Source organism: Capsella rubella, unplaced genomic scaffold (assembly GCF_000375325.1).
Source record: "Capsella rubella cultivar Monte Gargano unplaced genomic scaffold, Caprub1_0 scaffold_5, whole genome shotgun sequence".
Classification (NCBI taxonomy): domain Eukaryota; kingdom Viridiplantae; phylum Streptophyta; class Magnoliopsida; order Brassicales; family Brassicaceae; genus Capsella; species Capsella rubella.
The window spans coordinates 3,222,036-3,288,911 of record NW_006238919.1 but is presented as its reverse complement, the minus strand read 5'-3'; the positions used below and the strand labels follow the sequence as shown (position 1 = coordinate 3,288,911).

At 32.3% G+C, this 66,876-nt stretch overlaps 13 protein-coding genes and 2 pseudogenes across 16 annotated transcripts; 11 read left to right on the top strand and 4 right to left on the bottom strand.

Annotated features, from left to right (window-relative positions):
• Positions 1-4,611: 4,611 nt before the first annotated feature.
• LOC17886850 (expansin-A5) lies at positions 4,612-6,617 on the top strand. The gene is made up of 3 exons (XM_006291643.2): positions 4,612-4,890; positions 5,200-5,491; positions 6,021-6,617. The coding sequence occupies exons 1-3, from the start codon at positions 4,716-4,718 to the stop codon at positions 6,328-6,330; spliced, it is 777 nt and encodes a 258-aa protein (XP_006291705.1). The 5' UTR covers positions 4,612-4,715; the 3' UTR covers positions 6,331-6,617.
• Positions 6,618-7,745: 1,128 nt separating this feature from the next.
• LOC17884844 (transcription factor MYB117) lies at positions 7,746-9,017 on the top strand. Its single transcript, XM_006292781.2, has 3 exons — positions 7,746-8,040; positions 8,140-8,430; positions 8,624-9,017. The coding sequence occupies exons 1-3, from the start codon at positions 7,746-7,748 to the stop codon at positions 8,965-8,967; spliced, it is 930 nt and encodes a 309-aa protein (XP_006292843.1). The 3' UTR covers positions 8,968-9,017.
• Positions 9,018-9,087: 70 nt separating this feature from the next.
• On the bottom strand, positions 9,088-10,718 carry LOC17887489 (putative lipoate-protein ligase A). Its single transcript, XM_006293035.2, has 5 exons — positions 10,614-10,718; positions 10,186-10,389; positions 9,866-10,104; positions 9,627-9,775; positions 9,088-9,515 (listed from the first exon to the last, which is right to left on the bottom strand). The coding sequence occupies exons 2-5, from the start codon at positions 10,362-10,364 to the stop codon at positions 9,303-9,305; spliced, it is 780 nt and encodes a 259-aa protein (XP_006293097.1). The 5' UTR covers positions 10,365-10,389; positions 10,614-10,718; the 3' UTR covers positions 9,088-9,302.
• A 167-nt stretch (positions 10,719-10,885) lies between these two features.
• On the bottom strand, positions 10,886-11,599 carry LOC17887443 (probable calcium-binding protein CML30). Its single transcript, XM_006291836.2, has one exon. The coding sequence runs from the start codon at positions 11,486-11,488 to the stop codon at positions 10,922-10,924; it is 567 nt and encodes a 188-aa protein (XP_006291898.1). The 5' UTR covers positions 11,489-11,599; the 3' UTR covers positions 10,886-10,921.
• Positions 11,600-22,961: 11,362 nt separating this feature from the next.
• LOC17885927 lies at positions 22,962-23,491 on the top strand. Its single transcript, XM_006292860.2, has 3 exons — positions 22,962-23,031; positions 23,112-23,220; positions 23,318-23,491. Exons 1-3 carry the CDS (start codon positions 22,996-22,998, stop codon positions 23,386-23,388), a joined length of 216 nt encoding a protein of 71 aa, XP_006292922.1. The 5' UTR covers positions 22,962-22,995; the 3' UTR covers positions 23,389-23,491.
• Positions 23,492-24,844: 1,353 nt separating this feature from the next.
• LOC17886637 (putative vacuolar protein sorting-associated protein 13F) lies at positions 24,845-26,694 on the top strand. Its single transcript, XM_006292283.2, has 3 exons — positions 24,845-25,267; positions 25,354-26,145; positions 26,243-26,694. Exons 1-3 carry the CDS (start codon positions 24,917-24,919, stop codon positions 26,498-26,500), a joined length of 1,401 nt encoding a protein of 466 aa, XP_006292345.1. The 5' UTR covers positions 24,845-24,916; the 3' UTR covers positions 26,501-26,694.
• A 257-nt stretch (positions 26,695-26,951) lies between these two features.
• LOC17886262 (F-box protein At1g10110) lies at positions 26,952-28,181 on the top strand. Its single transcript, XM_006292126.1, has one exon. It carries the CDS (start codon positions 26,952-26,954, stop codon positions 28,179-28,181), a length of 1,230 nt encoding a protein of 409 aa, XP_006292188.1.
• Positions 28,182-28,626: 445 nt separating this feature from the next.
• On the top strand, positions 28,627-29,610 carry LOC111830453 (annotated as a pseudogene).
• Positions 29,611-32,262: 2,652 nt separating this feature from the next.
• On the top strand, positions 32,263-34,448 carry LOC17885556. Its single transcript, XM_006291516.2, has 9 exons — positions 32,263-32,489; positions 32,805-32,934; positions 33,053-33,104; positions 33,203-33,278; positions 33,367-33,449; positions 33,531-33,627; positions 33,711-33,756; positions 33,843-33,922; positions 34,009-34,448. The coding sequence occupies exons 1-9, from the start codon at positions 32,429-32,431 to the stop codon at positions 34,278-34,280; spliced, it is 897 nt and encodes a 298-aa protein (XP_006291578.1). The 5' UTR covers positions 32,263-32,428; the 3' UTR covers positions 34,281-34,448.
• Positions 34,449-36,071: 1,623 nt separating this feature from the next.
• LOC17887530 (amino acid transporter AVT1I) lies at positions 36,072-39,184 on the top strand. 2 transcript variants are annotated; one of them, XM_023782937.1, is made up of 4 exons: positions 36,072-36,167; positions 37,303-37,403; positions 37,496-38,103; positions 38,562-39,184. In XM_023782937.1, exons 2-4 carry the CDS (start codon positions 37,313-37,315, stop codon positions 39,078-39,080), a joined length of 1,218 nt encoding a protein of 405 aa, XP_023638705.1. In that variant the 5' UTR covers positions 36,072-36,167; positions 37,303-37,312; the 3' UTR covers positions 39,081-39,184. The 2 variants fall into 2 exon arrangements, with proteins under 2 accessions (XP_023638705.1, XP_006291203.2); XM_006291141.2 differs by lacking the exon at positions 36,072-36,167 and adding an exon at positions 36,731-36,916.
• A 1,141-nt stretch (positions 39,185-40,325) lies between these two features.
• On the bottom strand, positions 40,326-42,007 carry LOC17886399 (probable chlorophyll(ide) b reductase NYC1, chloroplastic). Of its 3 annotated transcripts, none has more exons than XM_023782509.1 (6): positions 41,685-42,007; positions 41,526-41,604; positions 41,289-41,424; positions 41,129-41,197; positions 40,809-41,029; positions 40,326-40,733 (listed from the first exon to the last, which is right to left on the bottom strand). In XM_023782509.1, exons 1-5 carry the CDS (start codon positions 41,982-41,984, stop codon positions 40,834-40,836), a joined length of 780 nt encoding a protein of 259 aa, XP_023638277.1. In that variant the 5' UTR covers positions 41,985-42,007; the 3' UTR covers positions 40,326-40,733; positions 40,809-40,833. The 3 variants fall into 3 exon arrangements, with proteins under 3 accessions (XP_023638277.1, XP_023638276.1, XP_023638279.1); XM_023782508.1 differs by having other exon boundaries at positions 40,822-41,029; XM_023782511.1 differs by lacking the exon at positions 40,809-41,029.
• Positions 42,008-43,041: 1,034 nt separating this feature from the next.
• Positions 43,042-44,738, top strand: LOC17886396 (protein AIG2 C). Its single transcript, XM_006291883.2, has 5 exons — positions 43,042-43,235; positions 43,302-43,374; positions 43,482-43,574; positions 44,165-44,248; positions 44,394-44,738. Exons 1-5 carry the CDS (start codon positions 43,102-43,104, stop codon positions 44,517-44,519), a joined length of 510 nt encoding a protein of 169 aa, XP_006291945.1. The 5' UTR covers positions 43,042-43,101; the 3' UTR covers positions 44,520-44,738.
• A 204-nt stretch (positions 44,739-44,942) lies between these two features.
• LOC17885917 (protein AIG2 A) lies at positions 44,943-46,099 on the top strand. The gene is made up of 5 exons (XM_006291879.2): positions 44,943-45,110; positions 45,201-45,273; positions 45,374-45,466; positions 45,562-45,645; positions 45,740-46,099. Exons 1-5 carry the CDS (start codon positions 44,986-44,988, stop codon positions 45,875-45,877), a joined length of 513 nt encoding a protein of 170 aa, XP_006291941.1. The 5' UTR covers positions 44,943-44,985; the 3' UTR covers positions 45,878-46,099.
• A 4,411-nt stretch (positions 46,100-50,510) lies between these two features.
• On the top strand, positions 50,511-51,760 carry LOC17885911 (annotated as a pseudogene).
• Positions 51,761-52,058: 298 nt separating this feature from the next.
• Positions 52,059-59,486, bottom strand: LOC17885928 (structural maintenance of chromosomes protein 4). The gene is made up of 28 exons (XM_006290449.2): positions 59,300-59,486; positions 59,040-59,129; positions 58,853-58,954; positions 58,451-58,627; positions 58,240-58,370; positions 57,955-58,033; positions 57,725-57,882; positions 57,566-57,641; positions 57,314-57,442; positions 57,091-57,235; positions 56,765-56,895; positions 56,438-56,590; positions 56,174-56,363; positions 55,826-55,959; positions 55,362-55,520; positions 54,885-55,193; positions 54,610-54,786; positions 54,373-54,456; positions 54,084-54,293; positions 53,915-54,004; positions 53,709-53,830; positions 53,481-53,636; positions 53,291-53,398; positions 53,126-53,186; positions 52,799-52,933; positions 52,637-52,724; positions 52,472-52,544; positions 52,059-52,388 (listed from the first exon to the last, which is right to left on the bottom strand). Exons 1-28 carry the CDS (start codon positions 59,462-59,464, stop codon positions 52,265-52,267), a joined length of 3,756 nt encoding a protein of 1,251 aa, XP_006290511.1. The 5' UTR covers positions 59,465-59,486; the 3' UTR covers positions 52,059-52,264.
• Positions 59,487-66,876: the final 7,390 nt, after the last annotated feature.

Sequence of the window (66,876 nt, the reverse complement as noted above, 5' to 3'; positions counted from 1 at the left end):
TTTCTTAACACTGTGGCCAATCTCTTTGCAGTGACTACAAACAGGGGGCATCCAAGGGCTAGAAACGAGCACTCGCCTGATCTCACCTGATTGGAATCGAACATTTACAGCCTCAGGAAGAGGTTTACGGGGGTCAATAATCGTGAACACCTTTGCGACTTCCAGGTTTGACTTGTTTGCAGTTGATGGGTGAAGGCTCTTAGGATCTCCGACCAGACCAGCAATTCGCCCTAATCCATCATCGTTGAAGAACTGAAGAGGAACATTTCGAAGTTCTAGCCAGATTGGAGCAGCAGAGAGTTCAGGCTTAACTGGAGTAACTCCTGGTTGCCAATCAGCAACAAACATTGTTTGTCCTTCTATGCTCCAAAGCCTTTGGTTTAGAACCCTGTTTCGAGTTTGGAAATTTGGGATCCTAAAAAGGAAAGCATTTCCTTCAAGCTTTGAAACAGAGATATCACGGAATCGATTACTCCAGATGCCATTCACAATTGTATGTATTGTGCCTTGTGATGGAGGATCATGGTAGAATTGGCCGATTATAAACGATTCCCAGGATTTTTGATGTTTCTCAATCACTGAATTTGGGATGTCCACACAAGCTTCACCTGAAGGGAGAAGGAAAGATTTTCCTTTCTTTGATAGTGATTTAGCAGAGCCCTTGAATAAGTTCAACCAGTCTGGATCACTTGCTTTAGGTTCGGCTTGGGAGGTAGATGGTGACGCCGCAGCCTTTGCAGATTCGTCGTTGGTTTTGGTAGCTTCTGGGTTTGTTGAAACTTCAACATTCGCAGTAGTTGTCGAGTTTACCGGTTCCGGAGTGAGTTTGGGAGCAGGTAGAGTCGAGGAAGGCGGCATAGGGAGGTCTAGGTTTGTAGAGCTCACTGTGGCGTCAATCGTACTCAGATCTTGAAGATCTGAAACTGGGGTTTCACAGATTTTTGAAACAATGGCTGAGCCAGAAGACGGAGCTTCGACTGAGGCATTTATAACCGGAGAGAGAGGGTCGCTCGAAGAAGAAGTCAGAGGACGCTCTACAGCGGGAGAAATCAGAGAAGGGGAAGGTGGGGAGTTATTCTCAGACAGGAGCTTGGAAGGAGAGATCCAACCAGGAGGTTTTCGTTTTGAGGATTTGTGCTTCCCCATAAGGAGGGGAGGACCAGAAAAAGCAACCGGAATCGGGTTCCGCCGCCGTGAAAGACGACGGAGGTGAGAGGAGAAAACAGACACTTTATCGCCTGAAGGGAGATGACATAGAGCTGAGAGGAGAAAGAAGGAGAAAAGATTGTTCTCGGAAGAACCGGCGTGAGGCCGATCTCCGGCAGAGATCTACAAAAGAATCGTAAATCGCCTTAGAAGCTCTCAGGCACAGAAACCAAGAAAAATTGTTTTCGCCTTCAAACTAGATCTTAGACACAACTTATCACCTTCATTGATTTGGTAATATTGGTATGTGGTGATCTTTCACTTGATTTGGTAATATTGGTATGTGATGATCTTTCACTTGATCACCATTTCCAATCCTTATAAAGTGGTTTCCACAAAAGCCGTCGGCTCGTGCTCAAAATCCTTCCCAACTTGTTGTAACCCTGAGCAATGGCATCACATACAAAGCTGCCTAAGCTCATGAATGATGATATGAAGAGGAAACATATAGAGCCATATGCTAAGTCACAAGTTAATAAAAATGTTAATGATAAATTGCCAATGTATTTTTAGTTAATTTACTTCTTTAAAAATTTCCAATGGTAGTCAATGTTATTATCTAAATGTGAATGCCAAGTTGCCAATGTTATTCAATGGTGGCAGTGTAAAAGTCATGATTAATTAGCTTTAATATGACCAAAGTCATATGACCACCAAATTTAAAAAAGGTGGCCAAGAACAGCATCAAGGATCTTAAACTTCAAAATTAAATAATACTCAGTTAGACACATCAGTACATCACACATGCCAACTTCAAACTCCTTAATGAACTGCAAGAAGGTGAGATTAAGGATTTATAGTAAATATATTCATTTAAATGCTCTTGATTTATTTATTTTTAAAATAAAAAATTGGTTGTCAGAAATATTTTTAAAATTATTTTAGTGTAATTTTAATATGGTCGGAATTTTGTCAGAAATTTTCGACAAATTTTTAACCACTAAAAATTTTCGTCGGATAGTTGTAGGAAATTTCCAGTGAAATTCTGACAAATACAAATTTGTAACGATATTTTTTGTCAGTAATTTTTGACGAATATAAATATCCAACCAAAGAATTCTTGAGAATTTAATTTTGTCAAAAATTCGTCTGAATATGTCATTTCGACAAATATCGTCGTCGAAAAATCCCATGTTTTCTTGTATATATACAAAACAAAAATTTTGAAGTCGAGAAATTAAATTTCAGAAAATTAAAAAAAAAAAAACAGAAAATAATTAAGACATTCAAGGCTTATATATAAGACACCTTTTTTAACCATAACAATTGATATATGCTTATATATCTATATATATAAGCATACAAAAAGATTTAAAACTCAGGTTATATATTTCTTTTTTATTATGTCAATATTATATATCTATTACCATTTGTACAACTGTACTACTTCACCTGCATCTATCATTCCAAGTGTATTTAAATATCTGTCGTTTTTCCTGGTTGTAAGAAAAATCAGTATTTATTACATACAATTTTTTGTTTTGTTTTGTTTCTGTAACAATTTGTCGTTGCAAAACTGGTTATGTTTTTTTTAGAGTACAGATCCACTGATCACATGCATGCATGGACAAAATCTCTCACCTTAAGCAGCTTGAGATCGTAAGACTCATGTCACACCACCACTAAATAGCAATGCCATATGTACACCATTGTATTACGATCGTACTTTCTTTGCAATTTTTGAAACATTTTTAAAATATTAAAAACTATTTTAATTAATATCGAAGTTAGGATTTTGTTAGTCTCTATAAAACCTCTTTGATATAAATAATTCCAAACGATTTTGTTGCGGATGAAATCATTACTACATTTGAGACAGGTAAAAAACTATAATACCTTGTGTACAAGTCATATCTTGATTAGATGCAAAATGCATAAATTCCGATAATCCTTCTTTGTAATCATGTCATGTTACATATCTCCAGTTTTTCATCTAAAGGTTTCTTCATCTACTCTCACATCTTATAAATGTTAAGAGAAAACATCAAATAATAGATCATCGAAATAGAAAACGGTATGGTTGTATATATATAACCCAATTAGGCGCACGCCTAAAGCGCCTAGATCAGGCCAAGGGCCCAAGAACGCCAACTCCATTTGACTATATTCACATTTCTGCGGAAATATGTTCAAATTAATCATTACATTTTTTTGATTAAATATTGATGAATTGTTAGAATAATATAACAGGATGATACGTTTACCAGGTTTTTGTTTCTCACAAAATTTTAATGAAAATATGTCACTTTTTTAGTCGGAATATGTTTATTTTAAAATGTTGTAACCTACCAGTTTTTTGACATTTTTGTGACAAATTCACAATAAAGTTAATCCATCGAAATTTTTTCCTAATTTCCGACAAAATTTTTCGAAAAAATCGATCCAACAAATTCAAAAATAATATATAATATAACATTTTTTCATCATTGTCAAATTTTTTAAAACAAAAGAAAATATATAAATCAAAACTCTAGTAGAAGTATATCTATCTGAAATTTTGTGATAATATAAAGTGTGTGAATAAGAAAACCTTTTGAAAATACATATTAAAAGTTATATTGCTTATAATTTTTTTTCTTTCATACAATTACAATGTATTTTTGGGATAAGGAGAATAAACACTAAAAATTAGCATACCCCAAAAAAAACATAATGGAGTTTATGTGTGCTACATATAAAATTATTGTGACTTTAAAAAAAGAAAAGTGTAAATAAAGCATACAGAAAACTCACAATAAGTCAAATATATACAATTTCTCCAAAACAGCTGTACCCATTTTTGTCCAATGACATATCTACAGTTTTATGAAAAGTCCCAACTGTTCTCTCCGTCAGTTCTGCCACAATATACAAAAATGTAGCTCCAATTTATAACAAATCAAGAAAAATAAACCATACAATAAAAAATAATTTATGCAGTAAAATTGGACCATAAAGATATTGCGTATATAAAAATTAAATTCACACTTTATTATCCAGATAATATAATTTATTGAGCTCTATAAATCATCTGTCTCAAAAAAACACTCAAACCCTCATATGTAAATGCTATTGCAAATCATGTCTCCCTATGATTACTTTTTGACCTTTAAAACAAATAATAAATACTTTCTCATATTCAAAAAAAAATCTATAATGTTACAGTATCACTATCACATCTACTAATATCTGATACACATTTATATTCAATTTCTTGAGTGACCTTTACGACTTATATAAGATTCCTACTCATTTTTGACAAATTTTTTTTCTTTTATCCAACTCTTAAATTCATTTTTATTTTTCGTCGGTTCTTACAATTAAAAGAGTTTTATAGTTAGTTGCATGGACCCTGATTGATTCATTACCGCTAAAGCTTTGTCTGAATCCTCACTTCCTATTTATACCACTTCTCTTCTTCTTCTCCAGTTTCATTCATCATCATATTCATTGACGAAAACACCCTTTTGCTTCTCTCTCTTTGTCTCTTTTGCATGTTGTGATTTGCTTTTTTTTTGCTTCACAACAACATGGGAGCTTTAGTAATCTTCTCGGTTCTTGTGGTAGTTCAGCTCATAGTGTTCTCCGTTTGCGTTCAAGGCAGTTACCGTCGTGGCGGTGGCCATCATCCCGGTGGTCATATGGGACCTTGGACTAATGCTCATGCTACTTTTTACGGTGGTGGTGATGCTTCCGGCACTATGGGTACGAACCTTATTGATAACTTCAATAAATTTTCATTTTCGGTTGGATCATTGTAGCTTAACTCGGAAAAGGGTAGTTTTGTCATTTCACTTCCGGCTTTGTTTCTAGCTAATTGTCACATGCACACAATTTTAACGGCTAATCATGGAATTATCTACAATATATAATCTAGGAATTATATAAACAGATTGATCTTGAATCTAATGTTGTGTGCTTAAGCATTTAACTTCTCCATATGTTTAATGTCTCAATTGTTACAAATGTTCATTGGATTAGAAACATTAATTTAGCCTAATGAACTTAAATTAGGTGGAGCATGCGGCTATGGGAACTTATACAGCACAGGTTACGGACTAGAGACGGCAGCATTAAGCACATCGTTATTCGATCAAGGACTTAGCTGTGGAGCATGTTTTGAGCTGATGTGTGTCAATGATCCTCAATGGTGCATCAAAGGCCGATCCATTGTGGTCACTGCCACTAACTTTTGTCCTCCTGGTGGTGCATGCGACCCTCCAAACCACCATTTCGATCTTTCTCAGCCGATCTACGAGAAAATCGCGCTGTACAAGTCCGGTATCATCCCTGTTATGTATAGAAGGTACTAATTCTATTAGATCCCTAACAATTTAATGTCAATATAACTAGGATTTGTGAAAAGTTTCTAACACTGTTTAGTTAATCTCCTTTTTTGACTTACTGATATATATGTTTAGTCAAATTCACTAGTCGAAATGAGACTAATTGTACAAAAAGCAAATAATAAGATAAGACTATAAGAGATTAGAGTTGTGTACTTATTTAGAAACATATGGACTTCTTCTCTATATGTATATGACTTTTGTCTCACCTCTGTATATGTTATAAACATTTTTTCTTGAAGTACTTTTAGTAATTGTTTTTGACTTTTCATAAAACCTATAAACGCGTAAATTGAAACATTTATAATCAGCTTTTTGGTCCTATAAATTACACATTTAATACCATTGGACCAGTTGATACATGTGGTAGAAATATATGGTAGGGTTATTATTAAATAGACCCAAAACTGAATCTAATAGCGACATTACCAAACTTTGGTGCATGAGAGCTAGCTTTGTCCCGTGAACTTATGAAAATGTTCTTGATAGGGTTCGGTGCAAGAGAAGTGGTGGGATAAGGTTCACTATCAATGGCCATTCATACTTTAACTTGGTCCTGGTCACGAACGTGGGTGGAGCCGGAGATGTACACTCGGTTTCGATGAAAGGGTCGAGGACAAGATGGCAATTAATGTCAAGAAATTGGGGGCAGAATTGGCAAAGCAACTCTTATCTCAATGGTCAAAGTCTGTCGTTTGTTGTTACTACAAGTGATCGTCGAAGTGTCGTCTCGTACAATGTTGCACCTTCTAGTTGGTCCTTTGGCCAAACCTATACCGGAGGGCAGTTTCGGTATTAGTTATATATAACGGGTTTCGGTTTCGATTTCGGTTCGGTTCGGTTCGGGTTTGGTTTATGTAATGTTTTTTCCTTTTTTTTTTCGGTTTCAAGTTGGGGACTTTTTTTTGGGTAACCAATTGAGATTGGGACTGATAGTGATATGTAGCGAATATGTGTGGGAACGAGAAAAAAAAAAGAGAAATATAATTCTCGTTTTATTATGTATGAAAATGAAAAGTGATGTTATGTATTTGCTTTAACTAATTTGTATTTTTATACTAAAGTGAAAATTTCATATTATATATATATAGATTTTTTTTTTCTTTTCTGCCAACCTAATTTTATTCTTCTTTTACATACAAAATTAATTATAAAGACAATTTCTTGGTTTAAAAAATATTGGCAAGATGCAAAATATACAAATTATAATCCATAAAAGTTAATTGTTTACAAAAAAAAAAAAAAAAAAAAAAAACTCTATTCTCTAAACTCTAAAGGCTTTATTGAAACTGGACCATATCAAGATTTCTAAAGGACCTAATTCTCAGTCTACAATTAAAACCAATTCAAAGAAAAAGATTGATATCTTTGACAAGATCCAGCTTGGCTCGACCCTAGCAAGATCTGTCTCTTATTGTCCATGCGGTCCAACGAACCAGTCCACAATAAATTGGTTAGTGGTTAGTCTTTTATGTAAGCCATGAGCCATCATTGACTTTGAAATTCATGTATACATATTTTTAAAGGACCTAACACAAATGGGTCTAAAACCATTGGGCCACGAAGACCTTGAAACCATTATGCTTTCTTAATCTTGATTCTTGAATAATGTAGTTGCTTATACCACTATGAACATTGAACATAAGTCTTAGTTTGGTGCTTAGAACTTAGTTTGCATAAGGATATGTTTGCTTATGCCACTATGAACATAATAAGGCTTAGTTTGGTACTTAGAATTTAGTTTGCATAGGGATAATTTCTATATCTTATATAAGTAGTGCAACTAGAAATGGGTATACATAGTTTTGGTTTCTTGTACCTACATTTATACATATACAAGGAAATGGTATATTTGAAGAGAGTATGGTAAAGCGTGGGGAGAAGAATATAATAAGAGAGGTGACAAATATTTCAAACTTAAAAAGAGAAAACCAAAAAAATGATGTCAGAGAACTGAAACTGTTTCTTAACAGAGCAACCATGAAAGATGTATGCGTGGGGTTTCTTTCTATTTAGAGTCATTCTCTCTCTCCTCACACTTGTTCTTCTCTGTCTTCAGGTTTCCATTTTTGGTAATGAAAAAGATTACTTACGAATAACATATCCATCAACAGAATCCAAAACATCACATGCTTCTCTTATGTTATGTGTTGTCTCTCTTAGTGTGTATATATGAGACACTGGTTGTAGCTAGAGGAGAGACCAAACAAGAAGATGGATTTTTCATGTTTCCAAGAGTACCCTTTTGGTCTCCAGTGCAGAGGTACATTTAATGGGTTTGGAGAAAACAATGCAGTGTCTGAAACTGTGGAAGAGTTTTGTAATAAAGGCAGGATGCAGAAGAAGAAGAGTGATGATGATTTGAAGAAGAAGAAGAAACAGAGTTGTTCTAGGGTTTGTAGTAGAGGTCATTGGAGGATCTCTGAGGATACTCAGCTTATGGAGCTTGTTGCAGTTTATGGTCCTCAAAACTGGAACCATATTGCAGAGAATATGCAAGGAAGAACAGGTAAACAAAAGTTGAAATCTTTGATATCTTTCCTCTGCATATTCTGGGACAAAAATGTGAAATTTAATAATGATTCTGCTTCTTTGGGTTTGTTTAAAGGCAAGAGTTGCAGATTGAGGTGGTTTAACCAGTTAGATCCAAGGATTAACAAGAGAGCTTTCGCTGTTGAGGAGGAAGAGAGACTACTTGCAGCTCACAGAGCATTTGGTAACAAATGGGCTATGATTGCTAAGCTTTTCAATGGAAGAACAGACAATGCCTTGAAGAATCACTGGCATGTACTCATGGCAAGAAAGATGAGGCAGCAATCAAGTTCTTACGTCCAAAGATTCAATGGGTCTAACCATAATAAACCAAACACAGATCACAAAATCTTCAATCTTTCTCCTGGTTTGTGTCTTTTTACCCGGTCTAGTTCTTGATACATATACATTGAGTTTGCTCTGTTATTGAAGTCAAGTCATAATGCTGTTTCATAATGTAACATGTCAACTGGTGTCAAACTTAACTAGCTTGCAAGTTTTAGGGAGATTCTATAGATGTAGGTGAGTTCTAAGTTTTCATGTTTCTGTGTGTTCTACAGGTAATGAAGATGATGAAGATATGAATCTAAGAAAGTACAGCTGGGAAATGCTAAAAGAGGGAACTACTAACCTGAAAGCTCAGTATCTCCAAGAAGAATATTGTTCTTCGCGCATGCCGAGGCAGGGTCCACATCAACACTACTCAACCTTCCCTGCAGATTCCTTGGCACTGACACTGCATGTCTCCATCCAGGAACCATCATCATCATCATCTTCTTCGTCATTATCACTGCCATCATCATCAACTGCAGAACATACAATGGTGACCAGATATATTGAGACCACTAAACCTCCAGCATTTATAGATTTTCTAGGAGTAGGCCACTTAAGCTCCAACATGTAGAGTGGGAACTGATCAAGAACTTGATTACTCCTGTCATTATTATCAAAGTCACTGTCTTTTGTTAGCCATTAACTTGACAAGCTAAGAAATCAAGTATCTTCTTTATCTTTATCCATGTACTATTATTTATCAAATTTCTGATTCAAAATCACAAAATAATATCACAAAATTAAACACCAGCACATTTTATCTCAAGAACTCTGAGTTAGGCCATGAATAGAGACACAAGTAGTGGTTCTAACCCGAGGTAAAGAATCAAGGACCCAGAAAACAATAGCAGTTTTAAATTCCATATGAGTAAAACTTAACTAGCATGAGCAATACTCTCATGCATTCTAACTGGTGCCAGCCATTGCTTTTTCGAGTTCTTCCATTGTAAGTAGCCTCGTGCTGTTCAAATGTTCTCCCTTTGCATAGGAATCTATATCCTTAAGATTCACTTGCTTCAATGTGAATTGGTTTCCCACAGCCTTTATTGTCTTCTCCATAAAATCTGATCTTTCAATGTAATCCTTCATTTTACACACAAAATCTGTATGATCTCTTTCCTGCAATGTACCAAACAGTTCGAATAGTTAACTAACTTCCATGAATCAAAGAGTTTTGGATCAAGTAATCAAATTGAAGACACTTAGGTCAAGATGAAATAAGGATCATACCAACCGGTACTGTGGCACTCTCGAAGGCAGTTTAAGGTAAGCCATGTTTCTCACATTGTAGTCCCATAGAAATGATGTATGGTGTATCCATCTACTCCTAATTATTGATTGAGCATTCCCACCAAACTTACGATCTCCAAATACATAATCTGAAATATCCAAAGTACAAGAAAGAAGAAACATTAAACCTTTCCACTGGGAGTAACTTAACTAAACATCTAAAAGAATCAGTCACAAACCATTCTCACGTAGCTGGAAACCATTAACACCTTTAAACACTTCACCATACAACGAACCGCTCCATGCCATGACAGAACGAGGATAAGGCTGAACATTCGGAACATCATCTTTGTTACAAATCAAACTCACAAACAAAGTACTCTTATCCACAATCACAGTTCCTCCTCCCGTAAATCTTTTAACAACCGGTATTCGATCTTCCATAACAGGTCCAAGCTCAAGAAGCTGAGCAGGCTTCCTGTAATGACGACATTGCTCAAAAGTTAACATTTTTCGCAATGATTTCGATTTACAAGTGAGGAAAGATGTAATCATTTACCCTGACATTCCCATGACAATGGTAGGGACATTAGTTCCATCATTAACAATGCACCAATTCTCAGAAGATGTTCTAAGAAGCCTTTCTTCCAAACCAAGTTGCTCCAAGATTGGTATACCTTTAAGTCTAACAAGATTCATCAACGGAAGCCCCAAATCCTTAGCTCTACTTAAACTCATCTTAACCTGAGAAGCCTCTATGATACTACAAGACAAGAACCATCATCAAAACAGAGACTTTATAATATCTTCATACATTACAGTCTGTATCATTCAGTATAGAGAAGTTCTTCAAAAACCCACAAAGACCCATGTCACTAAAACCAGACAAATCTCGAAAGTTCGAATCTTTGGTCGGATTTGATTCTAAAGTATCAAACTTTGATTGAGAGTTATCAAATCTTGATTCCAATAAGAAGAAAAGCTTACCTGAATTAAGATTCCGGTGACGGACGTTGGTCGGCGATCTCCGACTTCAATGGAACCGGGAGGGTTCTGATAACCCTCTAGCTTGCTTAGAAGCTTTAAGTGTTAGTTATGTATGCGTCTTTATATTATAATGCGCGCAAGGTGTTCGATAAAATGCCGCAAAGAGATTGTGGTTAAGAAAAAAGTCTGATTAATAATTTCAATAAACATGTTTAATATTCATAATCTCATTCCAAGAAGCAGAACAATAATAATAATAATAATAATAATAATAATAAAAGAATAAATGTAATTATTGAATCATGAATTCAATAGAAACTAGTCTCCATGAGTTTAACAAACCCATTAAAATCGATTCTTCCATCTTTGTTACCATCTAATGACCTAATCATTACAAAACACTTGTCTAAGTAAGACTCTTCTTTAAACCCTAAGATTCTCAAAACCCTTTGCAACTCTGTTGCATCAATGAACCCATCTCTGTTTTCATCAAACACATCAAAAGCTTGCTTCACTTCATCCAAACTCGCTTCTTTCTCTTCGAACAAACTCGAAACTTGCGTAACACTGTACCGTTCTTGAAGCTCACCATCATTATTAGAGAAAAGCCCTAAACTTCTCATAACCATCTCTGCATCTTCTTTACATAGATCATCATCTTCTTGTTTGATCATCAAACTCTCTTGTTGTTGGTGTTTATTGTTCTCTTTGTCGATACTACTTTGATGATGATGTTGAAGAAGAGGGAAGAATCTAGATAAACTGATGCGTGTAGAAGAAACCCATCTGCAGAAACTTATGAGGAACAAGTTGAACAGAGCAAACAAAGGAAGAGAAGAAGAAGAAGATCCCAACAAGAAACTCTTGGACTCCATGGTTACGTTACTTAAGTCTTAAGGTGTGTATCAATGAATGAATAAAGCTTCTTAGAGGAGATATAGAATCTGTGTGTATATGTTAAGATATATATACAAGATTTTGAGATTTGTAAGTGTTGGTTCAAGGAAGGTGATAAGGTTTAAGTAGAAGACAAAGACAAAGTCATTGTTTGAAAAGGAAAAGGAGATAGGAAGGTTCTTTAAACATTGTTGGAATTGTTAGGATAGTTTTGGTCTTATTTGGAGGAAAAGAATTGGTCGGTTTGACTTGATTTTATTTATTTTGTATTTTTTTTTCATTGGTTTGATATATAATTTTGTTAAGTAATCTATACTTTTTTTTTTGTATAGTTAGAATTCAAATATGATATTAATTAATATGAAGACTAGAGAGAGACTGAAGACTTTGAATGACTGAGACTTTTTCTTTGAATCTACTACATTTTATTCAATCCTAATTTGACTGGGAATCTAATTTATGTAATAGTTATTATTTCAATCATGTTTTATGTTGGTGTGTTTGTTTTTTTAGTTTGCTTTTTTGTTAAAATATTTCTTCTGAATCTAACTAATCCAATATTTTAAAAATATGTTTTGAATCTATGTCTTCTATATGAATTTTAAAATTATTATCAAAAATCAAATTTTCATTTTTTTTAATTTGTGTAAAAATTTTTAAAATCTCATTAATTAGAATTTAGGGATAGAAAAAGTATACTTTAAATATATATATATATATATATATAATCGTATCTAATTATTGTAATTCTTAGTAACAAACTTTGTTTATAAATTTAGCACATCATCTCTAAAGTTCCAAAATAGCACCATATTTTACAATGAAACTTTTAAAATTAAATCATAAACTTTTAACGTTGAACTCTACCCCAAGACTGTATCCTAAATGTAAAATAGTCAATCTAAACTTTAAATATTCCACTCGACTATTCATTCGTTTGTTGTCTCCAGATGGATGCACTGCTACCTTGTCGTGGCTTTTCGGTGTTGGAGACGATCTTCAGGTTGAATCATAATTTAGCTCTCGTTCGACAAGAGATCGGAAAGTATGACCGGAAAAGTGGGGTTGTCTCCTTGCTTCTCACTGAGAAGGAGACTGAGCTTAGCTCCTCTCTGGCAGAGAAGGAGAAGGAGGCCAAAGACCTGATCAAATGTCTTGGGCTCAACACCGTGCATGCTAATCTGGCTGAGAAGTACAAGAAATGTGATCATGAAGAAAAAGAAGCTTTTGATGAAGAAGGAGCTTCTCTTTCTGCTTCTGATCCATGCAAGACTGCTTCCAGGTCACACAACTGTTCTCCTTGCAAGCTCTACCAAGGGTGGCAAAAGAAAGCATAAGTGGAAGCCTGCTCACACAGTTGCCTACAACGCGGTGGTGAACGATCCGGCGAATAAGGGGTTAAAGCCTCAATAGGTTTCTGACTTGATTAGTGAGCAGAATCCTGAATTGGATAAAACTGACAATCATATGGTAACAAACCACATCAAGAATAAGAAGAAGAAGGCAAGAGAGCAAGATGAAGCAGCAGGAGAGGATTGAAGAGGTATCAAGGCAGAGCATTTTTAGTTTTTAAACTTTCTTCTGTAATTAAGGCTTGAAATTGCCATTAGACTCTATTAAGACAAAAAAAAACCTGAAATATTTTAAAATATTATAATTGTGACAATTAGTGTTATTTTTGGACATTTATGGAATATGTGCTATAGTTGTGCATAAAACTTGTTTTAGTATTATTTTAGGGTAATTCATTGTAATATGATTTATTTTTACATAGTCTAGGACATAATTCTGTATGTTATGTCCATAAAATCCGTATGACATTTGTAATCTTTTCTTAGGGCCATATCAATACATATCATTTTCATGAAATGTTTGTTGTCATGATCTCATATGTTCTTCTCTACTCTTTTATCAATTCTATTTGGACATATTTTAACATTATTGCAGAACTGAATCATCCCACCCCCTCTAAATAATGATCTTCTAATGTGTACATCATATTTATTCTCAAGCTCGTTCGTCAAGAAACCATATATACTTAATTTTGAAAGTGTGGAATGTGAGTTTACACTCAAGTTTTCGCAGATCAATGGAGGCAGTGTGCAAGATCATTTTTGACTCTGCAAACAATAAACTAGTCACTCTATCTATCTTAGGCTCGTGCCCATTCCAGTCACCCTAATAGATTGATCACACCTAAAAATTTGGTTCAAATACTACAAGAAGCCAAACACCCATACTTCTCTGTGGAGATAGAAATTAACACACCGTGAAGCCTTGACGAATCAGTTCTGTTGGGCCACAGTGAGGGTTGGTCATACTCATCGGTTAAAAATGCTACATTGCACCTTTGTCTTGTTTCGTTACCATAAGTACTCTCTATTTTCACACCTATTGCAAAATCTTAAGCCATATCATCTTGATTCTTCTAGGAACTGTGGCAGCTATCACAAGTGGAGATGCATCCAACAATACCCGGTTCAATACTCGTTAGTGTGGTCTTGCTGTTGCACCCGAACGCCACAAGTGTGTTGTCTTCGCTGATGGAAAAGGGTGTTCCCGTGAAATTTAAAACCTCTTCCAAGTTGTGCCCATTGCCACCTAAACACCCCATGGAAGAAATATTGGCTTTGATACGGATCCAATCATAAGGATATGACCCGTTATTTACTGGTTTCATAAGGTCGATTCGCACAAACTTCTTTTTGGATCGCAGTCAGAAACGGGACAGATGAAGAATGGATGCATTGGATATCATACTAGTCGTTGAGGTAGCAATCTTTTCCGGTGCGAAAAGGGTATGGTATCAAGATATTCCCACAGTAGCTCGGACAGCAACTCGAGATCGTTAGCTCTAGTGCAGAACTAGTAGTCACCACGAGTAGAAGAACACACAAATGAATCCAGAAAACACACCTCATTTTCTTTTTGTTTTTTGCTTTTCTGTTTCGCTTGTTCGTTCCTTCTATACATCTCTTCCTCTATACGTGATGTGTTGATTAGCACAAATAATAACACAGCGACAAGAGAAAAGTGATGTCTTTGATTAGCGTTGTGGCCATAGTGAGAAACAAATGTGTTTGGAATTCTCGTTTTCACTTGTTTCAAAACATTATTTATTTATGATAGATGGTTTTGAAAGCTATAAGTAGTTACTAAATTAAGAAAATTTGATGACCTTGAATGAATGTTAAAATTTAGTGGTAGTAGTTTTTTTGGAATATCAATTTACTAGAGGTAATGAGGGTAACACTGCACTCCTCAATATGTTTTTGTTTGGTTTTAATGCATTACAATGTAATTAAAAAAAAAGAATTGAGTTCGTATTTGAAACGCTATATTACATGGGGAGTGAGACTAATACAGACAGACCAACTATTATTAGTACTTGACCAAGTACCAAAGAATGTGCCTTACACCCAGGGGCGGACCCACAGCCATGGTGGTGGGGGCAGCTGCCACCAAAAAAAAAAAAAAAAAAATTATTAAAAAATTATTAAAAAATTATTAAAAAATTATTAAATATTATTAGAAAACAAAATCTGTCCCCACAAAAAATACTACTTTACTTACTAATCTAGACCTAATTTTTTGTTATTTTCTTTTTCTTTAGTCCTTTGGTTTCTTTGTGTGACAACAAATCAACAAATATCAATTTGTGAGTTTATTTTCCTGCTTTTTTTACAATCGTTTCTATTATATAAGCATTATTTTTTAGTCAGTTAATTTTATTTAATCAGTTCAAGCTTATAACTATGTTTCCTCCAAAACATTATATAGGTTTTTATGTTATACATGACTATATTAGTTTTTGCAGTGACAATTGTTTATATGTTTATTATATGGTTAAGCTTTTATGGAAGTTTGTTACATAATTCAAAAATATAAAATTAATAAATTTTAAAATATAAGTCTATAAATTCAAAATTTTCTAAATTTTTAATTAAGAACATGTTTTTTTTTTTTAATTATTTGAAGCTGTCACAAATGAAAATGTGGTAAAAAGGTTTCAATTGTTAAATGAGCGTCGAGTGGTTTTGTAAGATGTTTTAAAGTTTTTACATGACAATTTTATGTTCTTTTATAATTTAGTATTTGATAGTTTTTTTACTATATTTTTGCCCCCATTGAAAAAAATTTCTAGATCCGCCCCTGCTTACACCTATAGTTTCACCAGGTAGAGGCCTAGGCCTAAAACAATCCTTTGTATATTTTTACCGATATATTATCCACAATCCTATTACTATATAGGAATAATTGGAGTTTTAGTACATTTTGAGAAAGAAATTAGAAAAATAGTACTAAAGACTATTTACAATTAGAGAAATAGTCAATGATTACTATTAGACACTATTTGAATAACTCTCAAACCCTTAATTGAATGTTGTAATTACAAGCATGCCATTAATGTTATAATAATTTGAAATTTAATTATTTGCATAGCAATAGTTACATAATATGATATGTACGTTTATTATAGTGTACATATACACATACATATACACAATTTTAATTTCTACACTCATATTTACTGTATATTATATGGGTTATACGAATAAAATAAGTATATATGTACAGAATAAAACCATTGTACAATTAAAATATTTGTACAGAGACGTACAACCGTACAGAATAATGTATGTAAAAGTACAATTGTACATATATAAACCTCTGTTCATCAGTATTTCTGTACAAAAATATGATATAAACCTCTAGACAGCAGTATTTTTGTACGGGCACATCTTTATGTACAGACATACAATTGTACGAATCATAATTTGTATAAAATATTTTTGAAATTATTAAACAAAATGCATATCAAACTATAGAGAAAAAATGATAGATTTTTATGTTTATGAATTTTTTGTAAAAAAAATTCATGTAAGTAGTACTTTAGTTACTGCCTATTTTGTTTCCAAAATGTACTAAACCACAAATTTTCCCTACTATATATTGTATAAAACATGAAATATCAGTTTTTTTTTATAAAAGCAAAATAATTACTTTTCCATTGTATACATAGATGTTTTGATGATATTAAGAGTAATAGTAAGAGATTTAAAATATTTTTGTTTTGTCGGATTAATTTTTTATTTTTTTTAACAAAACATCTAACATTGTATATATACATGTGGAGGTGCATGGGCTACGTTGTTCTTTGTAAAAAATATTTTGTTCTTCCGATATGGATAACTTATCGAAAGAAACCAATGATGAAAATCAAACCAACTTGTCTTACGACTATACTTAAGTTGAAACGCATCCGTCCGCTAAAGGCAATAAGGAAAAGATAACATGCCATATGTTGTCAATACATATGAAAAATATATAGTAGAGTAAGTCTATCTTGCTTAAAAGTGTCATTCATATTCAAATTTATTGTAAAGTGTAATATTTTATACGTTAAAAAGAAAAGGAAATAGAAGAATATAGTGAGTAAGATCTTTAGTATATATACATAAATATTAATAAGGTTGATTTGTGGGCTTGTAAATGGTGGATGTGGATGGTGTGTGAATTGTAGATGGTATGGGTTTGTGGATGGTAGATGATGAGATCATGAATGGTAGATTATGGTGGGTTTGTGGAAGGTGATGCTTAGAATTATATGATATATGATTGATGGTGGATTTTGTCATTTGTGTATATATATGCATGAAGGTTTATTGTGGTTGTTTACTACTTCTGGTCCATGGAGAAATACAAGCATTTGAATCTGTTTTGGTCTTATTATATATGTATGTTGCATCTGCCTCTGTTAACTAAGCATAGCTGCATAAAGCCAAATCAATCATCTTCAAGGTATACTTTTGATCTTTATCTTTTAGCCAAATTTATCTTCTTCTCTAAAAAATTTCTTATTGGCAACACATTGAGTCATTAAATAGCGACTGCCTTCTCAAGAGTCCTCACAAAGCTCAACAGTCCCAATACATGGATCATCAAACCTTTTATGTAAATTAATCAGTTTTTTTTGGTACTATATATATTTTTTTTTAATTTTTCATAAATTTTTACATGATGACATTTCTTTCTTTTAAAATATGGCTGTCTAAGAAAATCTCCAAATGCTTAACATCTTAGACTTTTCAAGATTATTTTATCAATCATTCTTTTTTGAATTCGGCTGTCTAAGAGCATCTCCAAATGCTTAAGTACATCTTAGAGTTTTCAGTATTTCTAAAAATTATAAAAATATAACAACATTTGCAATCATTTTATCATTTTGCAACTCCCATATGTAACTTGACTTTAAAAATACTGTTTTAGTAGTTACTTTAATGTATATTAATTACTTATTTGTATGATTCGAATGAGTTATATATATATATATATATATATATATATATTGGGGTTTTTGGGATTGAATTTGATATCTATGAACAAAAGACTTTTATCCATAGCACTATAGAAACGACAAAAGGAATAATAGAAAAGAAAAAAACAAAAGGATTGCCAAAGTAGTCATATGTTGTACAGTAGGATCTTGAATGTATGTGGCAAGAGATGTGGTACTTTGCATTACCAATTACAATGTTTTGCTGCGTTTGAGTAGATATTAAGATATATTACCAAATCGAATACAAAAACGGATTTTATACATAACTAGCAGTTGACCCGCGCTCCGCGCGGGAGGTTTATAATTTTGTTTTGTTGATTTTTTATTCATATTGTGATATTTTATTATTTTTTAATTGATTTTCAAAAATATTATAATTATTTTCTCTTTAATTATTATCTTTCAATACTCAAATTTGGATTAAAAGCACTTGATTCAATTTATGAAATATCATTTTTTTTCTTTTTGATCATGTTATAAACTAATATTTCACTTTCATTTTTTTCCTCTTTATAATTTTATATATACAATTACATAAATGTTGTTTTAGTTTACCATAAATTTAAATTTTACTTCCATTCTAAAACTCAGTAACATATTTAAAATATTAAATTATGATCAATTTAAAATGAAAGTTGAATTATATTATTACCATTAATAAAAAAATTAAAGTAATGTTTTTCTTATTTTAACATTTCATTTTTTTAACATAATTTATTTTTATTTATATAAACTTTCTATTAATTAAATAAGTAACACAAAAATGCACTAAATGAATGTTTTAAATTTATTTTAAGGTTTAAACAAAAATGTGGCTTATGTGGATGCTTAGGTGGCATCATGAGAAGAGAGAAAAAGCTAACTTTATATATATAGATACATAAACAACCTGTTATACCATAAATAATAAGTTATTTAGTAGATTTTTTATTGGTTAATTTAAATTCAAGTTGCATGCAATGCATTTGATTTGGACAAAAGCATTTGATTTCATTCATACAATCATACTCAATGGAATACAAAGCTTAGAGGTTCTACAAGTTTAGCGATTAAACAACAATAAGACTAAAGGCATCTACGGATGCAACAACAAGAGAACAAAGATAGGTTGGCGAATCCATAACATCTCAGAAAGATGCGTTGATTCAGTTTTGGGATTCGTTAAGAAAGATGTAAAACCTAATCTGATATTTGTGGATGTAAAAGACATATGCGATTTTGGGAAATCTTACTTAATATAATTATCGGTTTTTCAACTTAAAACTAATTAGAAATACATGGATAACCCTATATATTTTATATATCCTTAAAATATTTATCCTATTTCCGATGTGGAAATATAATATTTCTAATACGCTTTTTCGAGACGATAGCTTATTGAACTATGAATTTTGGTATTCTCAGATAAAAATAGGTACATAGGTAAAATTTGAAATATGTCAAATGTGATTAGGCTGGAAAATTCATAAGTTTTATACCATATTAACGTAGACCTCCAATGTAAAGTCAATTAACTATAAGTGGAAAACTCCATCTATCTTGTATATATTGTTAGAATCTTTATCAATTTTTTATGCGAGGTATTATATCAATAATATATGAATGGCGAGTTCAATCCTCTGATCACGAAGAGACTGAAAAAAGAATTGAGTTTACAAACTTTTTTATCTCCCTTTCGTTTAAAGTTCATAAACCCTTTCAAATTTTTTTTTTTTTTATAATAACTAAAAGGTTTTAAGCCGAAACTCATACATCTCTTTAGACCTGAGATCAGAGTATGTCATATGGTCTCGTCCCAATCTCTACTCGAACAAACGACCTCTACATTTTACCAAAATCTTTAACAATTGAACTATTAGCACTTGGTAATAAAAAGAAATATTTATAAAAAGAAGATACGATCACGATCCACAATCTAGATTTTGTGTAGGGTGTATTAGGTTTGCCTAGGATATTGCTATCTTGGTGCATTTTTCTCGACGATTCAATTCATAGGATTTGCTCGTATGTGATGCATCATGATTCATGCATGCCGACATTATTCCATACCTATAAATTAATGCTTTGTCGCTTCCACGTGTTAGGTTCTATATACACAATTTCTTACTTTTTTTTGTTTTTTTTTTTGGAACACTATATATACAATTTCAAACTTCTAGTTTATACATAAATAAATTTTATGTAAAAAATTAGAAAATGAAATTTTGATAGATATTTTTGTAATATATATTAAAATGGAACGACGCAGATTTCATGGAGAAAATTAATTAAATTCTATATTAATTTTAATTACATTTTTGTGATAAAATATAAACGAGTTTTGAAAGAAACATATATAGTTTATGAAAAGATTCTTGAGAATTTTCACATATAATGGCATAGTCAGGGGCTGACCTACTTGTAAGGGATCGACTATATATACTACAAAAAATAATTATTCACAAATGGCAAAACTATTAATCTATGATCGTATATGAGTTATTTTATTTTTATTTTTCTATTTTTGGTTGGGACTTTGTAGCATAATTCATTTTATTCAAAAGATTCATACAAACTCACATCATGAGTAAATATTTTGCCGACAAATTTTAAAGATCATTGAACTGTAAATTGTGGCTACCTAGGCGAGTTAGATAACATTTGAAATGTTTTGAAAAGTCAAGTTCCACAAATTTTGTTTTTTTTTACTGTTATATCTTTTGTTTTTTTTTTTAAAGCTATTTTTCAGAACCACAAAAAATAATTTCTATAAACACAAAACAAAATTAAAAAGAAATGGTTACATATATTAGATTCAGAGAGAAATAAAATTTAATCATTGAACCAAATCATGATTGAGATTACTAGTTGAAAATATTTATTCTATGTATGAAATAATGACCAAAGTTTTAGTTCTTTTCATATAAATTTTATTTTAGTTTCGATCTTTTTGTGTTTTTTTTTTTGAACAAAGGGTTATACAACAATTAACCCTACTTTAAGCACCTTTTAATCTTTCATCATTTCTACCAATCAATCAAATAGAAGACAAATACTTCTTGGAACCAAAGAAGAATGACCCGTAGCTACATAACAGTGAAGTCTTCAGTCACAATGTTACATTTTAGGAGATGAGAAAGGTTTCTCTATTCGCTACTGAAGTTTCCACTACCATTTCAATTCACTATATTTGAGTTTTTGATCATTGTTCCGGAAATTATATAAATAAATAATAAATTTTAGAAACAAATTTTGTTTTCTTATAATCCTGCACAAATAGTTTTTCAGTATTTCGGTTTGATTTTTCAGTTACAGTTATTCGATTTATAAAAACTGAAACCATGTAAAATTCTTATGTAATAATTTGGTTTAGTTATGATTTTTCGGGTTTTACGTACGATTGATCAGTTTTATAAAATATGAATCCATATAAAACAACTATATGCAATTCACTTTGGTTAGGTTATGGTTATTGTCAGTTATTCCATGATTTTTCAAGAAAAAAAAATCACATTGGATTTTTATCTTAAATTATATCATATATAAGTTAAAATTTAGGAAACTATATTTTATCATATTTAATCAATTTAGTAACTATAATACTAGTATAATTATATTATCTTTTGAATTCGGATTTACATTTGTAAGGATATAACCTCGAAAACTCATTTTCAAGTTAAGTAAATGAGGTTCCGTCTTGGAGAGAAGCTTAGTTTCATCGATTTTTAACTTCTGTTAAACATTTTTTACTAGAAGAAAAAAATATCAAACTGTCAAAGCACGAAGAACTCACAAAGTTACATTCTAATCTATAATTTACAATAATCATTATAATACATTCTATAGTAATAAGTAAAGCAGTCTGTTTTGATCTTATATTTTAGAATAGCAACCACACTTCTCGTAGTCTAGCTGGTCTCATCTATGATACAACCAACACCACATCTGTCGCAAATGCAAGTTTCATGAAATTAAACCATGTGGTCAGAAATAGCTAGGTATGTTTTCTTGTAGTCTGCACTAGTAATAAACATGAACACCAACTATTTTTTTCCATGATAATAACAAATTACAGTTTCACACCCTTAAAAATATACAAAACAATTTATGACCATTTTCATTTAAATTCTGATCCGCACATCCATTTTAAGACATCTCTTAATTGGAATTTAACTACGATATTAATTTCACCAATTTATTATTTCGTTTAATTTCTAACCTAAATTAAGAAAACGAAGTTATATGCTCTAAAAATCTTCCTACTCAATAATGATAATTATACAATAATCAAAAAATATGTAACTTTATTTTTTTTTATGAATTCAATTTTTTTTGTCAATAAATACTAGAAAAATGACTCAAGTGAACCAATTAAGAAGACAATTGTTTACAAACTTAACAAATTGCGGACTGGAACGAACCATGAATGCCAAGTTATCCGCTTTTGAATATAAAATTATATTCAACAAAAAAACATGTTTTCCAAAGGATGCATCGTTTAGTCTGATTATTTTAGAAATTATAAAAGTATTAAACAGTGGAATAAAGCTTATAGATGCTATACATTTGCTTTCATACTCCATGGAACTTGCCAATGTGAGTATACGATTGTGAACGCTCTTGTTGATAAAGCCATTCTTGTACCTCTAATTTTCATGATATATATTGTAAACTGAATATACAGTTAGACTTTGAGTGTTATAACGAGTAAGAAAAAATTGGTTTCTTTTGTTGGGTATGTATTTTTGTGGAAATAGAAAATGCTTTTAGTATATTTTACATATAAATGTTATGAAAAGTATTTTGGTCAAATCGCTACTATTTGATGAAATTGTAAGAAGTTCTCGACTTTAGCCAACTATATAAAAAAAAAAAAAATCTAAAAAGGTGATTTATGTGGAAAAAAGGATAAAAGAGAGAAAAGGTTAATTATTAAGATATCTTTCTCTTTTTCTTCTATTTTTTCCCTTTCTTAAAATTCCCTTCTAATCTTGTCTCAGCCAATTATAATTAACCTACGTGTGAGACTTCCGACCACATACTTACACTACTATTCATATTCTTCTTCAAGAGAGCTCTTCTATAAATAAGCCTTAATCACATAGTGGTGGCTCTTAAGTTGAGTGTGTGTGGATTCATTCACAGTTTTATCAATATCTCGAGAAAATGAGTGACTCTACTCCAGCTGCATACATTCACATGGTAATATATATGTTTAATGTTGTTACATTCTTAGACAATACAAAAATGTGATCTTATGTTCATGTGTATGTTATGTATAGGTGCAACACATGATAGAGATATGTTTGGGACTCAACATGAGCAAAGAAGAATGCATGGAAGCTCTCTCTAAGAGTACTGGAAACATCAATCCCATCATCACTTCCACTGGTTTGGTCCTTTCTTATCCTTTATCTATACTACTATATGCTTTTCGTGTCTTGTATGAACAGTTGTGTTATCTCTTGTTTATGTTAACTAAAACTAGTGTGGAACGAGCTGGTTAAGGAGAACAAGGACTTCTTCGAGAAGTATGAAGAGAAGCTTATGAAAAAATAAAGCCAATGTGGAAGGTCGAGACAAAACCAGATGATTTAGATTTCAAAAAATGATATGTGATTCTTTAAAATAATTATCTTTGTCATTTATTCATATATCCCATATATATTAATGAATAAAATTTTTGGAGAAGAGACTTAAAAATATAAGATCAAGGGTATGTGTCAAAATCTATAGCTCTAAAAAATCTTATCTGTCAATCTCATAGCTTAATCTAGTTCTCTTAAAAGTACATATGTGCCTGTCCAAATATTATTCCAAACATTTTTTACTATTTAATATAGAATTGTGGAAGAGTTATTTTTTTAATTAAAAGAAAAAGGAATTGAACATATTTGTATATATTTCCTTTAGTCAGTGTAATAAGAAATTATGATATACGATGACTTATTAGATATTTAAAAAAAAATGGTAAGATATTATTCTCTATATATATATATATATATATATATATGTTTTTGTCTTTAGAAATTTTCATTACGATTTATTATTAGAAAGAAAAAGAATTTACTTCTGTTTAATCACCAAAATATATACATATATTAAATAATAGTACCACAAAAAAAGAATTTACTTCGGTTTAATCTACAATATATATATATATATATATATATATATATATATATATATTAAGAAATAGTGCCACAAAAAAAAATTTCATTCTGTTTAATCACCGAAATATATACATATAATAAAAAATAGTGCCACAAAAAAAAAAGTTTACTTCTGTTTAATCACCGAAATATATACATATATTAAAAAATAGTACCACTACGTTCATCAATAGACTAGGGACTATGTCACAACAAGGAGTATATGACCATTGATGAACATATTGCCATAGGCTTAAACAAGTTATCATGACTGTCTCTTTTAAGGATTAGGCACTTAACCAGGACTGTCCTTAATCTATTAGTGTATGTTTTGGATTCGTCTTAATAACATGCCTAATCCTTAATAACTTTAATAAAAAAATGTTTAAGACAGCTTTACACAAAAACTAATATGTCTAAAACCTCTTTGATTATTCAAAAAAAAAGTCCACTCTCTTTAATATAATATCTTCTGAAATATTGCTATTTATTTTCTTTTCTATATATTTTATTTTTTCAATTCTTAATAATAATACTGTACAAAAGAAATTTCATAACCGTGGCCAATATTATCTCCAATTATCCAAATATAGGAAACCCACTTTCTAGGATCTTATATTATATAAGTACTAAATTTATCTAATAATATTGTGAATATTTTATTTTATAAAAGCAACAATAACTATAGATTTTAATGGACAACTAAAAGAGCTAAGAACCATGAAACTCTTTACTATTATTTAGACCTTGTTCCCCAAAACTCTCAGTGATCAGCGGGTCAATAATTCTAAACATAGAACACAAAAACTTAACTATAAAAGCAGACCAAGAATCCCATAAATAATTCATTCATCAATCTTTTCCTCACCAAAATAAATAATAAATTTCTAAAAAAAAAAAAAGAATAATCTTAAAACCAAAAAAAAAAAAAAATAATGGCAAGAGTTCAGCTATTGGTATGCTTTACCATTCTTTTTGCATCTGTAACCCTTCTGGATTTGGCTTCAGCTCACCTAAAGTTTAAGCCATCTTTGCCTCAACTTGAAGATCCTAAGACGGTGAAAGATGTAGAGCCTTACACCGTTAAAGTAATGATGGTCTTTGTGGCTGACCTAGAAAAGGAATGTCCCAAGACAAGTAAATTCAAGGCCTTCTTTGGGAAACTTAGGGCATTTGCCAAGTATGTTTGCCCTATTAAAAGAAGAGACCAAGTAGATTACGACAGGGACATGAAGGCCAAAGCCGGAGGCATCTTCAAGACCATATCTTCTTTCGCGATCGGAAAGGTAACTTGTTATACAAGGTTTATAACTTATGGCTATTGAAACCATTTAATTTACTATGTCATGAATTTTATATAAAAATCTAACAGATAAGGGAGGAAATCCAAGAGGAAAAACAAGAAGCCATTGATACCTTTAGGTTTATGAAATCTGTGGCGGCTAAGATTATGGGAGGACGTAGGAAAGATGAGAGTGAAGACACCATGAAACTAACAGTAGAGCAACAAAAAGAAATCAAAGAAGGGATCTTGAAATGGGAAACAGTTATTACTAAGATAACAAACACAATGGTGATGAGCTCATCAAACTCTTCTTCAAGTGTATCATCTAATGTTGAAAAAGATGAGACAACCAACAAGAACAACAAAAGCTCTTCTGAAGAGACTAAAGTTTCAAAGTCTAACTCGGGCAGTCCTAGTACTGGAACTGACTCTAAGGATACTAAACCTACCGAAGAAAAATCTCCTGCTGCGAATGCGAAAGAACCCTCTTCAAAGGATGCTAAGCCAACCGAAGAAAGCTCTTCTCCTGCTGCAAGTGGAAAAGAAACTTCCTCTAAAGAAACTTCCTCTAAAGAAACTAAAGCTACTGGTGAAAAATCCGCTAGTGGAAGTGTCGAAACTAGCCAGAGCAGCAGCGGCGTAAATGTGGAAGAAGTTGAGGCTGAGACTTCCAAACAAGTGTCTGTATTCATAATGAACTTGGAAAAGAAATGTCCACAAAAGGAAGAGTACAAGGCCTTCTTCGAGCAACTAAAGGGTACAATGATTGCTCCCCCAAAAGAAAGAAAAGGTTTGTTTTCTAGACTTAAATCTGCTGCCGGGAAAGTATCTGGTGCCATGGCATTTATCCGGTCAAGAATTGGAAACAAATCAGCTGAGGTAAGAAACAAGACATTGTCCTTATCAAATGAATGCAAGTTCTTTTGAATCACAAAATTAAAGCAAGATCTATTAACATAATCTCATATGTTGACAGGTGAAGAAGTCCATGGAAGCTTACCAGGGAGAAGTGATGAAGACTCTCCAAGAGTTAGAGACCATCCACAGTCAAATTGTGAGCCAGAACAAAGGCAAGAAGTCTTTGACATGCACACCAGCACAACAAGTACAGATTCAGCAAACAATCACCAAGTGGGAACAAGTCACAACCCAATTCGTTGAGGTTGCAACTAAGAGCGAGACACAGTCTTCTTCATCATCTACTTCTTCCTCCAAGAAGATGGTTGCAAACTAAACTCAAATCCAAAGCTAAAAGAACTCACAGAAATAACAATGCCATATATTATAACAACTAGCTAAATAATTATAGTTTTTTTTCTTGTGTGTGTATATAAAAACAAAAAAAAAATGTATAGGCTAGCCATAGATATATCGACCAGCCTATGCAAAGAATAAGTTTTTGAAATTTAATATAGATTGAATTGCTCCTATGTATGTTCTAACAAACATTCATAAGTGAATATGAGATCACTAAAAGTATTTATATAATTAGTTTTTGGCTTTTTCTACTACATGATTTTAAATGCCTAAAACATACACGACGACATAACGTATAATAATATATAAACATCTTCAAACTTTGTTAATAGGGTTTTAAAACCCTAGTTATATATATATATATATATTCATCTTCATCGGGGAAAACCCTAGTTGTGTGATTGTGCCTATAAACCAAAGTTAGAGCGATGGCAACAGAACATGGAACACCAAACTGGTCGGACCTTGTCCAAGACATCTGGTCATTGGTCTTCAAGAACTTGAGCTTTACAGATTTCGCTAGAGCGAAGACAGTTTGTTCGACGTGGTACTTTGCTTCCAAATCATCCTCACCTAGACAAAACCATACCCCGTGGCTGATCCTCTACGAAGACACACACTGGCTCTTGTTTAATTCAGAAGAAGGCAAGTCTTACAAAACACAATACCTAGGTCGCTTTGCGCAGTGTCGTGGTGTGGCTACTTGTGGGCGTTGGGTCTTGGTCTTTGACAAGGAAGTAAATTTCTACATCATTAATCCCTTCACTCCAGAGATCATACACCTCCCACCTCTAGAATCGAACCGTAGTGCCGAGTTCAAGAGACGCGGAAACTATTCTTTCGACATACGCCATAGCACTGGCATGGGTAAAAATGTGATAGTGAAGACCGCTGTTTTGTGGGTAGATGAAAAAACAAAAGATTACTTAGTTGTATGGTCGTATAAAGAGGCATGTTATTCTAGTCCTTACATATGTTATTGTAGGAAAAGAGACCAAGAGTGGTTTGAGATACCAAAAAGCAGTGAGAATGTAAGAGGGTGTTTGGATTTGGCTTACAAAGACAAGAAGCTTTACATACGTAGTTACATTGGTAGCATCAGAATCTTGGACTTTACTCTTGGAGACTACTTGCCAAGAGAAATCTACAATCATCCATATGCCTATCGACCTTTTGATCCTAAGCTTGTTTCAGGTAAGGTCAGAATGAAACTAACAACATCTGGAGATGTTCTGATGGTGCAACGCATGATAGGACACACTGACAAAAGAGTACGGTTCCAAGTCTACAAGATGAGTAGCACTAGAGAATATTGGGATAAAGTGTGTTCTGGGGAGAAGGAGGACACGTTTTGGATGGGAGGGTGTGGTAATGCTGAGTACTGGGAGAGAGTAGAGTCTTTAGAGAACGAGGAAGCTTTGGTTTGGGATTTGAGTGTTACTTTACCAACCAAAGATGTATATGGGATCAAGAAAGATTCTATATATTATTGTCACACTACTAAATCATCTATTCGGGAAGTTGCTGCCTATGAGATTCCTACGCATAAGATCTATGCATATGAGATTCCTAAGCAAACGATAAAACCAATTCAACATCGTGGCCTCATTATTGGAGGTGCTCGTTGGTTCATTCCTTGTTTTGGTGTTGGAGAATAACCCACAGTACTATATAATTACCCATTTATATGTTAGTTTTGATATATTTACTTCTAACATGTTCGAAGATTATGAGTTATGTGTCTTGTTGGTTGGTTGGGTTATTTTTACTATACTCGACCATATGTTTTATAGTGTCCATGTGGATTGAATGCTTACATGTTTGACAGTTATCAACTAGATGTTCTCAAAGCCTTATATAATTAAAAAATGTCACAACGTCGTAAAGAAAAAAAAAAGAAGAAGCTAAGATTAAGCAAACAATGATCACAAAGTGGGAACAAGTCACAATCTGACTCGAGGGTGTTTGGAACTTTGGATATATTTTGGTATTTGTCTTGCAAATGCATTATCAATCAAATGAGTTGATAACACATAAACTAGCTAATATTGGATAATATTATGTACGAGAATTGCTGCAACGCTGGTTCTTATTGCCATAACCATGGTGTGTGGCTACGAGGCCATCACGGTTCATAAGTTGAAGAGGGTGATATATCCGAACCATGAATTCAATCTTCTCCATTTTCAGGATTTTGATTATGTTCGGCATAGACGGTTGTTAGAGTCTCCTGTTTACGGGTCTTTCAATTTTCTAGTTGGAAGAGACGCTAACGGACTTCTCTCACTTTATGATCCTTTTATCTCAATAGATTTCTTAAGTTTAAAAATTTCTGATTCTTGATTCATCTCTCAATCTTGTTTCTGAATATTTTTCTCTTATGTTCTTATGACAGGCTTTTAATTACTACAAAATATTAAAACTTGGGATAGCCCCAAGAGAGTTCAATGTTGTAACTGATACTCGGAGTGATGTTTTGGGTCAGCTGCATTTTCATTCGTCGGCTGACCTAAAATAAGTGTACTCCATGTTACTCTGTTTATAAGTTTCCTTAATATATAGATTTTAACTTTCCGCAATATATACCTTCATGATAATTAGTTTGTTTTGTGGCTTTTCATCTTAATGTAAGTTTCTTTGATCCTGGAGCATCATCTTCAATGGTAAAACTTCCATGTTCAGATAAGAGAGGTTTCAAGAAATAAAGTTGTTCACTGCTGGAAAGCTACTCCTATAAGTTGGAGTATAACGAAGGAAGTGTAACATCCAGATATTATATTCGGATGTCATTTCCTTCGAGACTGTTTTTAAGCAACTTGACGATAATTTCCTCTGGCCATTTGTTTTCGGGTAACCTAATTCTTTTCCTTTATGAGAAACTATTCTGCTTTGTTTATATCCTTTGATACGGTTTTTTCTCGCTTTTCTGTTGATTCTTTAGGTGTAACAACTTACTGGCTGGATCTATATAACTGCCATAGACAACAATACATGACATCATTGGTTAGACAAGAAAATATTATCAATAGCTTCACAACTTTCGAGTCCGCGTCTTGCACCAAAAGTATTATTGCTATGTATCAGTAGGGATAAAGATGGTGGGGGTGTAATGGTTTTAAAACTTCTACCATATACCAAATACCGTCTACACATCTCTCGATGGAAATGAGTTCTTGAAACTTCTATTGTACTTCTCAATTAACTCTTACCATATGATAATAGTAAAAATGGAATGTCTAACCCATGCTTTGATGTACTAAAAAATACATTTAAGGACACAATATAATGTGAATTTAAAGAGTGTTGTTGTGAATGATCAGATACTACATATTGACCCTCTGTTTACTCAGTAGCCAATGGTGGTTATGAAACAATGATTGATTCATAACATTTCTTATTTATTTTCCAGTTGTAGCTTATGATCCACTTGTCCAAGCTGTGAGTCATTTTTTCCATCCAATTTAAGATATATCTAAAATGTAGAAAAACCTCCTTTATTATATAAGATATAAATCCATTTTTAATTAAGAGATGTGAAATTTTCAATGAAAATCTCTTTTTAATATGTATGATTTAAGTGTGGAGAAAAATAAGAGAAAAAAAGATATGGCACATGTCAGATTTTATTATGTAAGATATAAATTCTGTTTCTAATTGTAGATGTGAAATGTCTAATGAAACACTATTTTTTATATTTATGATTTAATATAAATTTATTAATTTTAAGTAAGGAAAAAATATGGGGAAAAGATGACACATGTACGCTTCTCCAAACTTGATTTTTGAGAAACCTTAATTTATTATATAAGATAAAATTCTGTTTTTAATAATAGATGTCAAATGTTCAATGAAAATCTATTTTTAATATGTATGATTTATTAATATTTTAGTGAGGAGAAAAATAGGAGAAAAAAGAGATAACACAAGTATGTGGAAAAATTCAGAGTAATGAATACTCTGTAGTCTATATCGGTGATGGTATGTGTTACCCTGAATTGGCATCGATACAGGAAGATATCATAGAACGTTTTAAGAATAACTCACTTGTATATCGTGTATATGTTAAATACCTAGAGAACATGAGACCATTTTTATTTCAATTTCATGAATGAATACAAATAAATCATCTTCCAACAGTTTTATACTTAGATTGCTTACCTTCTCTATAGGTATGGTGTTACGTTTGCACCACGCAACTGTGATCCGAGGATCATAGTAATCCGTCTTCGACAACACATGCTTGATAGCTTGATGATAGAACATCAACCTCTCATTTTCATCTACTCTTATTTTTTCTTGGGAAACTGTATAAATTGAATAAAATCTTTGAATAATATGTAAAATAATGAAGAAATCTTCAAAATTTGTAAACCAAATTCCCAACTCACCTTTCTATCCAAAACAATAGATGCATTAAACACCCGGAGCACCTTCGGTGTTAGCCCACGAACCATCTCATTAAGATGCTCATATAGTATATTTGTCATCAAGTCAGCAAAGAGTTCATCCGTTTTTTATTTTTCTGCAAAACTGGGGTCAGCAAAAAAGATAAACCAAAAATTACCATTTGATTAAGCCAACACCATCTTAACAGCCTTGTAAAAAGAAGGATCCACCTCCTCGGCGGTGTATACAAACGTTCAATCTCACTAAAGAAAAGGAACTAAGTACAAAAAAAAGAAAAGCAGCAAGAGTCAGATGATTTAAAGTAAAGTGTTTTGGACATAATGATACATTGATCTTATTATTAGACTTCAAATTTACATCTCCCACCTTCAATGTACAACATCCAGTAGTATCTCCACCATCCTATGTTTTCATGAAGAAATATAGTTTAATCTCTAGTATTCTTTGCTGGTTGAATCAGGGAACGTTCACTTCATGTGATTCAAGGAGTTCTACAGTAATCTAAATATAGAAAACATATAATCTAAATATTTAATTAGGAAACGTTAACTGCATTTTTACATTGTACATAAATGCCTAGTATGATTTTTTTTTTCTTTTACAACGTTTTTTTTTCACTGTAGTCATTTTTTGTCCTTATATTTTTCATATGGATTGTCTTTTTCTAATTTATATTAGTTTAGTATTTGAAATGTTTATTGTTATTTAGTATACGCCAGATGTCGAGGGCAAGTTTCTGCGGTATTCTCTCTTTTCGCTAAGTATGAGATTAAAGAGATAAAGTTTTTGGTGTATGGGTTTGATCTATTCGGTGAAAAATTTATTGGGATCTGGCTTGTTTTTGGTTTCTTCCTGCGCTCGGATCCGTTTACTCCGACCAATGGTTTCGAAATCGGTGTCGTTGCTACAAAGGATTCGCTCTTGTAAATGACGGTTCTAGTAGATATATTCTCGGTTTTGTTTAACCATCCAGTTCCAAAGTCGTGTATTCGATGTTTTTCGATCTTCTTTAACCGGTTTAATTGTAGTGTAACCGTTGGGTCTCAAATCCATATTTTTTTGGGTTTATTAATAAAAGAAATTTTTTTTAAAAAAAGATGAACGATGATATAGCAATAAGTCTTTCACTTTGTGTACATATTAATATGTTTAGTGTTTAAGGTTTTTGAATAATATTTTGTAAGCTTATGATTATTTGTATGAGAACGGCCTTAGTTTGACTTATAAATGGGCCTTGGGTTTAGGTCTCTGACTAAACCAAAAGTGTCTTGTTCAAAAAAATATTCACAAATCTCAGGAAGAGAGCCTTCTCTATTCTAATCTCTTCGACATAAACTTAGTGAAATTAACAAAAAAAAAAACAATTCATCTTTCCATAATTTTTATGAACTCTTTGCTTTTAGGATTTGCCAATTTCGATTTCTTGTTTATACGTTTCCTGATCTATTCGTTTTAGCTCAAGCTTCGATCAAAAAGCTTCGAGCTTTACACAAAATCCATGGATTCTTCGCCTGTATCGGTTCGATTCGATATATTCGAGATTTATCGCAGATTTTGTGGTAAAGTCTTTAACTTTATTGTTGTTCTTCGATCTGTTGTTAATTCTTATCTATGAAGTTAGGGTTTTGGTTAGCTTTTTCTTGATTTGTTCATCGTATATTTGATTTGTTATGTATAAAGGATTGATCTTTGAATTGCCCACATAGTGTTGTTTGAGTTATGTTACATTGCTATGGATTAAAGTTTGAATCTTTATGGTTTTGGTACTTTAAATTAGGGTTTTATCAGGATAAAGTTTGTTCCTTTTTGGTTATTGTGAGTTGATGAAGAGAGTGATGACTAATTTGGGTTTTGTTCTGTTGGGATTTGATTAGGCATAAGATCAGGTCAACAGTTGTGTGATTATAGTAAACCCGAGGATGGCGAGGAATCACAGAGAACTAACTCATCTAGAGAAGCATTAACTCAGCTCTTGTATCTAGTAGAGAATAAGTTTCAAGCAAGGTATGGGGGGGGCTTTGAGGGTATAATTCAATATCTTCAGGGTTATCTCTTTGAAGGAATGATTAGTGCTTTTGAGCTAATTCGTTCGTTTGTTTACCGTTGCGTTGTTCTTCGGCAGAAACTCTATTTTTGATGAATTGTTCAAGTTGATGTCACGGTTAGACTTAATGGTGAGTTGTTTTGGTTCTCTGTTCCTTAATTTTTTCGGCTTGATTCGTTTCTTGATTAGTTGGAGTGTGATCTGACATTTGATATTTTCTCTATGTAGGTGGACTTTAATGAGTTTACCTGCTTTTATGATTTTGTTTTCTTTATGTGTCGTGAAAACGGACAAAAGAATATAAGTAAGAGCTTTTGTCTGTTTATATCATTGCTTTGGGTGCAATAGCCAACAGAGATGATACTTAGAAACTTGTCTGGATGTCGTTTCAGCTATAAGTAGAGCTATCACTGCATGGAAACTGGTTTTGGCTGGAAGATTTAGGTTACTGAACCGCTGGTGTGACTATATCGAGGTACTTTTCGTAACTATAAGCGTTTTTACCAGACCTTTGTGTTTGTATATCTAACAAAAAGATGATGATTGTAACTTGTAGAAAAATCAACGGCACAATATTTCAGAAGATACTTGGCAACAAGTCTTAGCGTTTAGTCGTTGTGTTCATGAGAATCTAGAAGGATATGACTCTGAAGGTACAAATTGCTAGAATTCTCACAACATGTGTGATATATATTTGTTTGTGTTCGATTCAATTTATGGAATTTGTCTCCCTCAGGTGCATGGCCTGTCCTAATAGATGACTTTGTCGAGCATATGTACAGGTTTGAACAAAAAAGCTTTTGTCGTGAACACCTTTTACACTACTCATTAAACAACTAGACTTAATCCCGTCGTTGTTGATTCGCAGCATTTTAGGTCCGAATAAGGACACTAACTTATTCTGCAAATGTGGTGACACAGAATCTGAACCATGCCTCTATGAAGAAGGTATATATGGTTTCTATAATCTAAAGATTGTAAAAATTCTTGACATAGTGGCATAGTCTTATTACCTTCTTCTCTTCTGGTGTTAGATGAGCATCACAAAGATAATCACTGCCCCCATACGGGTTTAAGAAACATTCCAGGTTTAAAGAGAAAAACATCGAACGACAATGACGAAGAAGAAGAAGAAGATGAAGATGCATCAGAGACCCAATACATTTCTTTTTCATCAAACTTGAAACGAACCAAAACCAACAACAGTCCAAGATGTTCATCTAAGTCTCCTTGTTCAATCGAACGAAGTCTCTCACAAGGTTTCGCGAGTCTTCTATCGACTGGAGACAAGCCATGGAACACTTAAACGCCTGCCCACATAAGTTCTATAGATTTATACAAAAGCAAAAGATGTCTCAAGCTGTTGTTCTCATCTTCTTTAAAAGACAGTTTGAGTTCTTCTTTGTTGTAAGCTATATACAATAATTTGTTTCTCACTCCATTCATAATTTGATCTATTTCCATTTTACTCTCTTACTAACTACTATTAAACAACGGCTCCGACCGATTGGTAACGATGCATAATAATGGTGTAAGTTGCAGAATGAAAACTTGCAGTACAACAATTGCAGAATGAAATTTTTTTAAAATAAATACGTTGACTGGATACGTTTTGCAACTAAATATAATATTATATTACTAATTTATAATTATATGGAGAAAATTCTCAAAAAGTATCACATCTAATTTTTATATGTACGTTTAATACTTAATGCTTTTTAGATGGAAGAATAATACCCAAACAAATAAAAATATACAACTTAATATCTACGATAAATAATTATTGTTATTTACATATCCGCGTTCTCATAACAAACCAACAAAATCCAATTTTAGTTTTAATCATCTTTATTTATTATAAATATAGATTTTTAGAGTAAAGTATAATCAAAAAAATAAAATATAAAAAATAAGAAAACTTTTGGTTTCTCTTTAGAGTCAATATTTTTGCATCCGTTGCTGAGGTCTTCGGATCTCTATGTCTCGTCGCTTTTACACCGGAAATCGCATATACAAGCACAAAATTCGAAGAATTTGCTGATATGTCAAACCCTAATTTGACATATACTAGTCGGACTCTCGTCGGAGATGAAATCTCGGTTAACTGGGAGGAACCGAATATATATATATATATTTTTATCTTTAATTTGTTTAATTATTATTATTTTTAAAAATATATATATATTCATAATAAATAAGGATGAGTAAGGGTAAATTTGGCTTTTTTGTTTGTTATGAGAACACGTGTATGTAAATAAAAATCTTTATTTTTTTTAGCTATTACGTTACACACTTTTTTTTTGGGTATTTTTCTTCCAACCCAAAAACATCCATACAAAAATTAGATGGGACATTTTTTGGGAATTTTCCTAATTATATCTAATAAAAATACATATATGTAGGTATATTTGTGAAAATTTTTAAATATAATAATTTTTATTATAAAAATTATTTTCTATTCTTAAAAGTTTCTAGTGAAGTTTTGACTTTTGAGTTTAACAAGTTACAATTTACAAAGCAACATTGATACTACATAAGACAATTATCCATACTATAAAACAATTTACAAAGCAACATTGATACTATAAGACAATTATACATACTATAAAACAATTTACAAAGCAACAGTTATGCATTCATCATATAGTGTCGGGAAAGAAAAATACCATAAAACATTTAAGCATTTGTTTCAATTTTTTTAGTGTTCAAAAAACAAATATATACATATATATATATATGTATGTAGATAAATAGTATATATGTTTATATATGTATATAAATATTTAGATAATTTTCTATATATGTTTTTATTATTTACTAAAACTGTACTACAATAGTCAAGAGTCTAGTACTACTTTTTTTTATGGTACTATTTAATTGCTTAATTATTCTAAAACAATTCCTTTTATATTTAATTTTAGTCAAACTTCCAAGAAAAAAAAACGCTTTTCATTTAATATAGAGTATTTTGTTTTTGTTTTTTTTTATGTAAAAACAATTCCACCAAATTCCCAAGTATCATGCATATCACAATAACAAACTCATATATATTTACCAATATTTCTAGATAACTCTTTGTTCTTTTTCACAAAACCAAAAACACCATTCACCAATTTCATTCGATGAATGGTTCAAGACTTTGATCAACTACACAAGTTAGTTCAAGTTCATCGGCTCTCACTTATTTTTTCAGGTTCGATCACAATTCTTTCCTTTGTTAATCCACAAAGCTTTGAAGTTTTTTGTTCATGCATTAGTTTGTAACCTTAACTCTAATCATACATGTTGTTGGGTGATTACAGAATTGATCTAAGTTACAAATATAGGCAGCCTATGATACCTGAGAGTCGTCTATCTAAGTATCTATGAATGATTTAGATTTAAGAATATTTTCTTGATTTTGATCTAAAATTGAGACTAATTTATCGTATAACTTTGTTTTTTTCAACACAAGATGGAAAAAGTTAAAAATCTAATTAGTTGGCATTGAATCTCTATCGTATAAGACATTTTGTTTTTAATCATCACTTAAAAATACTAAACACCCAAAAAAAGTTTCCTCTTACTTGCATATGTGTGTGATTCCACTCATTCCTCTTTCATGATCTTAATGCTTAAATAGTTCTCACCAACTCTTCAAGAGAGAACACTCAAGTTTGTTTTTGTTTTTATGGTCCTAGTCCAAAGGAGTTTCCAATTTTTTTAATTTTTAATTTTTAATTTATTTCTCCTTATTCGAATTGGATCTTTATTTTTGTGTGGCTGATTTTGTTTTTCTTATAAATAGGATTGAAGCTGGTTTGTGAACTTCATCCAAGAGTTTTGAGGGTTTATGAGTTTTTTTTAGGGAGAGAATATATTTTCATTAGAGGCTTTTGCTTTCTACTATCTTAGTTAAGGTTTTGGGTTGTGAATTTGGTTGTTAACTCTCAAAATTTCAAGGTACATTTCTTTTTTTTTGAATGGGTTGTGTGTAATCTAGAGCTTACCTTAGAGATGTCAATATATTTCTATGTGTAAGCAAATCTTGAAATTTTGAGACTATAGAAACAATGATCTTGAGTAGGTAGATGAATTTTGGAGTTTTCTTCCATGTTCTTTGAGAGTTAAATACTAAGAAAAGTTAACAATATTATTGTTGTGTTATTAGTCACAATCAAATGTATCAATAACCACACTTTTCTTGCTTTAGCTTTAAATTACTCAACCATATTGTTTTCTTTCTTCTCTTCTTTCCCACAAAATATACCTTTTTCTCTAAAAAAAGTTAGAAATATAAAATTTTATTACATTGATGATCATTGTTCTCCATTTTTTTCTTATAAAAGGTCATTAGCAATGGAAGAAGATAACAGTGAAAGACAACGTGACAATGTTGGATCTTCCTCTTTCTTTAAGACATGTTTCAACGCACTCAATGCTCTTTCTGGTTTGTTTCATCCTATTTGGTTCAATTCACTTATACTTGTTTAGTTGTTCTTGTGAGCTGTGACACTAATTATGAGTCTTGGATTGGTTTAGGAGTTGGAATTTTATCGGTACCATATTCATTGGCTCGTGGAGGATGGTTGAGTCTTTCACTTTTGTTACTCCTAGCCGCAACAGCCTTCTACACATCCTTGCTCATTACTAAATGTATGAATGCGGATCGCAACATCAAAACATATCCGGACATTGGAGAGCGCGCATTTGGTCGACCAGGGAGGATCATTGTCTCACTATTTATGCACCTAGAACTCTATCTAGTCACCACAGGTTTCTTGATCCTAGAGGGAGACAATCTTCACAATCTTTTCCCGGGTTTCAACATCGAAATGATCGGGTTGAGATTGAATGGCAAACAAGCGTTTATGGCGACCGTGGCACTCGTCATCATGCCAACTCTATGGTGGGATAATCTAAGCGTCTTGTCTTATGTTTCCATGAGTGGCGTTTTAGCTACGACTGTGACTCTTGGATCAATATCTTGGGTTGGAGCATTTGATGGGATTGGCTTTCATCAAAAGGGAAAGCTTATCAATTGGAGTGGTATCCCTACAGCTTTGAGCTTATATGCTTTTTGCTATGGTGCGCATCCAGTTTTGCCCACTTTGTATTCTTCTATGAAAAGCAAACATCAGTTCAACAATGTAAGTCATTTCTTCATTAACCAACCCACTATCATTAATCAACCCACAAAGTAATTTCTTACATAATTTCATGTACATATTGATATGGTTTATATAGGCTTAGAAATTTGTTATTTTCCGTCAAGATTGTTTCCGTTTATTTAGGTTTAAAATCTGTTGAATCATGTTTGATTCGGTTTAAATACAAATTTATGTGTCTATATAAACCGAATCAAACCCGAGTCATCGGCATTTAAACCTATATATAACTATATATTAATTAGATTTATATAAATATATTTTCTTGTATGTATTAATTAATATGTTAATTTTTAATGATTAGCTAATCTAGTTTTGTTGCATTAGATTTAGGTTTGATTTTGCTTAACTTAAAATCGGATTAAATTCGGTTCCGGTTCGGATTCAGATTCCGGATGATATTTTAATGTTAATTTCACATTTTTATTTTTGGTCTACAGGTCTTACTTGTGTGTTTTACATTATGCACCATAGGGTACACATCAATGGCAGTTTTGGGATACTTAATGTATGGATCAAACACATTATCACAAATAACATTGAATCTTCCAACTCATAAGACGAGTTCAAAGGTGGCTATATACACAACACTCGTCAACCCTGTAGCCAAGTATGCACTGATGATCACACCAACAGTGAACACCATAAAAGATTGGTTCCCTTCGAGTTACGCCAAGAAGACATACTTGCATCTTTTGATAAGCACATTTTTCATCATAAGCAGCGTCGTCATCGCCGAGACACTTCCCTTTTTCGGGTATATGATGTCGTTGGTCGGAGCATTGCTTAGCGTTACGGTCTCTATACTTCTGCCTTGTTTGTGTTACTTGAAGATCTCTGGGAATTACAAGAAGATTGGGTGTGAGACTATAATGTTGTTTGGAATGGTTGTGATGAGTGTTTTTGTTGGTGTTTTGGGTACTTACATTGCAATTCGAGAAATCATTGTTAGTGTGTAAAAAATGTAAGTTATGTGAAATATTGGGAGTTGTTGTAGTTGTCTCAACAATTGTATTGTTGTCTTATTAACAGTTCTTCTTCTAGGTAATTTAAACTTACTCTATAGTTATTAGCTTAATTGTGAAATTAGAAATTATAAGAACACTACAATGGATCAGACAAGGCAAGTGACAAATTTTCAGGTTAATGCTTTGTTCTTATTCGAACCAAATTTTCAAACCAACCAAACATGTTTTTTAGTCATTTTGATTTGGGGTTGGTCATTATATTAGCTGATTCGATCAGTATGATTTCTAGCTTCAACTATTATCATTTTTTTTCTAGCAAAAATAAAACAGACTAGAGTCGGACCCGCGCTACAGCGCGGAGGAAAAGTTTCGATTTGTTTTTTTTTTTATTAATGAAAACAATTTCCTAGTGACAAATTTTTCTAGTTGTGTTGATAATTTTTCATGATAAATAAATAATATTGATTAAATAGTTGTAATTGGGAGAAGGGGGTAATTATTCTGTTTTCGTTAATCTATATAGTTTAAATTTTGGTCGGTACATAACTAATATATTTTTTAATAATAAGTGTTCACTAAAAAAGTGAATAATTTTTCCATATAAATTTGAAATCATATTTATGTAAGATTTGGTACTACAAAGTATTTGGTTGTAAAACTTAAGTGATAGGTATTATAATCTGAGCCGTTGCTAAACTATCAATAATTTTAATATATGTTCTGACACGTTGCAAAATTATCAGTTAATATTTATAATATTTGAATTTTTTAATATTTATAATATTTTATACATTTTAAATATTATGATATTTTGAAGCTTTTAAAAAAAACTTAATTTGTTTAAACTTAGAACCGGTTTATACCAAATAAAACGTTTAAATTTGGATGCGTGATAAATTAAGTTTACTGTTCATCATAATTCGAAGCATGTTGGTCTTATTTATAATTATCTGAATTATTGCCAAAAATATTTTAGCCGATGTGGGATGTTGTGCACACTTTATTTTTGTCAATCGAGTAATATATATCCGCTTTGAAATTTTCAAGTTGCAACATATGTAAAAAAAATGTTAAATTTTTATCATACATTTGTATTGTGTAATCCTAAAATATTTCTCAAAATCCTAAAAATTAATCTCCTTAAATATTTCTCATATCATATATATAATCTTAGTAGCTTTTATTAGTGGTATTTTAGCAAAATATAGATCAGTACTTAAAACAATTTCATACAAATTCTTTTGGAAAGTTATATTGATAGTGTAAACTTAAATACAATCGATTCTTTCATACTGTCAACAGCAAAACATTCTACAGCTATAATGACGTATTTAGGTTTGTAACCAGAGACAGTATGATAGATTGAACAGATTGGTTCTGTTATACATATAGCTTCTTTATACAAATAACATGTACGTTTAAATCTTTTATAAACACATCCAAACAATGATGTTGTCATGTGCCTGGAAAGGAGCTAGGTGTGGTGCTTTGAAGGATGATGAAAGCACAAACAACCGAAAGAGAGAAAACAGAGACCCAAGTGTTCTCTGTGTACATCTCCATGGCGTCTGTTAATGACAACCTTGTTCTGTTCTCTGCCCAGTTCCTTAGTCTGTCTGCTTCCGCTGCATATAACGCCCGTCCCTGCAAACATATAAAACACATCTTTGCGTAAGCGAGTGACCCTGAAGTGAATTTGGCTTGAACACTGTTAACTACTTGGTCATCGAACCATCGGCCTCTCCTATATGTTGATGGAACCAAGCTCTTTTACAGCAAAATTCGACAGCTTCTCAACGTCCTCGGATTTGCAAACATCACAAGCAATACCAACTACCTTAGCATCACTCAATTTCTTTCTAGCAGACTCACTCGCACTATTCATAATCTCTTTAAGATTTTGCTCAAGCTCTTTAACAGTCACATCAACAGATTCAGAACTAATTGCACCAAACAAAACACAAAACACAAATCATAAGAAATCATTTCTTGATAGAAAAAACTAATCCATATTCCCATATACAATTCAATATACCAACCTGCGAGATGTGACAATGTCTCCAGAGAGAAGAAACTCTCTAGCAAGAGCTTTCCCTAGTCCTCTCGTACTTAAACACAGATCAATCAAAAACACAAATCAGCATCACAACAAAACACACAAAGAAACAATGCAAAAAACCAGAAAGTAAAGAACTTTACCTTCCAGTAATAACAACATTACGCGGATCAGCTCTGTAATGATCTTCCAAAACCATATTAGACCCAATCATAGTTCCAATGATAATATCTCCAAGCCAACTATACCAAATCAATGAGTTCATCGAACCATCCCCACCTTTTCATACCAATACACACACACACACACACACAAAACCCAGTCCAAAACAAAGTTTCAACCTTTCAAAACAATCTTCTACACAACAGTCTTGCACTAACCTGATAATTGAAACCCAATCAAGAGAATAGCTCCAGTACTTGTCATAGTCACAATATATCTCGCAATCTGAACAGCAATCTACAAAACCAATAAAAAGGTTAAAACTTTAGAGTAATCAGAGAACAAAGAATAAAAAGGTTGAAACTTTAAAGACTAACCTTAGAGAAGACCATCTCCAGCTTCTCAACTTTGTGATTGTACTCATCTTTAGATAAGAACCCTAATTTACTAAAACCTAAAACCCCAGATTTCAAAGAACTCCACAACCCATTAGATTTCACAACTTTTCTCCTTCTTTCAACTTTCTTCTCACCAGAATCAGTCTCACAGCGATGCACACAAACCCTATTGCTACGTTCTCTAGAATTTAACCTACACACGACCCGTATCGGATCTCTGATGAAGAGACGATGCTCCAAGATTCGTGGGTACACTTGAATCTTCGTCAAAGAGGTCATAGCTTGATACTCATGCGAGGCCGAATAATAAGGCATATTCGATTTTGATATTGACCCGAATATTAAGATGTCTTTCAAAAGACCCAATCTGTAATTTCGGGTAACAATTAAGAAATTGACCCGACCCGACAATGCGTTTTTTACCTGTTTACCCTTAATGAGAATGAAGAGAGAAGGGTAAGTGTATGTTTTTTCGTAATTTTACTCAAATTTTTTTTTGAAAGAAAAGTGTAATTCTCTTTTACTATATAGGGGATTACGCTAAAATACATTAAAATTCTTCTAAATAAATAAAACGAACTGATAATCCAAACAAAAAAAATATTTATAGAGGCTAAAAATACATAAGTAGAATGAAAATAATAGAGAACCAAACTAAGCTAAACAAAATATTATTCTGGATAACTTCAGTAACATTATTTATTTTAACCGATTATTCGATTTAAATGAAGCGTTTTATTCAAATCAATCAAAAGCCTAAACCAAACTCCTTCATAAAATTAATAGTAAATATAAAATCGCTATATTTTTTGATCAAAATATAAAATCGCTATATAAAATGGGAAAAGTCCCAAACTTTGGATATAATCTAATTTTATTCGAGTGGGTATTAAATTGTTTAAAATTAATAATTAATTGAGATGAGAAAGAAAAAAAAATCAAAATTTCGCTTTTGTTATAAAATCGTTAGTATAACAATAACAACAATTAACATTTTACAGATAAATCATACATTTTAATGAATATTTTTTTTTAAAAAAAATAATATTTTATTTTTCTTCCGACTCTATAAATTTTTTTTTTTTTTTTTGTCATCGACTCTATAAATTTCGTATATTAAACATCTAAATAAAATATATATAAGGTTGTTTTCTGGATTTTTTCCTATTTAAAAATTGGTAGAATTCTTAAAAAAAATGAACAAACATTTTTTAAAAGGAAAAAAAAATACTATATAACAAAATAATACAAAGTAGGTGAAAAGAGAAGAGTGAGTCATTTGATCATAAATTATAAAAATGTTTAAAAATATGAATTCAATATCTCAAGTGCTCATCAAAAGATTCCATTACTCCCAATTTGATCAAATCAAATCAAAACCAAGAGGAAGAAGAAGATGACTAGCTCTGTTCCACCACCATCATCTTCATCTCACAACGTCTTCGTCTACGGTAGCATTCTAGAACCCGCCGTCGCCGCCGTGATCCTTGATCGCACCGCCGATACAGTCCCCGCCGTTCTCCATAGCTAGTAAGCTCTCTCTCTGTTCATCTCTCTTTCTCTATGATGGTTTTTAATTTCTGGGTTTTGTTACAGTCATAGGTATAAGCTTAAAGGTCTTCCATATCCATGTGTTGTACCTTTTGAATCAGGAAAAGTCAATGGAAAGGTTTGATTTTTATGATCTTTTTGTTTCTGATTTTGGTTTTTTCGATTTGGGTTTGGTTTTAATTGAATTGGGTTTTGGTTTATTTTGTTTGTTTTGTGGTGGTGAAGGTTATAATTGGAGTATCTGATGCTGAGTTAAACAACTTTGATGTGATTGAAGGAGTTGAGTATGAGAGAGTAACAGTTGAAGTTGTGAGAGTGGTAAGTTTTTGTGTTGTGAAAATCAGATCTTTGTTTTGTGATTACAGTGTGAGATGAAAGTTTTGGGAATTTTTGTGTGGATTGTGTGGTTTTGTTGAAGTTGCGAGAGTGGTAAGTGTGTGTGTGTTTTGTGAAATCAGATCCTTTTGTGATTACAATGTGAGATGAAAGTTTGGGAATTTTTGTGTGGATTGTGTGGTTTTGTTGAAGTTGTGAGAGTGGTAAGTGTGTGTGTGTGTTTTGTGAAATCAGATTATTGTTTTTGTTTTGTAATTACGATGAGAGATGAAATTTTGGGGGTTTTGGTGTGGATTTTGTGATTTTGCAGGACAATTGTAAGTGTGTGTGTGTGTGTGTGTGTGTGTTGTGAAATTCTGATCTTTGTTTTTTGTTTTGTGAGTACAATGTGAGATGTAAGTTTAGGAATTTTTGTGTGGATTGTGATTTTTCAGAACAATGGTGAGAGTGGTTAGTGTGTGTGTGTGTGTGTGTGTGTGTGTGTGTGTTTTGTAAAAATCTGATCTTTTTTGTTTTTGTTTTGTGATTACAATGTGAGATGAAAGTTTGGGAATGTTTGTGTGGTTTTGCAGGACAATGGTGAGAAGATGAAGGTTGAAACTTATGTTTGGGTTAATAAAGATGATCCTAGGATGTATGGAGAATGGGATTTCGAGGTTTGTTTTCGTATCCGGGTCATATATAGTGGCTAACCATATCGGAAGGATTCGAAAAAATGGTTCCTTTCGATTTTTTTCTTTTGCGAATTTGTTTGGAAAGGTGATTGATGTTGGGATGGTGTTTGTGTGTGTGTGTGTGTAGGAATGGAGAGTGGTTCACGCGGAGAAATTCGTGGAAACGTTTAGGAAAGTGTTGGAATGGAACAAGAATCCAAATGGGAAGAGTTTAGAAGAAGCTGTAGGACCATTGGTATTGTCTGATGATTGATTGTTTCATGATGAACATACATACATGACTCAAGATTAGCTGCTAAATCTTGGCAGAAGAAGAATGAAGTGTTTTGAAATTATGTGTTTGTGTGTTGTTTGGTATTTAAACTGAGTTCTTCTAATGTGTTGTTGTGGAGATATCTTGTTTGGTATTTTCTGATTTCTGAAGTATGTATAATCCAAACACTGAGAAACTATTATAAACAAGATTACAATATTGAAACTTACAACTTTGAACAAAGGATACAAACAAAACAGTTCAATACAGAAGAGAAGAGTGACTTTACTTACATTAAAAAACAAAAAAGGTCAAGATTCAAGAAGGTAGGCTTCACATCAAGACAAAAATCAAGTAAGGTTGGCCAAAGTAAACAGATCAAGACAATACAAAATGCATCACACTACCTAATAAGTAACTCATTCATCTTTTTCCTCTGTTTCAAGCTTACAGTGAGATCAGAAAGATGAGTAGCTCTGATCAATCTCCGTCGCACAACGTCTTTGTCTACGGCAGTTTCCAAGAACCAGCCGTCGTAGGTCTGATTCTTGAATGTACTCCGGTCATCGTCTCAGCTCAACTCCATGGCTAGTAAGTCACTTCTCTGATCCTATTCTTCCTTTGTTTTTACTTTGATTTCTTCAAGATTTGATATAATCTGATTTCTTGGGTTTGTTGTAGTCACTTGTATAGACTCAAGGGTCGTTTGCATCCATGTATATCTCCTTCTGAGAACGGTGTAATCAACGGCAAGGTTTTGATTCCATCTCCTTCTTTTACAAGAAAACCAAGATTAGGGTTTTGAATCAAGAAATTGGAGTTTTAGAAATGGTTTTCGATGTTTTTGGTTGCAGATACTAACTGGATTAACAGATGTTCAGTTAGAGAACTTAGATATGATTGAAGGAGATGATTATGTGAGGAAGACTGTTGAAGTTGTATTGACTGTAAGTGATCTACTTTGCATCCTCTTTGTAATTGTGTTAGTAGTCTTTGATGATCTTGACTCTTGAAGCTTTTCCAATTCTTGATTTTGGTTCAGGATACTTGTGAGAAGATGAATGTGGAAACGTATGTATGGGCTAATAAAGATGATCCTGATATGTATGGGGAATGGGATTTCGAGGTTTGATAACTTAACTCTTCTTGTGTTCCATTAGAAATCTATTGTTGGTGTTGTGTTAATGGTTTTGGCGAAAACGTTTGTGTGGATTTGGTAGGAATGGAAGAGGCTTCACATGGAGAAATTCATCGAGGCGTCGAAGAAGTTTATGGAATGGAAGAAGAATCCGGATGGGAAAAGTAGAGAAGAGTTTGAGAAGTTTGTACATGACGATGATCCTCCCACCTCGGCTTGAAGGAAGTGGTTGGTGTATGTGTTGGTTTCATTTACTTGCAAATAAATTAGTCTCATTATAATGAGAAATAAGAGGCTTTTGTGAGTTGTGGGGAGGACAAAAGAAGATGTTGTATCTTATATGGTTTGTGAACATTGTTGTGTTTGTATGTTAAGACAGAAGATATTTGAAGGACCACACTCTATGTTCTTGAATTATATTAAAAATTTTAAAACATTATCATCGATCTTCTGAAATAATAAAATAATTATGATATATATGGAAACCATTAAATAAGAATGATACGTAATTGGGTAGCATATCTCAAAAAAGAAAGTCTAAATTTTGATTTTAAAGATTTTTAGAGTTTAAAGATTCTGAAAGATTTATTGGGAGAAATCTTGGCCAATCGTTCCTATAGCAAACTCTCGCTTCTCTCTCTTAAGCTCTCTCATCCTAGATCTTGCTTGTTCTGGTGGCCTTGTTCTTAATTCCCTTAGGTTTCTAGGTGATTCAAGGGTGGATGAGATCTTTTCTCTGTCAGCTTGGGTTGGTTCTCTCTTCTCATTGGCGTGGATCCGGATTTGATGTGACGGCAGGAGACAGTTACTACGAAACCTTCGGTTTGAAGACGTCGGTAGGAGTAGCAAAAAGTTCTCGGGGCTCAACCGTCATGCCGGCAATGGATCCACGACGGAAGTCAATGGAAGAGGAGGAGGGTTTGCTGAATCCCTTTGGAGGTTAACATTGGATCTTCTTGGATCTGACTGGCCGTCACGGATCCACGGTGTCTAGGCTTCCGATATAGCCTTTGGCCCTAGTCGCCGTCGTGACCTGCTTCCTCTGGGCCGGTTCGAAAAGATCTCATTCAGCAAATCGGATTCTTAGCCATACAAGGAAGGAGAGGTTTCGTCCGAAGTTGTCGGCTTGCTTGGTTTAGGAGCTGTCAACAACGTGCTGCGACGTCGGAGGTTGCTCATTTCGGGAGATTTGTGGTGGGATGGTGGTTCGAGGGAAATGGAACGGCGGTGTGGTTCGAATGCTTCCCTCCCGTTCTCTAGATACCTCGAGTCACAGCAAAACTGTGGATCTCGCATCCGTCGATCCTCTTGAGCTGATTCTTTGTGTCACGGTGTCAATACGGCGCGAGTCTCCGTCCCGGCGACGGCGGTGTTGTTTTTTGCTGTTTGCCCTAGTTTTTTCCTTGTAGCCTAAGGTCCAGTACACTAAGGGATGTTTAATAAAAAAAAGGTACGTTTAGAAAGAAAAAAATAATAATAAAAAAAATTATTGGGAGAATGATTTTGAAAGATTTTTAGGATTGAATATTCTATTCTTATTGATTTATGGATTCTTAGATTTTTAATGAAATCTTTTGTTATTGGTGTATGTATTTTGTAATTTTATTTAAAATCCTTTGTTATTTAAAAAGTTGAGTATTTATTGATTTTCCAATTCTAGTGTTATTGCGAATATGATTTCCTACGTATTTGGTCGTTAAAAACAATTTCCAAAATACTGCACTTATCATAAGTATTTGTAAAATCTATCATATTAAGAATCTACTAAACACTAAAAAACTTAGTAAACATTTATTAGAATCTACAAAAATCTTTGAGAATTTTAAAATCTCTAAAACTTTTGAAATTCACAGACTCTTTTAGATTCAACCTCCCATGGTTGTGTTCAAGACTTTTACTTTTTCTTCCTCTTTCTTGTTTCACATACTAAATGAGATTTCAAATATTTTACTTTAGTCATATATATTATCTTTCCAAGTTTTAATAATTTATTTCCAATCGCTTTTAATTACCAATTCTTTCGTCATCTTTTATTTTTTTGAGAATCTTAAAATCTATAAACTTTTGAAATCCACAGACTCTTTTATAATCAACCTCCCAATAACCCCCTAATCTCAATTGAAACTAAAACTTTATAACATAATCAAAAAAAAAAAGATGACAAAAGAATTTGTAATTAAAAGCGATTGAAAATAAATTATTAAAACTTGGAAAGATAATATATATATGACTAAAGTAAAATATTTGAAATCTCATTTAATATGTGAAACAAATGAAATTTTTAGAAAAATTAATAAAATCATTATTAAGTTGACTAGAATAACATCCGCGCTACGCGGGAGATATTTCTTTATTTTTCTAATATTTAATTTATTTTCACGTTAATATTATTTTCAATTGAAAAAGTTTATTTGAACTAATGGTGTTTAACACACCATTTCACTATTTGAACTAATTTTTTGAATATATTAAGCAATCATATGACCAAATTTTGATTTAGTAAACGTTTTAAGAACACTTTATATATTTCAATCTACTTACTATTTTTTTTTTTAATTTGATGTGCTTGCACTTAGGTCTCAAAATGATTCCGATTTTAGGCAAAAGCTTTGTCAAAATCCAATTAATTCATTTCTACATCTAAATATTATTTCTTTATTATTCAGCCACTATAACTTGTTAAGACCTTAATCGTCTGCTCAACTACGACTTTATTTATTTATTCATGCTCTTTTTCAATGCATTTGAAAAATAAATGGTCTTATAAAATATATTTTCATGAATTTTGAAGAAATAAAAGGTAAACGATAAAAAATGTTTTAGTAATTTGAATCATAAGAATGGCCAAATAAAAACTAAAACCACAACACCACTAAGCTAGAATCAGGCACAATTAAACAAAACAAGTATTTATTCTTCACCTACTATGTGGGACTATTTTACCTTCAGCCTTTGATCTGTTATTAAACTTAAGCTTTATAATCAAGCACACTAGGATTTTCCCGAATCCCCATTGTTTCTGGGATGCAACCTCGTTTTCTCTATATATCTTCTCTCTCTATCGCCACTCTCTCAACTTTTGTATAATTCTTCCCTAAGTGAATTTTGGCGTCACGTATGTATAAAACTCATGAAGAAGCTTTGTAAAGTTGTTTTCTTGTTTCTCTAAGTAAATGTTTTCACCTACATAAGCAACAATAACCTTTGTTGCAGAGAAAATACCATCTCATGCACCTATTTATTCACCTTCTCCAATCCAATATGACCCACTTTGTAAAAAATGGTCTCATATTTCCTCAAATTATGGACCGTTTTCATACTTGGATATTCAACACAAGTAAAAAATTTCTTGCGCAAATAAATAAGATATATTAGGCTAATTCTATATTTTTTAGTGTTGCACTACTACACATTGAACTTTGATAACTTAATGTAAATTAATATGAATTCTTGAAAAATTAAGTTGATGTTTATTCAGAAACTTTATTTTGTTTAAAAAACACTTTTTACAAACAAACGAACACTACACATATAATGTTAATACAATTAGAAATGGAGTTTTCTATCTTTTAAGCCAAAATTTAATGACTTTATTGACCCTTGACGGATAACGTACATTGTATATTTTTACTATCTTTTCTACAAATTCTAACCTTTTTCATCATCATACAAGCACCTAAATTGCATCAAAACAACCATTATCTTATATTCAACAATAGTGCATATTTCCCCCTTGATTTTATCAATATCAACCTTATTACCAACACAAAAATGTGATGTACCAAGAATGCATCAAATAAAACAACTCTTCTAAATATTGTAGCTATAAAATAGTTAGTGTTGATAATCATCACATTTATCATTCCGCTGAATAATTATAATGAAATACTCAATTCTTATGGACGTGGCATTTAATTTTTCAATCATAATAGAATACATTTTGTGTCATATTTGTTGAAAATTTTGAAAAAATTATACATGGTGGCTTCAACTAGTTGTAGACAATGGTCCAGTGTCATATTATAAATAAATAAATAAAAAGTGAAACCAATCAGAATGAGCAAGGAATTTAACTTAATAACTATCCAAATTTAATTTTTTTTATAAAGTTTTATTTGGTTTTTAAGTTGAAATTATTTAATTATACCGGATATAATAATTTTCAATGTTCTGAATATTTTTATCGATATATTTAGACTTTATAAATAAATTAAATATCATAGATAGGTTTAGATCAAAACTAATACTCCATGTGTTTGTGTCATTTTGAGACAATTAACACAAATTAAGAAAATAGATATCTAACTATACATGTATGCCCTTATTTAATAAGATATTAATGATTAAATCAATGAATGAGCTTCATATTAAAGGGTAAATAAAGAAATTTAGTGCACAAAACACATTCGATTTGATTTACCCTTATTTTTAATGTGTTTTTTACACTAAATTTCTTAATTTATTCTTTAATACAAAGCTCATTCATTGAATATAATCATTAATGACTTATTAAATAAAGACAAACCTGTTTGACAAAAAAAAAAAAAAAAAAAAAAAAAAAAAAAAAAAAAAAAAGACAAACCTGTATAATTCTCTATTTTCTTAATTTGCATGAATCGTAGAATAACACTATTTGTGAAATAGAGTATAAATTTAAATTATCATAAACTTATACTACAATACAGACTAAATCCTCATTTAATGCCTACATAGAAAACATCAAAATTCTAATATTATTATATTTAAAGCAAAAAAAAATTGTCAGGTAATGTTTATATTAAGACAAGATCAAATAAAAGTCTTTAGGAAGATTCAAAGAAGGTAGGCTTACATTAAGACAAGTCAAGTAAGGTTGGCCTAAGTAAACATATCAAGATCACTAATAAGTAACTCATTCACCTAATCATCTTCCTCTGTTTCAATCTCACAGTGAGATCATACGATGACTAGCTCCGATCAATCTCCGTCGCACAACGTCTTCGTTTACGGCAGTTTCCAAGAACCAGCCGTCGTAGGTCTGATTCTTGAAAGTACTCCGGTCATAGTCTCAGCTCAACTTCATGGCTAGTACGTTTCACTTCTCAGATTCTCTAATCTTGATCCTTTGTTTACTTTGGTTTCTTCAAGATTGGTTAAAATCTGATTTCTTGGTTTGTATTGATTTCTTCAAGATTGATTAAAATCTGATTTCTTGGTTTGTTTCAGTCACCGGTTTAGACTCAAGGGTCGTTTGCATCCATGTATATCTCCTTCTGAGAATGGTGTAGTCAAGGGCAAGGTTTTGGCTTCTTTTACAAGAAATAGGGTTTTGAATCAAGAAATTAGGGTTTTAGATCATTAAACCTTAAGAAATGATTTCGATGTTTTGGTTTCAGGTGTTAACTGGATTAACAGATGCTCAAGTAGAGAGCTTAGGTATGATTGAAGGAGTTGAGTTTGTGACTAAGACTGTTGAAGTTGTATTGACTGTAAGTTTCTACTTTGTGATTGTGTTAGTACTCTTTGATGGTCTTGAGATTGTTTTATAAAGATTTGAATGTGATGATTACAGGACACTTGTGAGAAGATGAATGCGAAAACATGTGTATGGGCTAACAAAGATGATCCTGATATGTAAGGGGAATGGGATTTCGAGGTTTGAAAACCTAACTTTCTTGTCCTTTTTAGGTTTTGTTGCTTTAAATGGTTTTGGTGAAAACCCTTTGATTTGGTAGGAATGGAAGAGGCTTCACATGGAGAAATTCATCGAGGCGTCGAAGAAGTTTATGGAGTGGAAGAAGAATCCTGATGGGAGGAGTAGGGAAGAGTTTGAGAAGTTTGTACATGATGATCCTCCTGCCTCGGCTTGAAGGATGTTGTGTGGCTTTAATCTTATATCTTAATATGTGTTTGTTTCCCCAACGTGATCACTTTCATTTACTGCAAATAAATCAGTCTCGTTACAGAGATAATAAGAGGCTTTTTGAGTTGGGGAGCACGAAAAAAACATTATTAAATTTCTTTTAAATTCGCTAAGGGATGTTGCAAGAAAGTTAGTAGTGTCCTTTTATACAAATGAATCATGTAATCCATCAGACATGATTGAACAACCTTTAGTTGTCAACGGGTCGGCTGACTCAGCTCCGTCAAAAGCTGGATTAACATTGTTTGCGTAGAAGTTGAAATCGACAAAATTTGATGTGGTTTAAGTTGGTTATTTGAATTTTAAGCTGGTTTGGGTTGTAAAATACAAAATACTCGAGTTAGGATATGAAAATGTCTTCAGTGAAGAGTCTGGATTAATTTTCCCCGTTTTCCCATGTCGAAATGCAAAAGCAAAACAATCAGACCAAAAACAATCAAGTCGGGTCCAATCTAAGATTTAAGATAAAGTCAATTTTTTTGGAAAAAAAAATATGTTATTGATCAAAATAACATACATATAACCAATACTTACAAAGTACAAACGTTCTCTAATTAATAAACTTATCACATACTTAATGTTAATCCCATTACATAAAAAAACACAAACCCAAAGTCACTAAACAAGGAATCCATTACAAAATTACAAATACAATACAATAATTAAGTGGTTAAATTCATAGACATGTCGTTTGGTAAGAAGAGACTAAGCAGGAGTTTTCTGACAAACTGCAAAGCTTTCAGGATTGATCGTAATGCTCTTCGTACAGTTATCTGTTTTGTAGATTCCAACCAATCTATCTGCTAACTCAAACATGTTGTTCCTAAGACTGCACCATTTATTCATAAGTGTTAATTAAGATCTCAAGAACTGACTTAACTTGAATTTAGTAAATAACTTGATTGAACTGACCTGATGATAATGAACTGAGCATCTTTGGTCCGGTCTTTCACGTAATGTCCAACGATTGATACGTTTTTGAAGTCTGGTGTAAAGAGTGTTAAAACGTTTCTCAGGGATCAAATGAGTTTTTGGTAGATGAAAAATATGACAGTGGAGGGGAATGGGAAGAGTTACCGAGAGCAGCGTCGATTTCGTCCATGACGTAAAGTGGAGTTGGCTTGTAGTGATGGAGTGCGAAGACTAGTGCGAGTGAGCTAAGTGTCTGTAAGTAAAAGAGGTAGAGAGCTTATTAAGAGAGTTCACAGACAAGTTAAGATGTTTGTTTTTGTGAATGACCTTTTCACCACCAGACAAGTTTGCGATGTTCTTCCAGCTCTTCTTGGGAGGTCTTACACTGAAAACCACACCTTCTGAGAAAGGGTCCAGCGAGTCTACCAGCTCCAGCTCTGCATCACCTCCGAGAGTGATCATCTGCAGAATCATGTTTGTATAATTTATAACGCATAGAGATATGTATAAGATATGCAAAGAAAAAAGGATACTGTCCTAGTTGTACAAATCGAAAAGCAGCATTCATTAGTTTTCTTATATTTCTGGATATTTTCATTATGTTATTCACCAAGCTTTTGGAGTTGTAAACAAATGTTCGAAAGGGAAACTAACCTGATACATTTCTTTGAGCTTTAAGGATATTGTGTTAAATCCTGCCATAAACTCATCCAACCTGAAATGAATTTGTAGTCATCCAAGATTAGGTTAGCTTCATGAGACCGAGAACAAGAGGTAAACACATATATATGTAAAAAAAAAGCTAAAAGTGTGGGATACCGTCTCTTTCTCAATTCATCATACTGCTTCCTTGTGTCATCACGATCTTGGGTCACAGAGTTAAGTTCGTCTACTCGTCCATTGTAAAGTTCCACTTTGCTCCGGTACCTTTAAGTAATTAGAGAAAACAATCAAGAAAGCTAGAGAAACATGTGTATATCAAAGGAAGAAACAAAAACAAAATTCTTACTCGGCGATCGAGTCAAGATTTGGATTCAACTCTTTTAGCTGAGCCTCCAGTAAGGCAACCATTTCAAGAGCCCTTTTTAGATCACAAGTTTCATTCAAATTATTATCCATCAATGTTGCTTGAAGCTTATCTGGATCAACAAGATCTTTCTGAATTCTGCAATGGAGAATGACGAATTTTTTAGATGTAAATAAGGTAATCATATAAAAAAGGGTTAACCATACGTACTGTTCCATATGCTTTGTGAGTGCAATCTGCAAGTCGTTGAGTTTCTTCTTGTATCCCTTCTCTCTCATTTCTAATTCAGTGAATTTCTTTTTCATATCTTGGACTTTGAACTCTGCATCTACCTGTATTCGACTAGAGTTATTAATGTAAGCAATGCAAAGAAATACAACAACCAGCAAGAAGAAAAAGATTTAGTAGTTTGTTACCCTAGATGCCTTCCACTCATCCACAGACTTTTTCAGATTCTCATAATTGGACTTTGATACAGTCAGAATGTCTTTATGCTCATCAATCAACTAAAAAAAAGGGACTGATCAGTGACTTTTATCAATTTGTTTCTAGATAATTGATAATTGAGATAAAAACTGTTCAAACCTTCTGTGTTTCTTTATATGTCTCTTGGATTGCAAATGCTTTCTGTTCTATAGTTTTGAAAGTCGCATGCAACTTTTCCTTCTCACCCTCTAGTCTCTCTTTTTCTCGAGCCGCCTCTTCAATCCCCTTTGTCAACTTCTTTATCAGTTTCTGGTTTGTTTCTATTTGAACATTACATCGGTTGATCTCTGTATTATTTTTGTCGATATCCTAAACATAAGCAACATAAATTAGGACACGCTTAGCTGTGAGATCACTAGCAGCATGGTAAGAGGAAAAGGAAACTTACAGTCTGAATCTTCTCAACCTTTGCCTTTTGTCCTTTTAATCTTTCACCACCAGCGTTCTCTATGTTGGTTTGCAGCTCCAAAGCCTAAAAGAAACCTCGTCAGTTGAGATGCAGTAGTTCTATATTACAGGGTAACAAAACAAACGTAGGTTTTGTAATAATTATAAACATGACTGGTTAGACCAAAAACACATTGCCATATTCCAAAACAATGATAGAATGACTGATGCTACGCACATTATCCTTCAGCTGTTTAGAACCCTTCTCAAGATTTTCAATCTCTTTTTCTTCTTTGGAGATGATTTTCTTGAGCTCTTTAAGCCTGTTGATTTCATCTGTCTTTGGTTGAGATGCAGCTTCCAAGGAAGCTAGTTGATTTTCGAGATAACTATGCTCTGAATTGAGACTTTCAATCTAAAGACGAAAGAAAGAAATAATTGATTACATATAAGGCAACTTGATCACATATCTCGATAGGGAGTGTTATACTATAAATTCAAAAAAGATAGTACCTCTCTTTGGCTTTTCGCCAGTTCCATCTCCAGGCGAGAGACTTCGTTTTCTGCAGCTCGATATTGTCTCACAGCATTGCCAATCTTTTCACGGATGTTGCTTAACATGTCAATAATTTTGGAGAGCTCACTTTCTGCATTAGCAACAGCTTCACCAGACACACCAGTTGCTCGAATAGAGGTTCCCATTCTTCCCCCACGTGGCTTGCCTCCCCCTCCACTCATGGTACCAGATTTTTCAAAGAGAGCGCCATCAAGAGTCACAACTCTTCGAAATTCTCTGTTCCCACCATATGCAATACGTGTTGCCTAATAAGCAAGAAAAATTGTATCTATTAGCTCATCTTTGAGTCCAAAGAAACTTTGTATTTTAAGAGGTATTACCCATCTTAGCTGAATCCATAATTTACTAATGTCAGTATATAAATAAATAAATTATGTAACTGAGTCATACTTGACGAGTAAACCCAAAAATACCTGATCAAGATCCTTTACCACAACAGTGTTTCCCAAGGCTGCATAGAATGCAAGTTTCATCCTTTCATCCTTAACTCTTATCAGATCAAAGAGGCGTGGAACATCCTCAGGTGTTTTCACTTTCTCCTTCAGTTTATGTATATGATCTGTTTGTTTCTCCTGCAACAACATTGTAGAAAGATTAGTTGCTCATTATTTCCTCGAGCAATAACTAGTTACTACTTGGCAATAGAATATAAAGCTTCAATTTCAGTCCCCTTGAAGATTTACAAAGAACACCACCTATTGCGTTTCCCATAACACGTTCCTAACTTCTTAATTCAATATAATAGTTTACTAAGACCTACTCAGTATCACAGATCTAAGGATCTCTGTATAACTATTCTTCTGTTTCAGTTGGCATTTTTAATAAAATGGCCCGGCTAGTAATTCAAAGCATATAAACAGAAAGTGGTATGCAATACCAATATCATAAATGTTGCAACGCCAAGATTTCCCTTCCGCAGCAGCTCAACACATGCTTGTGCTGCAGAAGTTGTCTCCACAACAATGTAATCGAGGCCAGCGCACGCAGTTGATATGGCGACATCGTATTTTGCTGCAAAGGACAGCAATGTGAGTGATTGTTAGCTTTGCTGTATATCTTTTAAAATCATTTAGACGACCAACTGTGGATTAAAATCTAAAATCCATTTATCATGAAAGATATTGTCAATTAAAAATGTCACACCTCATACTACAAGGAGAGAATATCAGTCTGCAATATTAAAGGTGAGCAATGTTTATACTAGATGATAGAAAAATATACTCACCATCAATGGCACCTAAGTCCCCCATCCTTCCATATATTCCTTCTATTTGATTATTCTCCTTCGCTCGTAAAACTGCCTTCAAAACATCACCTTGACTCTTCTCAGAATTCATTGCTGATTTGAGCTCAGCAACTTTTTCTCTGGCTGCTTGCTCTTGTGGAATAAGTGTTTCTTGTTCTTTAAGTGAATCCTGCAGAAATTAACATGCATACTCTCAGTTTCACCAGAACTTGTACAAATTACAGTCATATCTAATAAAAGTACCTCTTCCACTTTCCGAGCTTCAATTGCTTCATGTTTCTTCTTCTCTATATCAGCTTTCCTAGAGGTAGTTGTTGCAGATTTTTCTTCTTTTCTTGTTGTTATATCAGAGAGCTGTTGCTGAGCATCTGTGAAGGCTTTCAGCGCAGCTTCATGCTATAATAAAAAAAGTGGTAATGATCAAACAAATACAAAAATTAGTCGTCCAACAGTATTTTGAATAATTCAGCGAGAAAGCAGCTCCAGGAAGCATAAAAAGTTTTTTCTATGGCAAATGAATTCTTTAAAGACGCAGATGGAGTGAGCAAATAAAACCTCTCTAGAAATTACCTTCTTGCTCAAGAGTTCACTTTCAGATGATGCAACATCAAGCTTTCCCCTGTGCACAATTAGATCTTTTTCCCAAGGTTCTAATTCAGCACGAATCTTTGTAAGCTTAGACCTGTAACCTTCAGTTTCAACTGTAACAAAATTGACGGATATAATTAACCGAACAAGCTTACTCTTCAAAAAGAAGCTAATCGTTTATAAATGGGTACTAGCATGTTTATCAGGTTGCCAATTCCAAGTCCTTTTTACTGCAATATTGTTAAAGAAGCTGCCAGGGTAACAAGGACATCATTATTTGGGGCAAAAGATCCGAAAGCATAACACACCTTTAGCTATCTCTTTTATTTCCTCCAATGCCTTCTCCTCATCTAGCAAGAGCTTCTGAAGCTTTGGTATATTTTCCTGAAGTTTAGGTATTAGATTCCTTGAGTCCTCAGACTCCTTTGTCATATCATCGATTTTGGATGAATCCTGCATAACAACACAAGTAAGGTATATGCACGCATAAAAAAATTGAACCATAACAAGACAGGTAAGGTGACTAATAACCTTCTCAAGTTTATCTTCGAGTTTCTTGATTTTTTGCTTCACATGCTTCAAGTCCTCCCTATGTTTTACATCCTGCCTTTCAAAGTCTTTGAACTTCTCCTTACAAACTTTGAGTTCATTATCAAGAACCTAATCATTGCAAAGGAAGGTAAGGTGATTAACCATTTGTTGAAACTTAGGAGAGAAAAAAATTAAATTTAGCCTCGCTGGGAAGAAGCATGAGAGCAGAACACATCTGGATTTCAGACATACATCTTGTCTCTTCTTATGTGTTTCATGCACAGACTCGAATTCTTTTAACTCTTTATTACTCTCATCCATTTTCACTCTGAAACAGCAATGTTACGATATTAGTTACAAATGAGTTCATATCATTTCTTTGATATTTTAAAGAAAATTAGTAGTGCTTACCTCTCATCGTTTAGACTATTTTCCAAATTCTGCAAGTTTTCTCTCTGTTCAGTAATTTTAGCTACAGTGTCGTCATATGCCATTTGTGTAGCCTTTTCTTGCCATTTAAGATGTGATAACTCTTTCAGCATGTAAGTCTCTGCCTCATCTTTCACACCCTGTTCCCAAAATCACATTAGCAACAAATACAACAAAACCGGATTCATACAAGAAGGGAAAACGTCAACAACCTCTAAGTTGTCTCTTTCTTTTTCTGCTAATTTCACCATTTGTACAACTCCAGAGCGCTTTTCATTGAGGGTTTCAAGCCTGAAATGTCAGAGGCAGTTGCAATTATATTAATAGCATCCAACAAATCAGAAATTACTTACATCAGAATCTGCCTAGTGGATTATGAACCTATTCAAAACATAGCAACTATGTATATGCATCAAAACGAAAGCAGGTAATACTGCATTCTCTATTAAAGCAATGCATCTTAAATAAAGAAATTGTAGAATGCATAGATCACTCACTGCTTATTCAATTCATCTATCTTCTCCACATATTTGTTTGTTCCAATGATATCCTCGAGGTATTCAAGAAAACCTTCATCATGGGGACCTTGTGCTTTCGGCTTCATGAGTGATATCTGTTCTACTTCCCCCTGTCAACATTCAAGAAACAATTTAGTAAGGAAAACATGTACATTCAACAATATGTAAGCTGTTTCTCTAAAGGGTAAACCTGTAGAATCAAGAAACGGTTGTTGTCAAGATCTACTCCTTTCCCCTTCAGTTTTTTTGTAACTTCAGTGAAATTGCTCGACCTTTCATTAATATAATACTTGGACGAATTATCCCGGAATGCAACCCGGGTAATCATGAAATCACTTCCAGGAACAGTCTCATACGATCCATCTTCCTGTATAACAATTCACATCACTACAAACCTTTTCCAATGACAATGAAAATTACAGAGACAGGAAAAGTCAACAACTTCTGAAACTTTTCATATTCACCAATGTTCAGCGCTAGTTTGCCTTTTAAGAAACCGAAAAAAAATCCTCATTGTTTCAGCCTTTAGTAAAAGTTTTGACACCAGTATGTATAGTAAAGGTCTCCAATAAAAAGGTAAAGAAGACAATACCATATCAATAATCTCTTCAAACTGCACAGAGACTCCAGCACTATCCAAGTTCTGGTGATTAGTCGAGTTGTGGATAAGCTCTGAAACTTTGTTCAGCCTCATCTGAGAGCAACACAAACACAACATTACTCAATCAAAGAGCATAACTATAAGATAACAAAAAAACGCAGAGAGCACTATACAATACCTGCTTAGCTCGTTTCCCAAACACAAACAACATTGCATCTATCACATTACTCTTTCCACTCCCATTAGGTCCAACCACCGCAGAAAAACTCTAAAATTCCAACAAAAAATCAAATCACCAACAAATCAAAAGTACCCAAAATCAGGATTTCGAAAACCTAATACTCAAATTCAACAAAACCACACAAAAAACCCCAAAACCTAATTAGCTTCCGATTTCTCCAATTGAATCGAACAAAAGTCAAAACCCAAAACCCTAACCTTATGAAAAGGACCGACGCGTTGTTCACCAGCATAAGATTTGAAGTTCCTCATCACTAGCTCTTTAATATAAAGCCTCGGAGTTCCAGATTTCTTCTGATTAGTTCTAATCTCAGACTCGCCGCCATGAAACTCACTCATCGGTTCATCTTCTTCCATCACCATGAAACTCGATTTGGTTTTGGTTTTTATCAAGTGAGTCACAGAAACGAGCAGATTCAGAAGAATAGAGAAATGGCGAAGGAAGAAGATGAAGGAATCGAGTCTTTTTTTTTTTTTTTTCTGAGAATTGTTTTTAAATTTAATTATTATTTATTTTATTGTTTTTTTTTCCGAGTTAGGGATTGTTGAGAGAGCCTATACGAATTTAGCGGGAAACTAATTAATTTGAAATCAAAAGCGGAAAAGTAGTAAATGGGCCTAGAAGTAAAGCCCATATTAAATCCAGTAGGCTCACTTATTCAGTTATTCTATTTGTACTATTTATTTATTTTTGTTAGGACAATGTTTACTTGTGTTATCATCTTCAAGCTGATTACTGCTTAGTATAATTTTGATAGTTGGAAAAAAAAAAAAATATTATTTCAATTTTTATTTAGTAGTTCAGTAAAATGCATATTCAGTTAGAATTTTAGTTAAGTGTAATATTTATAGGATATATCAATTTTTTTTTGAACTCATAACTTTTAGGGAAAAATGAAGAATTTATTTATGAATTTTTTGCAAGTAAACTAAAACTAGAAGACTTGTGAGTATGACCCGACCCGAATTTTTTAGATTTTGGTTCAATCTGATTTTGAATTCGGTTTAATTAGGAGAAATTGTGATTTATATTTGGTATCGTCCCGACTCGACTCGACTCAATTACCTAAATTTTTATTTAAAAAAAACTTACTAAAATATACCAAAACTAATCGGATTTTAACCGGTTTTAACTTTAGAAACAAAGATTAAACTCGACCTGATCCAATTTTTTTTTTTTAATAATCAAAGAGGTTATGAGCTGAAACCCATATATCCCTTCAGATCCGAAACCAGCGCATGTTATATGGTTTTGTTCCCAAGAGCTACTCGAATCGCCGACTTCTAAGTTTTTGCTAGATATCTTTACCAATTGAGCTATTAACACTTGGTGATCTAATATTAAATTTGACTTATTGATATGCAAGATCTACTCTCTCAATTATTTCGGACCCATTAAGTGTTCTTAAACTCTTACCTTAGGAATGAACGACATTGAATTATTCTTGTTGTGTGACTATATTCACACTAAAACTACTTGACATTGTTTTTGAATAGTATAAAAAGAAAATTATAAAACTTAATTAATGGTTTAATTTCAATATAAAAGAATAAATATTATGACATCATAAATTTTTATTCATCAAGCTGTTTTATGGAAGGATTTTTTTCATTACACCTAACATATATACAAGACACAATGTGCCCTACAAAACAGACAATTATTTGAAGTGATTTTAAAGCCCAAACCAACTCATGCATGTGTTTTTCCAACAACTCATCACATCCCAATCCCTTAACTTTGACTATATTTCAAGTTCTACCCAAATTTCAACTCAAAATTTATTAATCAAAAACCCCTAAATATGTATGCTCATGTGACTAGAGGGATAAAGAGCAAATTTACAATACCATATTCTTTTGATATCTACACTTTATATGCATTTGTAAACACATTTCTCAAAATTATAAACTAAAGAAAAGATTAGATATTCAAGTTAAATTATGCCTCCAAGGTAATATGATACAAGTGGGTAAGTAACATAGAGATATATGAAATGATAAAAACAAATATTTGGACCTACTAAGATTTTGTAGTCCTGTTCTTAGGGTGATAGGGTCATTGATACTTGTTCTTTAAAAAAAGGGCCACATGTGATCCCACTAAAATGTTGTACAGCTGATATCTCATATATGTCAATAATTTCTCAAATTTGAATATAGTATTAGTCTCTCCTGTACAAGATTAATTGTTATTTTTTTCTGATAACCCAGATATCCCAACGTTCGTGTTTGGACTAGCCACGTAGGCGGCATAAAGACACACCATGTGTCGGCTCCTGAAATGATGTAGCCCATATGTGAAATCCGCAGTAGCCGGGACTCGAATTCGTGATGACAGATACCTTAGATGAGGTTCCTTTACCACCAGAGATAGGGGTTCCGGTTACAAGACTAATTGTTATTATAGGATTATATTTATTTTGTTAAAAGTTAAGTGTCCATTAAGATTTTGATGAAAGTTTTGCCAAAAGAGTACCTTATGAATGAATAGTTAAGTATTACATAGATTATTCTTGATGAGTGGTTAAAGAGTTAATGGTAAACTTAATTACCCTCTTTAGAATGTGCATGAGAGAACCTATGAGAGGTACGGGTATGAAAACGATCGGATCGAAAGAGTTTTATACTTTTATTTTTTGTATTCTGCTAGCTACATGTTAAGGTCATGAGTATTTGGGGTTTTTAAGTGGTTAAGAGATTATGGTTTTGGACTTTTTTTTGTACACCTAAATAAAAGAATAAAAGAAATAGAAAAAAAAGTCTCGTATTAAATTGAAAAAAATAACTTGTAAAGTGGGTTTTTGGATTTTTTTTTTTTTTTGAATTTGAAAAAAATTCAAACAGTATTTTTCTGAACTTCAAACTTTGGAATTTATCTGAAATTCAAAACTTCGAAAATTTAAATTTTATATACTAGAAGAAAAAATATTGTTTTCTATAATTTTGATGAATAATCAGTGACTTCTAAAACAAATTTCTAGAGTATAAATATTTGTTATTCTAAAACGAAAACGACGTCTTTGATTAAATAAATTTTATTAATAAAACTTGAACCTCGTAAATATGGTTTGTTTCTCGATTTAACGGTATGCCTCGAATGATATAATCAACACAAATTAACTATTTTAAAAATTATTAAATCAATATTTAAATAATATTTTGACAAACGCTACACTATTTTTAATTGACCGTTTATATGTGGTAAAGATGATGTCTTCTCTTATTGAACGGTTAGTTTATTTGGAAAAAAAATCAACATCGACATTGCAAAATTCTCAATTTTCCCTTTATATTTTATTTCTCGCAATGCAAATATAAAGGTAAATAATTTAACACGAAAGTCTATATCGAACTGCACTTTAAACACTTATGTAAACAATATTATCTATCCAATTGGTTTCTTATAAGTTAATCAATATATTTAGTTAACAAAAACTATACTTTGAAAACTAAAATTTTAAACATATACAACTTGAAAATATTCAAAAGTTAGTTTGTAGAGATTTTTCTCGAAAAACTATTACAATTTAAACTTGAAATAATTGTGTTCTTTGTAGTTTTTTATGCTCTCAAGCTCTCTGTCGAACTGAACTGAAGACTGTCTTGTGTCATTTGCTCACTGTCGTCGTAAAATTGAGTTGTCAAATATGTAGTGAACACGAACACTATATTGCCCATGATTATGTTAGATATGTTTTAGATTATAAGAACGACATTTACACAAAAACAACATTATACTTAACGTAAGGACACAAACAAAAGTGAAAATATGTTATCTTTGACACGTATATAGTAAGCTAGTTTAGGGTTTCATTTGTCTTTTTAATAATCCCATTAGTTCTTAGGACCACATGCTTAAATATGCTTGCAAAGCAAAAAACATATATATAAAAAGCCAACAAAAAAAACTTTATCTTTATTATGGACCAACCATGCAATTCATGATTCTCAAAATAAAAATAAAAAATAAAAGAGGATCCTCGTTTTTATTTTTTTATGTTAAGTCTTTATCATCTTTTTCCAAATTCAAAAGCTTAAAAACCATTTTCTTCTTCTTTTGGTTGATAAATAATTTTAATACCATAATAACATCATCACTTGGTCAACTTGTGAGCTGTAATAGCATTAATTGTTTTTTGCTTATGTAATTTATAAAGATTATTATAACAATTATTGTGATTTATTAACATAAAGATAATTTTGGGGTTTTGACTTTGAACAAAGTATGATTCTCCCAAGAACCTTTTTACGTGGCGAGCTCTTGAACTATACTTGTGATGTCGTGTGAAGATTTTTCGAATACGTGTCAAAGTTCTGAAATCTTAGCGTGTTAATTATGATTACGTACGTAGTTTTGTTGACAAAGTTTATAAAAAAAAAACTTATGAAGACTATATTTGATAAATCGTCATTTATTTTACAACAGTTTTGGTCGTGTTTGGTGGATTAGTGACAAGAAGTGCACACGACACAAGGGTTAAAAGTCTAACAAACATGGCTTATGGAGTTGAACGTAAATATTGCTGATAAGTGAGGGTGTGTATTAGTGATCATCAGATGATAAGAAACATCGAGGAAACCAAAGTATGGTTTCGAAGAGTTGCGTTGTCAGAAACTGAACTGGTGTGTTCGGACTTCGGACAATAATAAGACGTTAGTTGTGTTGCGTTGGTGGTTGTTAAATCCCCATGAACTTTTTGACAAATCACAACTTTGCATAGAAGTAGTAAACACAAAACTAATACTTAGCTTCTTCCGATTTACAAAAGATGTTGTTTTCGTATTATAAAGAGTGTACACTTTTGTGTTTTTGTTAAATAGTTTAGGAATCCAATTATGAGTTTATTCTCTTATTTGGAGTTGCCATTTTTTGATTATGAACTTTTGGATTTGCCATTTTTTGTAGGTTACAAAAATGTGATTAATTAACATACGTTTTATATACTCGTTATATTTGGGTTTATTCAGTTTTATTTGTTTTTAGACTTTAGAATTCATTATAAAGTATGTGTTTCGGCAAAAACAAATAATCATAAACATAATTGAATCGAACATATATACTCGGCAAAAAAGTGAAATCATAAACATAATTGAACTTATTAAAAGTAGTCATCACCATAAGAGAAGTTTGTATAATGGTTTACGCTACGTACTAAAATTGTAGCCACAAGCTCATGAGTCATGTGTGTTTTTTGGGCTATGTAAGTGACTAACATTTCTAAAGAGGAAATATTATTCTATGTATTATTTGGCTCTCTTTATAATTCTCGCACACTTTTATATATATGGAGTCATGGAGAGATCACATTTTGTGAGGGTGGACGATAAAAAAGAGGAAAGAATCAAGAAAAGGTGGTCCTTTGTGTACACAAATGGTATATGTGCCTTTGAGATGAGTTGAAATTGAAATAGCTAGTAATATGAATGCGGTCCATTGCACCACTACAACATGTCAAAATCATATTATCACTACTTTTGTTCCGAGTCAACTTGGTTTCTTTAGTCTTTCACACGTCTAAGTATAATCATAGTTAGCCACGGCTATGAAAGGTTACATGACTTGGTCCATATATTGCAAAACAAATCGAATTAGTTACTTTTGGTCCGGTCTCCGGTGACAGGATCTAGTAGACAATACGGTGGACCAAACTTATTTCTATCAGACTGTTGATTGAGTTAAGTTGGTTTTGTTGTTAAGCCATGGTCCAAAGTTGACCATCCAAGTAATTTTATCCCAAGATTGTTAAGATTAATTAACCATTGGTTTAACTCTCTTATTTAGCAAATATTTCTTTGGGGAAATTTTTTAAGTTCAAATTTTTAGAGGAGAAACATGATTTAAGAGTTTAAATAAACTATGGACTAAAAGTCCAAGAGAAAAAAACTGTAACCAAAAAATATTGTTAACTTTTTTCCTATGTATTTTTACTTCGTACAACGATATATTTCTACAACTATTGTTAAAACAAATACATATAATTTTGCACATATTTGTTTTAAAAAAACCTTAAACTAAAGTGATTTAAAAATAATACTATTTATAAAAAATGTTGGAGTTGGAAATAAAAATTAATGGGAAAATTGGATTTTCAAATAATGTTTGGAATATAGTTTGAATCAATAATGGATTTGCCATTTTTGTGATGGCATTTATAGATTGTGTCAGTTTGTTTAAAATTATATAGATTTACCATTTTTTGAGTTACAAAAATATGATTAACAAGGTTTTTGATACATCAACTTAGAATTTAGTTGTAACCATTTGTGCTTAAATTTTGATATTTTTTATAACGTCTGAATTTTAACCAGAAAAAATATAGACAATAAATTCATAAATATTTTAGCAAAAATTACATATTCATTATAAACTTATATAAATTAGAGTAATAATGGAAATAAATCTATTTTTTCACCTATAATTTTACGTTTAAAAATATGTAGAAATTATTGTGTTGATGTTCATAGTGTTTTTTATTTTTATTTTTGAACCAAGATGTTCATAGTTATATTGATCAACCTTGGAGGTTTTTGAACGATTCTTACCTAGAATAAGAAATTGATCATTCTTTATGTGATGCCATAAGTCTTTGGACCAAAGAAAAGAAACAATAAAGAATGCATAGTCCCTTAGACCCCAACAATGACATTACATCTCTCATTCTTTTGGGGGCACCATGTTAAATAATAAACATAGTATTTTTATGCACCGAATACGTATATCTACCTCACATGTACGTACCAAAATATTTGAAGTTATGTTACATAATTTTCAAAACTTACATAAATGCATACATAGTTGTTTAAATTTATTTGTGACAACAAAAGAGATATATACTTACTATGGTTTAAATGTCTAACGTACCACTTAACTATATAGTTCAATGGACGGTGTGCAAACCAAACTGAGAGAGTTTATATGTTTGGTAAATGGTTGGATTTCTCTAAATCCAATGATGCAATAATCATCCGTTTGGAAATAATTTTCCATTTCATAATACACCCTGAACATGAATAGTACATTCGATTTTTTCACTAATTCAAACAAAATATAAATGACATATACAGTAAATGTGTTGATATTTAATCAAGTGTTTAACTGTGATTTTAATCATAGTTGTCTACTTAGATATTTTCACCACAATTATACTTCACCAGCTCCAAAATAACAAATATCTAATATTCATGGAAATATTGAGTTGTAGAAGACTTGAAACATTAACCGCCATAATGGTGATAGTGGTCTTGATTTTATAGACAGTAGAGTATATTTGGTAACCACAAGAGATATTTGTATTGTTATTAAATCACTAAGTAACAAAAAAAATTTCTTCAAAATAATTTCTGATTAATAGAAAATACATTGTTTTTCTTTAAACGGTTTTCTATTACTTCAATCTTACAATTTGATATAGATTGTCATAGTTTTCCGCTAATTCAATTTTACCGTCTGGCTTAGATTGTTTTAAGTAACATTGCACTTCTTTTCGGCTTTATTTTTCTTCTATGAAATACGTATAATCTTTTTTCAATGTCTTAACGACCTATTTATATTTTTTTTGTTTAAACCGTCATAAGGTAAGTTTATTTACTCTAGGCCAATTACTGCATCTTGAGCTTGGATACATACAATTTTGTCTTTGTTTTCATGATAAACAAATATTATTTGGGTCGTTTTATCTATATGATGGGATTTTTGATTGTTTCTTGTAAGTGAACATTGTTCCCAAATTGCTTGGATATTGTTTACAAAACTAATATACATAATGCTTAAT

What these genes read in the sequence shown, in the direction of transcription:
- LOC17886850 (XM_006291643.2), top strand. Translation starts at nt 4,716, where the DNA reads ATGGGAGCTTTAGTAATCTTCTCGGTTCTTGTGGTAGTTCAGCTCATA. An exon ending in TGATGCTTCCGGCACTATGG is followed by an intron (nt 4,891 to 5,199) that starts GTACGAACCTTA and finishes AACTTAAATTAG; the next exon opens with GTGGAGCATGCGGCTATGGG. An exon ending in ATCCCTGTTATGTATAGAAG is followed by an intron (nt 5,492 to 6,020) that starts GTACTAATTCTA and finishes TGTTCTTGATAG; the next exon opens with GGTTCGGTGCAAGAGAAGTG.
- LOC17884844 (XM_006292781.2), top strand. Translation starts at nt 7,746, where the DNA reads ATGGATTTTTCATGTTTCCAAGAGTACCCTTTTGGTCTCCAGTGCAGA. An exon ending in GAATATGCAAGGAAGAACAG is followed by an intron (nt 8,041 to 8,139) that starts GTAAACAAAAGT and finishes GTTTGTTTAAAG; the next exon opens with GCAAGAGTTGCAGATTGAGG. An exon ending in AATCTTCAATCTTTCTCCTG is followed by an intron (nt 8,431 to 8,623) that starts GTTTGTGTCTTT and finishes TGTGTTCTACAG; the next exon opens with GTAATGAAGATGATGAAGAT.
- LOC17887489 (XM_006293035.2), bottom strand. Translation starts at nt 10,364, where the DNA reads ATGAGTTTAAGTAGAGCTAAGGATTTGGGGCTTCCGTTGATGAATCTT. An exon ending in ATTGTCATGGGAATGTCAGG is followed by an intron (nt 10,105 to 10,185) that starts GTAAATGATTAC and finishes TCGTCATTACAG; the next exon opens with GAAGCCTGCTCAGCTTCTTG. An exon ending in GAGTGCCACAGTACCGGTTG is followed by an intron (nt 9,516 to 9,626) that starts GTATGATCCTTA and finishes GGTACATTGCAG; the next exon opens with GAAAGAGATCATACAGATTT.
- LOC17887443 (XM_006291836.2), bottom strand. Translation starts at nt 11,488, where the DNA reads ATGGAGTCCAAGAGTTTCTTGTTGGGATCTTCTTCTTCTTCTCTTCCT.
- LOC17885927 (XM_006292860.2), top strand. Translation starts at nt 22,996, where the DNA reads ATGAGTGACTCTACTCCAGCTGCATACATTCACATG. An exon ending in CAGCTGCATACATTCACATG is followed by an intron (nt 23,032 to 23,111) that starts GTAATATATATG and finishes TGTTATGTATAG; the next exon opens with GTGCAACACATGATAGAGAT. An exon ending in TCCCATCATCACTTCCACTG is followed by an intron (nt 23,221 to 23,317) that starts GTTTGGTCCTTT and finishes AACTAAAACTAG; the next exon opens with TGTGGAACGAGCTGGTTAAG.
- LOC17886637 (XM_006292283.2), top strand. Translation starts at nt 24,917, where the DNA reads ATGGCAAGAGTTCAGCTATTGGTATGCTTTACCATTCTTTTTGCATCT. An exon ending in CTTCTTTCGCGATCGGAAAG is followed by an intron (nt 25,268 to 25,353) that starts GTAACTTGTTAT and finishes AAAATCTAACAG; the next exon opens with ATAAGGGAGGAAATCCAAGA. An exon ending in TTGGAAACAAATCAGCTGAG is followed by an intron (nt 26,146 to 26,242) that starts GTAAGAAACAAG and finishes ATATGTTGACAG; the next exon opens with GTGAAGAAGTCCATGGAAGC.
- LOC17886262 (XM_006292126.1), top strand. Translation starts at nt 26,952, where the DNA reads ATGGCAACAGAACATGGAACACCAAACTGGTCGGACCTTGTCCAAGAC.
- LOC17885556 (XM_006291516.2), top strand. Translation starts at nt 32,429, where the DNA reads ATGGATTCTTCGCCTGTATCGGTTCGATTCGATATATTCGAGATTTAT. An exon ending in GATTTATCGCAGATTTTGTG is followed by an intron (nt 32,490 to 32,804) that starts GTAAAGTCTTTA and finishes GGATTTGATTAG; the next exon opens with GCATAAGATCAGGTCAACAG. An exon ending in TGTCACGGTTAGACTTAATG is followed by an intron (nt 33,105 to 33,202) that starts GTGAGTTGTTTT and finishes TTCTCTATGTAG; the next exon opens with GTGGACTTTAATGAGTTTAC.
- LOC17887530 (XM_023782937.1), top strand. Translation starts at nt 37,313, where the DNA reads ATGGAAGAAGATAACAGTGAAAGACAACGTGACAATGTTGGATCTTCC. An exon ending in CGCACTCAATGCTCTTTCTG is followed by an intron (nt 37,404 to 37,495) that starts GTTTGTTTCATC and finishes GGATTGGTTTAG; the next exon opens with GAGTTGGAATTTTATCGGTA. An exon ending in GCAAACATCAGTTCAACAAT is followed by an intron (nt 38,104 to 38,561) that starts GTAAGTCATTTC and finishes TTTGGTCTACAG; the next exon opens with GTCTTACTTGTGTGTTTTAC.
- LOC17886399 (XM_023782509.1), bottom strand. Translation starts at nt 41,984, where the DNA reads ATGACCTCTTTGACGAAGATTCAAGTGTACCCACGAATCTTGGAGCAT. An exon ending in TGGAGATGGTCTTCTCTAAG is followed by an intron (nt 41,605 to 41,684) that starts GTTAGTCTTTAA and finishes TTGGTTTTGTAG; the next exon opens with ATTGCTGTTCAGATTGCGAG. An exon ending in GATTGGGTTTCAATTATCAG is followed by an intron (nt 41,425 to 41,525) that starts GTTAGTGCAAGA and finishes TGGTATGAAAAG; the next exon opens with GTGGGGATGGTTCGATGAAC.
- LOC17886396 (XM_006291883.2), top strand. Translation starts at nt 43,102, where the DNA reads ATGACTAGCTCTGTTCCACCACCATCATCTTCATCTCACAACGTCTTC. An exon ending in CAGTTGAAGTTGTGAGAGTG is followed by an intron (nt 43,575 to 44,164) that starts GTAAGTTTTTGT and finishes GTGGTTTTGCAG; the next exon opens with GACAATGGTGAGAAGATGAA. An exon ending in ATGGAGAATGGGATTTCGAG is followed by an intron (nt 44,249 to 44,393) that starts GTTTGTTTTCGT and finishes GTGTGTGTGTAG; the next exon opens with GAATGGAGAGTGGTTCACGC.
- LOC17885917 (XM_006291879.2), top strand. Translation starts at nt 44,986, where the DNA reads ATGAGTAGCTCTGATCAATCTCCGTCGCACAACGTCTTTGTCTACGGC. An exon ending in ACGGTGTAATCAACGGCAAG is followed by an intron (nt 45,274 to 45,373) that starts GTTTTGATTCCA and finishes TTTTGGTTGCAG; the next exon opens with ATACTAACTGGATTAACAGA. An exon ending in ATGGGGAATGGGATTTCGAG is followed by an intron (nt 45,646 to 45,739) that starts GTTTGATAACTT and finishes TGGATTTGGTAG; the next exon opens with GAATGGAAGAGGCTTCACAT.
- LOC17885928 (XM_006290449.2), bottom strand. Translation starts at nt 59,464, where the DNA reads ATGGTGATGGAAGAAGATGAACCGATGAGTGAGTTTCATGGCGGCGAG. An exon ending in CATATAAAGAAACACAGAAG is followed by an intron (nt 54,005 to 54,083) that starts GTTTGAACAGTT and finishes CCTTTTTTTTAG; the next exon opens with TTGATTGATGAGCATAAAGA. An exon ending in GCTCAGTTCATTATCATCAG is followed by an intron (nt 52,389 to 52,471) that starts GTCAGTTCAATC and finishes TAAATGGTGCAG; the next exon opens with TCTTAGGAACAACATGTTTG.